We start from the raw sequence: 72,089 nt of genomic DNA on the forward strand, positions 1-72,089 counted from the left end.
CCATGAAGGATCCATTTATAGATATTATAATGATATTAAAACCAAACATAATGTGTTTTAGAATGACAACCTTTGGAGCCTTTGAACCCACTTGGATTTGGGGTGTTGATGAAGATATAAAGATCAAAGAGAATGATATTCTCTATAAGTATCCACCATCAAGAATAAGGCACCAAGAAATGCTAGTTTCATATTGTAATAATTTGTTCTTTAAGCCTTTAAGTGCTTATCAAAATAAGCACTAAAGGAAGACACAAAGTGAAGCACTTAACACCAACAACTAGCTTCAAAAGGAGATGTAGATGAAGAGAAAGGGAATATATGGTTTTAGAAGTACTCTAAGCCAAAGAAAAAGTGTTTTTTTTGAAGCAAGACACTTCTTTAAATACCCCCATGCAAAGTAAACCCTACCCATTATTTAAACATAAAGTATAAGCTATTAAATTAAGCATGGGGAACAAGAGGGGAGGGAGTTTGGCAAGCAACCTCCCATGCCTATATACTTTCGGCCATGAGGTAATAATAAGAAGAAAAATGTCTCCAAGTTTCTTTAACCATAAAAAACAAACAACTTGTAAGTTCATGGTTTACCAAAGTATCCAAAACATCTGTACATGACTTATTAATCATACCATATGATATAATGATTAGTTTGTGTTTTCTTTTATTATTATTTTCATAAATCAATAATTATCCTCTAATTAAATACAAGAGTTGCTATTATTTATTAATAATCAAATTCTTAATAAATATTCAATAAGTGTCAGCTTGATTAAGGTGTGGCCCTATAGGGTCATATGTTATTAGCAGTATCACTCAATAATGATTCTTGAACATATAGATCCAACACATATTTCTTTAAATCAATAATAAATTCACAAAACAATAATCTTATAGTACTTCTTTGTAGTGAGTGATGAGAGAATGTTAATTATACTTCGATGTTAATAGCGAATGACTTGTGTTAAAAATAATCACAATTGAATACGCATTTGGGTATAACCTATTATTGAGAGCATTATGTGTATTAGATAATCACAACAGGTTTTCCTATAAACATCCAACAGTAGAGATTGTTATCTATACAAATGGAGATGACAAGTTAAACGCATATTCGTTTGATTTTATGTATCCATATAAAACATGTTGTATGTTGTTGATCATCATACATATTGTTCAAATGGCAAAGTATCTCATAGAAATCAAGCTGGTGGAAAGAGATCAACAAATAGAAGAAATCAAGTTTCGATTATGATGATTTCATATATAAGCCCCTTCAAATTATGTTAACAAACATTAAGATAAACATATCCTTAATAAAAAAAACCTATATATTAATGCATCTTGGACTTCATATAACAACCTCTCTCTCTCTCTCTCTCTCTCTATATATATATATATATATATATATATATATATATATATATATATATATATATATATATATATATATATATATATATATATATATATTATCCAACATATAATATATACAAGGTTAATGTGAAAAGCCATTATTTATATCAATTTTCATAGGTTTAATTTATTGATAAATACAAAATGGAAGTTTATTCTCTTCTTCTGTTTTTACTAATTGATAGAAAGCATTTGATTTGGCTTTCTTTTTCAAAAATTTAAATTCTTTATAATCAAACAACCTTAACGTAACGTATGTGACTCGATTTTTTTAGATGATTTGTAATATTAGGCTAAAGGAAGTGGTAATACTTCTAACACATTGTCAGTCATATTTTGGAGTACCATCTCATTTTTGACCATTTAGCACCTAATCTTAGCATTTGGTAGGGAGTGGTAACACTCCTAGCATTCTATTTTTTTCTTTTTCTAATTTAATAAAACTTTTTATTCTAATTTAATTAAATTACTTTATTTTATCTTGAATTTCTTGTATATCCATTTTATCGAAGTCATGAACTGCTTCAATTATACAGAACCTACATCAATAAATTAAATTATATGATTCAAAGCAATATTACTTAAGTGTACACAATTACACCTGAAAGGTAATGACTAATGAGTTTTAGAGAACAAGGCAACAACATAGCATAAGTTGCAATCAACTACTAAATCCACAAATAGAATTCCGTCATTTTAGCGGAAACACACAATTAATATGCAAGGAAGGGATAAATGATTACCGCACGGCGTTTTTCTCCGTTGAATCAGATTGAATTGAGGCAACAGATGAAAACATAGAAGCGTCTAGATCAAAGGAAGCTTTCAATCACCATCTAACGGTAGATTTTAGGTTTTGACATAAGTATCTCGAGTCATGATACACAGCCAGAGTATATAAAGCATAAGAGGAAACCGACGACATTAGGGGATATGAAGCATCCAGTAGTTGAGCCAAACATACCATCTCCTCTAATTATCAGTCGCCCTCCTTTGATTCCATTTCTCTATCCTAATTCCTATATGAATTATTAGTCTCTCTCACACACAGTAGTGTGTGTAGTTGGGTTTCAGGTAGCGACAATAGATCATCGTGAGGGAGGAACAATCCGGTCAATTCCTCATTCATCCAATCACAAGCCAAACAAACATTTTCTCTCATCTTGTTACATATATAGCAAGACAAATATGGCGAGCCCCCTAGCGAGCGCTAGGGGCGGTGTTTCAAATGTATAGCAACGATGACGAGCAACTTTATCAACTCAACTCCGCTTAGTTTATTGATTTTTAAAGTTGTCCCATCAAGAAGTGACAATAGACAAACTTTATTTACTTAAATATTTAAATATTATATATCCAACCCTAATACATAAAACTTATTTTTCAAGTTTTTTCATTTTTATATTTAATGTATTACTTTTAGCAAAATATATTTGAATAAGTTTGACTAATTTTGAGTTTAAACGCAAAAAAACAAAAAAAAATGATTGAAAATAAAATGGTTATAAATATAATTAAATATACTCTAATAATAATGTTTATAAATAAAAAAGTGAAAAACAGAAATAAAAAATTAAATTAATAAGTATAATAAGTAATAAGGTGAATGCAATAAAAAAATAACTATAAATAAAAAAAAAATTAGATAGACACTGATTTGATTTATATTTTAAGTTATAACGCGTAAGTTTCTTATGTTGCATACATGTGGCACATTAATTCACCGATGAACACTACCTGGTGGATTAATGGTTTGGTTGTGGAGTGGTTATCAAGAAATCATCGTTCTCTCTTTTTTTTTTCTTCATATTTTCTCTCGTTCTATCTCCTCTTTTTTATCCATTCACTATCAACTCATTGGTTAACACTATTTCTACAACCTAGTGGATAGTTGTAGAATGGTAAAATAACTACATGACGCTGAGTTGGTTGGTAGTTTGGCTGTGACCACTTCCCATAACCTTAAAATGTACAACTGAGACATGGATATGAATAGCAAAGACGTTGTTTATTTTTGAAAATATAAAACGTTTATAGTTTGTGGACTAGATTTCCAGTGAACAAATAGACTAAATTCTTGTTGTCTGAAGCTAAATATTTTATTTTTCAAAATATGCATGCTATACAAAAAATGAAAAAACTGATTTTTTTTCATTGTATTGTAAAAAACACAAGACGTTTTGAAGTTTACAGTATTTTAAAAAGCAAACAATTTTCAGTTAAGAGGTTTTAAAATTTATAGTATTCTAAAGAAACAAACATAATTTATTGGCTCTTAATGTACAACTTTTTCGTGTTTTAGCGAGTAACTTGCGAATTGTTTAACAACTAAATCTTATAATAGATGGTGACCTACAAACAATATTCTGGATACAAATTCTGATCAAGATAAGAATAATTGAAACTTTATTACTAAATAAAAGGGAAGAAATTGCATATTCTATCGTTTAAAATGCTTTAATGGAGAAAATAAATAAAAAATTAATAAATATTTACGTTATAAAATAAGTCAAATGGAGTTTAACGGCGCCGTTAAATGAAAAAGCGAAAGTGGAGGGAAAAGAAGCTGCAGGACCATAGGAAACCGTCGCCGTTGTCTGCGGCACGACAAGACAAAAGAGAGCGAACTACAAAAGTCGCAGGACCGCCGTGACGCCTACTTTTGCCCTCGTGATGTGGCGGGACCTGTTTCCTACAATTTTGACACGTATTGATTTTTTGGTCCCCATGACTAGATATGTTATCTTGTCAGCTACTCCTACAATTAGTTTACTAGAAAAGGGCCTAATCATAACATCAATTGCTATTAACTCCCTATAGTATGATGCTTTTTTTTTTACCAAGAATTGTCTAATCTGTGATTTCTAATTAGACTTCTTGGTGTGGTACGCGGTTTGGAACCGCAGTCATGCCACGTGGGATATGAACACCGCCCCCAGGGTGTGGTTTGGGGCGGTCGAGACCGCACTACGGCTCTTGAAGACCGCGTTCTGTGATTGGCTGCTCCTCCCTTGACCGTTCAAAGATTCGTTCTATTTAATTGTTTTTTTTTTTATTTTTTTTTTTTATTATTTTTTTTTTTTTTAACCTTTTACTCCATCTATATATACATATGTTATCATTTTTACATTCACACAACCTTTAAACACATAAAAATACAATCATTTTATCCAATTTTCTTTGAAAAAATGTCTTCTTCCAAAAGACCTAGCAAAAAAAAAACACCAGTCAGAAACACCAACACCCCAATACCTTCATTTGATCAACCGATTTTCTCACCTCCGTATTACCACTATGGCGGTATGTTTCCTTCTTTTCCACAACAACCAGGGCAACTACATCCACAAACACCACCACTACCACAACCCGACCCGGATTTTAATCCATTTGATTTTTTGTCCCAACCCGAGTTTGTGCAACAAACACAAACACAACCAGAAACGGTCGTTTCTGATTCTGAACCAGAATTCGTTACAAAAACTCAGCCCACTCGAGCAACGAATAAAAGAAAAGAGAAGACGGAGGCTAGATGTTGGGAACCTTTGGAAGCGTTGGTGTTGGCACAATCTTGGATCGATATTTCAGAAGACGCGACGGTTGGAAAAGACCAAAAGCATGACCGCTTTTGGATTCGCGTTTTACACAGGTTCCATAAAGGAATGAGCCGTGGAGAATACCGTTCAAAACATCAAGTGTACTCCAAATGGGGGAAGATGAACAAGGAAGTCATGTTGTTTAATGACTTGTGGAACAACATGAAACGTCAATGGAAAAGTGGAGAAAGTGATGAAGTCATTTTGCAGAAAGCCTTGAAAGTGTATCAAAAAGAAAATCTGAAGGCTTTCAAGTTTCTTGAAGTTTGGAATTTTTTGAAAGATAACAGGAAATGGCTGAGTAGCAAAACATCTGACCAACATATCGACAGTGGGTCAAAACGCAGCAGAACATCTGAGTCCGACCACACTACATCAGATGCTCGTGTTCAGTTTGATCTGAACGAAGATGAACCTGTTCCAGTTTTACCACCTTCTCGACCATTGGGAAGAGACAAATCAAAAAGCAAAGGCAAAGGCAAAGCGTCGGATTCAGATGATTTGAAAGAAATGGGAACCGACATGAAGGATATAAAAGAGAGAATGGATAAGATTTTGAAAATTGCTTCTGAAAGAGAGCTTCGGAAACAAAGGGAGAGCGACATGTGAATACTAGCAATGGACACGTTGAATATGACCGGGGCCGAGCTTGAAGTGGTTTTGACGATGAAGGAGGAAGTGAAAAACCGTTACATGAATTGTGGCTAATTTCTAGTTTTTTTTTCAAGTTTTTAATGGTTTCTTGTGTGTATTTTTTTTAAAGTTGTTGGTTTTTTGTTTCTACTTTGTTTTTCTAAATTTTTAGGTTTTTTTTTTAAAATTAGGCAATGTATGGTATTTGTATTTTTAATTAATGAACTATTATGTTTTTAAAATTATGTTTTTTTTTATTAAAAAATAAGTTTTATTAAATTAAAATAGTTAACAAAAAAAATAAAATAAAATAAAACTAAAACTGTGGCACCACACCCTTGGTATGGCAAGAAACCACACTTAAGTGGTAAAATGTGACGTGGCACTTACGTGGCGAGGGAGGGAGTGCGGTTTCGGTGGCACCATTCCCTCCAGCCTTAGGCGATACCCAAATATAATTAAAATATTATTAAACATATGTTATTAATTTCTTTTCAAAAAATACTTATAATTTACAAATATTAAATAATATAGATATTAAACAAATAAAAAAAGTGTCAAAATTATTGTTGAAAGCTATAATATATATATATATATATATATATATATATATATATATATATATATATATATATATATAGAGAGAGAGAGAGAGAGAGAGAGGGGGGGGGGGGTAAGTTCAATTGAAAAAATAAAAAAAAGTTGAGAATAAGATAATCATTCTCAGTCAATCATTTATTTTTGCCGCAAAAGCCACCAACGTACTGACGCAAATGGGAAAGAAATGCACATGTGTTTTCCAACAAAACATGTTACCTTAAAATATGCTAATCATTACCTTAATATATACAAAAACATAGTTTTTTTTATTTTAAGGAATTATTTTTATCAAAAAATAATTTTAAATATATCAAAATTCATAATTTTTTATTCTCTATAAATATATATCTATATTGATATAGTTTTAAGATAAAATAAATTTTTTTTATAGTTACAGCTTTCGTTATTCATAAGTGAATAAAAACGAATTAGTTTTTACTACAGTACATCGTTATTTACTTATGAATAAAAAGTATGATTAATTTTCTTTTACAGTTTAGTATCATTCATATGTGAATATAACATATAATAAACATAGTATATTCATATTTAAATATTAGACGATGCATTCACTTCTGAATATTACATAGTATATTCACTTCTGAATGTTAGATGATATATTTACTTATGAATATTAGATGATATTTTCATATGTGAATATTATATAGTATTACATGGTATATCACATGACAATACTACATAGTATATTCATTTGTGAATATTAGATCGTATATTCACTTATGAATAATAGTTGGTATATTCATATGTGAATATTGCACAGTATATTCATATATGAATACTACAATGTGTTTTCAGAAATATATATAATTTTTATATGTTATTAACATATGAATAACATACAGACTTGCATATTTATTTTGTGTTTTAATAATCATATATTGATTCAGTTGAGAAAACATATTCATATGTGAATATAATGTGGTAATTTAGTTTATGCATTTCATCAAACAGTTGGAGTGCATACAAGTTAACTTTTTTTAAAAATGCGATAAAAATGATACTTTGATTATTTAAATCTTACAAAATAGTAGATTGCTAGAGAAATATATGAAAATTTTCAAACAAAAAATGATTTGATCTTTTTCTAATCTTAATTTCGATGTTTTATTTGATGATCGATGTTGAATGATTGATACGAATTGAATTTTTTGTTGATTATCGATGATGTTGTTCTAATGATGTTGGGAGTATAATTAATCGTAGATGTTGAAGATATGTTCGTATTCAAGCAGAATTGAATTTTGGATTGAAAGAGCAAAAAACGAATTTTTGTTGTCAACTGTTGAATGGTGTTGATAAACGTGTTATTGACGAAGATCGATGATTGATTAACACAGGATGACGTTAATCGATGATTTAATTGAAGAAATCTGGATGATTGTTGAAGGTTGTCGGAGATATTTGGATGATAAACGATTGATTATAATGAATTTCAACTGTTATCTAATTCTCTACATTTAAGTATTTGTGATTGAATGCTATTATATCATATTTACAAGTTTGTCACTGTGTCATTTATGTTTAGAGACTAATTAAATGGTTGACTGAGAATGATTCCCTCATTCTCTACACTTTAGTGTTTTTATGTTATAAAAAATCATAGTGTTTATTTTTTTCATACTTTTTGATGACTTTTCTAATTTTTGTATGTGTAGTACTTACAATAAATAGTTTTAACTTATCGTTATTAATTAGTAATGATTAATAACTTTTTATTTTCCTCTTATTTATAACTTTGTAACTTATATTAGTAGTATATAATGTGTTTAAAGATATTGGTGATTCATATACTAAGAATTTTATTAAAAAAATAGTTCTCTTGAATCTTTAAATAATTTTTTGGATGATTTGTAATTGTTAAATAATTTTTTCTAATATAAATGTTATAATGGATGTTTTATGTATTTAAAAGTTGTAGTGTTCATTTATTTTTCATACTTTTTGTTATTTGTTATACTACGCGCATTGCGCAATAATGTATTTAAATGGTTAAAATAATTATGGGGAAAATAGAAATATGTTGAAATTTACGTTTTTAGTCATATTTTGGGTATTAACCGAATTATCAAATAACATAAAAATCCATCAATTTATATTTTCATATTATCTAATATAATTCATAACTTATAAACTTTACTTGTACTTTTATAATATTCAATATATATTATAAGTTTTTGTATGACATTGATATAATCTACTTTTCTTATGTCCGATAATAGTTTTTGGATAAAATAAGAAATAAGTTGTTTTGAATGGGCTATTAATAAACAATATTGAACTAATAAACTTTGTATCACATTATTTATATTACACCAAAACACCCAAGGTTTCATATATGAACTTTCAAATATTAAACATTAAAATTAAGAACGGAGTCATACAAAATATATCATTATACATAAATGTCATCAAGAGTTTTAAAATAAGTCGATTAGTAAATATGATATTTAACTTTAATTACATATTTTGCAAAGCGTGCATTTAACTTTATGTTTGTACGCCGAGAATCCTCTTCCTTAAATTTGTACCTAAAAAATTAAGGTGAATAAGAATATAAAATAGATATTAGTAAGCATTAATATAAATAATTAAAAAGGATATGTAGATCTCCTATCACCGGTTAAAGACAACATACCTCTCTAGCGGTATCAATTCTTATGTGAAATTGAAGTAGTCATTATATATACACCTTGTTTTCTAATTACATAAACAAATATGAGTAACCAAACATAAAAATGTTATCTTTATGTAGGAAAAATATTTTAGTTAACTAACAAATTAAATAATATAAGTTTAAGAGTTGGGAGTTTCAAAACATTAATATTTTTATTAATCAATCAATTAAGTAATACATGTTGAAAGTTTTACAATCATTATTAAAAAGCATTTGAAATATTAGATTTTAAATGAATTTCGATTGAAGTGTTTTGACCTATATATATATATATATATATATATATATATATATATATATATATATATATATATATATATATATATATATATATATATATATATATATATATATATATATATAGAGAGAGAGAGAGAGAGAGATGGTAAGTATAACATATTTTATGAGTTTTAATTAATTATTTTTTTGAAACGATACAATTACAAAACAAAAAAACATATTTAAACTATTTAATGAAATATTTTTGACATCACCCTATATAACATATGATCAGTATATTAACGACTAAACCACAATGTACAATGATTGTATTACAATAATCCAAAAACGAATAAAATATAAAAACGAATTAGTATATAACAAACTTACAAACTAAAAGCTTTAATATAATAACATATCTCCAAAAGTGGTCATAAGACCTCAACCCAATACAAAAACCTTTAAGATTGTTTTCTTTCTGAAATTTGTATATGGTTTGTATGCATGTCTTCTTAAAAGATTGACCTTTTTATAATAAACTTTTCACTAAATGCTAATTAAACATAATATAAGTTATAAAACTTTTGAATGTTAAATCATAATTAAGAAAACTTTTGAGTTGCATTAGTTAAAAATGGGGTTTCAAATGAATGTGGTTTGAGGAAGTTAAAAAATAAGGTTTTAAATGCATCAGATTCAAGAAAAATGTTAGTTTTATAAGTATGTATGATATAGATCATTTACTAGTTCAAATGTAATAATACATATTTTAATGTTTGTATGTTATTGAATGTTGTAGTGTTTATTTTTCTTACTTTTTGTTATTTGTTATATATAGATCAAAATATGTTTGATATATAATTTACATAGATTTAAGTTGTTCATAAAATTGTCAACTAATGGTACACATCACAACGATTTAAAACTATAATAGTTAATGAAACTAATATGATTGATTTTTTCAAGTAGAAATATTAAATAATAATTTCGTAATTATTATTTTAACTATATAATTGTATTGTTACGTAACGCGGGAGGATTCACCTAGTATGATTAAAATCGGTAGTTGTGTATCTTAATTTAAATTGCATGTTAAATTCAAATTATCATTTAAATAGCATGGTAAATCCAAACTATAAATCCAAATATTACATAAACTTATTATTATTCAAAGACTTTTTAAAAAAAAATAGTTTAAACAATTAAATATTTTAAATATAACACTTAAATTGCCATGTTAGATTAATTAAAATATTTTTTTAAGGGATAATGACTTGAAAGGGTAACGAACTTTCGACTTTTTTCACATTTAGTCACTAAACTTTTTTTCGTTATCTATTTGTCATTCAACTATTGAAACTGTTCACATTTTACCCTTATGACCGGCTGTTACTGGTCATAAGGGTAAAATGTGAACAGTTTCAATAGTTTAGTGGCAAATAGATAACGAAAAAAAGTTTAGTGACTAAATGTGAACAAAATCGAAAGTTTGCTTCCCTCTAAAAATTTCAATGGCTAAATGTGAACAAAATTCCTATTGTATTATGTTTTAGCAAATTTATTTATTTTTGTTTAATTTTAGCAATATTTGTTAGTGAAGAAATCTATGAAATAAAAAAAACAAAATGTAACATCCGAATTTCCAGGTACCATAATTTAAGTATTTTTCTTTTGAGTTAAGAAGAGAGACTCGACGAGTTGACACCTCAACTCGTCGAGTAAGGTCGTGACTGATGACTCCGATTAATGAATGGACTCAACGAGTCGGTGAGGCGACTCGACGAGTCCGCGCTGTTGGCAGAAACCCTAAATCTTTGGGCCCAAGCCATATTTAAAGGCACTTATGGCCTTCAACTGTGACTACCTTTCCCATAAGTGAGAACCCTAGCGAGCTTCAGTGTGTAGAGTAAGAGGAAGAGCTATCTTGAGCTTTTTGGTGTGATTTTGCAAGAACGGAGAAGAGTTCCAGCAAGAGGGACCAAGGAAGGTTATTGTTCTGAGTTATTCAAGCAAGGAGCTTCATTCTGAGGTACAAAAATGAACCCCTTTCCTTCCCTACTGTGTAGATTCCATTTTGGGGTTAGGGCATGAATGACTTCATCTTTGAGGTTTTGAATGCCTCAAACCCCTCTTGCAAGTTTGTGTTATAGATCTGGACCCTTCTAGGTCTAGAGAGCCGAGAATATGAAGCTTTAGTAGAGTAAACCTTGGGGTTTAAAGTTAGGCATCTGGACCCTTCTAGGTCTAGAGAGCCGAGAATATGAAGATTTAGTAGAGTAAACCTTGGGGTTTGAAGTTAGGAAACATTTATGGGATTTTTATGGTATTTTAATTAAAAATAATAATAATTAAAAATAACATAAACTTATAAATTACATTAAGTTATCTTACAAAAAAATCTGAAATAAGTAATTTATAAATTAGTTAATCTTAGCATTAAAACTAAAACTAAATCGAGAATCATATTTAGTTTTATATAGACACCAACCACTAATGGTCACCATTAAATGATATGAGATCTGGAGGCCAGAAGGGTCGCACCTGTGGGAAGTGCGGCAAGAGTCATGTGGGGGTATGTCGAGCGGGTATTTGCTACAAGTGTGGCAATGAGGGGCATATCGCGAGGGATTGCCCCAAGAGGTTTGCAGTCTGCTTTCACTGTAACCAGACCGCCCATCGGAAGGTCGAGTGCCAACAACTACTTCATGGATCAGCGCAGGGATCTGCCCCTGCTGCTATACGAGCTACAGAGAGTCGACCAGCAAAGGCCGAGGTTCTGAGGGTTCGTGGAAGGGCCTTTCAGTTGATAGTAGTGGAGGTCCGCACAACACCTGATGTCGTGGCCGGTATGTGTTCCTTTACATATTCTATTTTGAGTTATTTGTGCTTATATTGTGTTATGATTAGGTACTTTTCTTATGACTTATGTACCTGCCTTGGTGTTTTTTGACTCGGGTGTGAGTCGATCCTTCGTATCATTAGCATTTAGTCACCACATCAGTATCCGATGTGAGGCATTGAGTCGACCTCTGAGAGTTTCTATAGTCGATGAGCATGCGGTGTTCGCTAATGATGTGATCCGATGACGTGTGCTTGATATTTTTGGTGTTGACTTTCCAATAGATCTGGTACCTATCGTGATGGGTGATGTCTGTATCATTGTGGGCATGGACTGGTTGAGTCGAGTCGAAGTTGTGATCGACTGTGAGCGTCAGTTGGTGACCATACGAGACCCTAGTGGGGGAGTGCTTACAATGTATGGTGAGGGTACCCGATCTGGATCAGTATTCTGCTCGGCTACTAGAGCGAGGCAGAGTCTACAATAGGGTTATAAGGGATTTGTAGCGTATGTGATGGATACGCCGATTGCTTTCGAGAGACTGAGTTCTATTGTTGAGGTTCTGATAGTGAGTAAGTTTCCGGATGTTTTCCCGAGGAATTATTGGATGTGCCTCCCGAGAGGCAGGTGGAGTTCCGGATTGATTTGGTTCTGGGAGCGGCACCTATTACCAAGGCACCCTATCGCCTTGCACCACCAGATATGTAGGAGTTATCCTCATAGCTCCAGGAGCTGTTAGGGAAAGGATTTATCAGACCAAGTAGCTCATTGTGGGGAGTGCCGATCCTTTTTTTTTCAGGAAAAAGGATGGTTCACACCGGATGTGCATTGATTACCGGGAGTTGAACAAGCTGACGGTCAGGAACTGTTATCCACTTTCGAGGATCGAAGATCTGTTCGATCAGTTGCAGGGTGCGTCTTGGTTTTCCAAGATCGACTTGAGGTCTGGATATCATCATATGAGAGTCCGTGAGGAGGATATCCAGAAGACGGCCTTTAGGACTCATTATGGGTACTACGAGTTCGTGGTGATGCCTTTTGGATTCATCAATGCACCGACAACGCTCATCTCATGAACTGGGAGTGTAGGCATATGTTAAATCGATCGGTGATCATATTCATCAACGATATCTTGGCGTATTCGAGATCTAGGGAGCAGCATGAGGAGCACCTGAGAGAGATTCTTGGAGTATTTAGATCGGAGAGGCTTTATGTCAAATTTTCCAAGTGTGATTTCTGGTTACGAGAGGTCCAGTTCCTGGGACACCTCGTTAATCAGAATGTGATTTTGGTCGATCCAGATAAGATTGAGACAATTATGATATGGGAGGTGCCGAGATCCCTCACCGAGATTAGGAGTTTTCTAGGATTGTCCGACTACAATTGGAGATTTATCAGAGATTTCTCCAAGATTGTCGTCCCCCTCACTAGGTTGACCCGAAAAGGCGTTGCTTTTACTTGGGGTCCTGAGCAACAGACCTCATTTGAGACTCTTCGACAGAGATTGTGCGAAGCCCCGGTGTTAGCCCTTCCCGAGGGAGTGGAGGACTTTGTGGTTTTCTGTGATGCATCTATATCCGGGTTGGGTGCGGTGCTGATGCAGAGAGGACACATAATCGCATACGCATCGAGGCAGTTAAAGTCTCATGAGACGAGATATCCTACCCATAATCTAGAGCTGGGGGTGGTGGCGTTCGTCCTCAAGATCTGGCGTCAATATTTTTACGGGGTTCAGTGTACCATATACATGAACCACTGGACCACAAGGGCCAGAAGTATCTCATGGGTCAGCCCAACCTAAATATGAGACAAATGAGATGGTTAGATGTGGTGAAAGACTATAATTGTGGGATACTGTATCATTCGGGCAAGGCTAACATGGTAGCCGATGCCTTGAGCCGCAGAGCAGAGAGTGCTCCGATCCAAGATATGTGTATGAGGATGACGATGATGACTCCAGTCTTAGATACTATCCGAGAGGCCCAGGTGGAGGCTGTAAGACCGGAGAACCGCAAGAGGGAGTGGGTGATTGGGCAAGTGCCCGAGTTTGTGACGGATAACCGAGGGTTTATGACTTTCTGAGGGCGGATTTGGGTGCCCTATACGGGCGGAGCTCGGCTTATACTAATGGAGGAGGCGCATAGATCAAAATTCTCAATCCATCCCAGGGCTACTAAGATGTTTTTGGACCTGAAGAGAGACTACTGGTGGCCCTGTATGAAGAAGGGTGTTTCTTGGGTAGTTGAGAGGTGCTTGACATGCCGCCAGGTCAAGGCAGAGCACCAGCATCCACATGGTCCATTGCAGCCTTTGGAGACTCCCCAATGAAAGTGGGAACATATCTCTATGGAATTTATCACCAAGTTACCAAGGACTGCACGTGGGGTTGACGCAATTTGGGTGATTGTGGACCGACTGACGAAGAGTGATCACTTACTTGCTATTAGTGAGAGCTCTTCTATAGAGAGATTGGCTGAGATCTATGTGAGAGAGGTGGTAGCTCGGCATGTAGTGCCGATCTCAATAGTATCAGATCGAGATGTGTGTTTCACTTCCAGGTTTTGGAAGAAATTTTATGAGTTGGGCACGTGCTTTCATTTTAGTACTTTATACCACCCGCAGGCGGACAGGCAGAGCAAGCGGATGATTCAGACGCTCGAGGACATGTTGTGTTCATGTGTCATGGACTTCGGAGGAAGTTGGGACACCTACATACCACTGGCTGAGTTTTCTTACAACAACAGTCAACATTCGAGTATTGGTATGCCTCCCTTTGAGCTTCTATATGGGAGGAGGTGTCGAACTCCCATTTGTTGGGGAGAAGTGGTGCAGAGAGTGATGGGCGGCACGGAGATAGTGCTGAAGATAACTGAGCAGATTCAGCAGGTCAGACAGAGGTTACTAATGGCTCAGTCGCCAGAAGATTTATGCGGATAGGTGACGATCCGAACTTGAGTTTCTGGTCAGAGATTTTGTACTCCTGAAGGTATCCCCATGGAAAGGGGTGATCCGATTCAGGAAACGAGGCAACCTCGGACCCCAATACATCGGTCATTTCAAGGTAACCGCTAGAGTGGGTAGAGTAGCATACCAGTTAGAGCTACCTGTGGAGTTGATCCAGATCTGTAACACCTTCCATGTGTCCCAATTGAGGAAGTGTGTAGCCGATGAGACGGCAATAGTGCCACTAGAGGACATTTAAGTGGATGCAAGCCTGAATTATACTGAGAGGCCGATTGTGATTTTGGATCGAAAGGTGAAGGTTCTGAGGAATAAGGAAGTGCCCCTGGTTCAGGTCTAGTGGCAACATCAGAGGGGGTCCGATTTGACTTGGGAGCTGGAGTCCGAAATGCAAGAGCAGCATCCAGAGTTATTTGCGGAGCATGACTTCGAGGTCGAAGTCTGATTCTAGAGGGGGAGAATTGTAACATTCGAATTTCTAGGTATTATTATTTACCTACTGATTTAGAGGATTATTGAGCAACTCGATGAGTTGGTGCTACAACTCGTCGAGTAGGGTCAGGTGCGGCCACGTGGGATTAATGACCTACTCGACGAGTCCAAGAGTCGACTCGCCAAGTAGGCGCTGTGAGATGAAACCCTAAATCCCCAGGTTTGGGGCCTATATAAGGACGCTTATAGCCTCTTTTGCAGTTCCCCATCTACTTACCTTAAATGAGAGAAACCCTAATCTCCCCCTTGAGCTTTACAGAAAGTGTTGAGCTAATATTGAGAATTTTAGTGTATTTCTGGAAGAGAGGAGGAGGAATTCAAGCAAGGAACGAGAAGAGGTTGATAGATCTATTGCTAATCATCCAGAAGCTTATGTTTAAGGTATAAATTTTGTTCCTTTCTCTTTAGTTTGGTTAGATCTCATGTCATTAGAGTTTAGGGCTTCTTTTCCATCTTATTTTGGGACCTTAAAGGTATTCAGCACCTTTATAGATTTCGACATCAGATATGGACCTTGTAAGGTCCGTAGAGCCTAAAGTTCCCTGCTTTATTCAGTCATAATAGATCCTTAAATGAGAAACCCCAAATAAAGCATGTTCGTGGCATTTCAAGCCCTAAGTGTCATGCATGAACGTAAAGCTCGTGGCTTTACGTGATAAGCAAGCTTTGAGAGCTTGGATCTAGAGTGTGAGAGGGTTTTCTGCCTTGAAATCGTCTGAATGAAAGATGAGTTTGAATGGGCTCACCGAGTTGATGATCCGACTTGACGAGTCGGTTTGGGTTTTTCCCGATGAGCTAGACCACACGATAGCTCGACGAGTTAGGGGTTAACTCGGCGAGCTGGACCTTCACAAGACTGTTGAGAAACGAGTGGACTCGATGAGTCGCATGAGTGCACTCGATGAGTCAGGTCAACTTGGACTGTTAACTCAAGTTTGACTTCTGTTGACTCTAGGGTTTGGTCAAATGAGTAATAGAGATCATGGAGGGGTAAAATGGTCTTTTACCCATTTTTAGGGTTGGAGTGAAAGAGAGAATAACTTTTGGTGTATTGGGGTATGAGTAGAGTATTAATTAGAGATAATTATCCTATGTGTTAGGCGGAGACTAGATCGAGGTTTCCGACTACGAGACTTTTACTTGCTAGCTTACGAGGTGCGTCTTCTCACTATACTTACCTAGAGTGGTATCTATGTGTGACCAGAGGGTCTTATGTGTTTATTTGAGTACCATGATATTACTGCATTATGCCTGTGTGATTTATGCTATGTGTTATTCAAGATCTAAAACTCAGAGAAAGAGTTGTAGAAAAATGGGTTACTGAGATTTCACTAATCTTACAGACAAACCCAGATGAATTTGAAAAAGTAAAAAATGTTCTACTACTTTTAGAACACAAAACTGATGGAATTGTGCAAAAATTCCTAAGAAACAATAATTGGAATGAAGAATTTCATGGTTCAGATCTTTTTGATAATATCATAAATGTCATATACACTACTTTCTTAGGTCTTGATTATATTTATAATAAAGACTTCACCATTAATAAAAAAGTTGACATAGCAAGAGTTTCAATGACAAAACTCCAATTACATGATATTAGTCTTCTCGACAAATACACATGTATGTATGAATCATATCTGTATGATATTCCATAAAGAAGTGAATATGCGCAATGGATATCTGCTTATCTCATGAAAATTCCAATTATTAGAGAGACCTGTACCGACAGATGGAAAAAAGAAGTTACTGGAGAAATCCAGCAAACCAGTCTTTCTTATGCAACAAAAATTGCAAAAGAAGAAATTGATAGAATCTGTCAAGACAGATATAAACAACAAAAGCTTAAAACAATAAGCAAAGATTGTTGTAGCATTCTCTCTGATTTCAAAAACTTTGATATTGGAAAGAAAAATTATACTAAGAAAAAGTATAAAAACAAAAAGAAATTCAAATATTTTTGGAAAAAGAAAAGAAGAAAATTTTCACCAGGAAAATACTTCAAAAGAAACACCTAAGAAGACTACTTCCTGTCCGCAAGGAAAGAAAAAATGCAGGTGTTGGATCTGCAATGAAGAAGGACACTACGCCAATGAATGTCCAAATAGAAAAAAATACCCTGACAAAGTCAAGGTTTTACAAACCGCTAACAATGGAGGCTATGAAGCTCTTGAAGAAGAGTATGATGGTATACAACATGTTTTTATATATCATGTTGAGACAGAATCTTCATCAGACACTGATGAATACGAATCAACAACGGATGACTCAGACTAGTCCCATACAGACCCCACTTTTCATGGAGGAGGAGATTAACCATTTTTGCGCAAACCTCCAGAATATTGATGATTCCCTTATCATGAATCTTACTAATCCAAACTCTATTTATGTTTCTGCCTTCCTTAACTTTAAAGGATATAAAAATTTTAGAGTACATTGTTTTGTAGATACAGGTGCATCTTTATGTCTTGCAAGCAAATTCATCATTCCGGATGAACTCTGGGAAAACGCTCCCAAAGAAATTAGTGCCACTATTGCAAATGGTGAAACCATAAAAATTAATAAAGTTTGTAGAAATATTAATCTCGAACTTTCAGGAGAACATTTCAACGTTCCCACTATTTACCAACAAAATTCAGGAATTGATATCATAATTGGTAACAACTTCTGTCAAGTTTATGGACCATTTATACAATGGATAGATAGAATTGCCTTTCATCTTAATAATTAGGGCTGTAAACGAACTGAACGTTCGGCGAACCGTTCGTGAACTGTTCGGCGGGAAGTTCGTTTATGTTCGTTTATTTAATAAATGAACGAACATGAAAAAAAATTATCGTTCGTTTAGTTAAATGAACGAGCATGAACAATGATCTCGTTCGTTTATTTATGTTCGTGAACGTTCGTTTATGATGTTCATTTACGTTCGTTTATGTTCGTTCGTTTAAGTTTATTTATATTCATCTATATTCAATTATTTTTTTATTATATTGCTATATTATATGTTCGTTTATGTTCATATATGTTCAATTGTGTTTTTTATCTTTGTTCGTTTATGTTCGTTTAGCATGTTCACGAACATAAATGAACGAACATGAACAAAGTAATTTGTTAAACGAACGAACATGAACAAGAAAATCTTGTTCGTTTATCCGTTCGTGTTCGTTTGTTGTTCGGCTAACTTAAACGAACGAACATGAACAAGACCTTGTTCGTGTTCGTTTGGTTCGTTTACAGCCCTATTAATAATGATATGATAATTATAAAAAAGGTTACACAAAGTGAGGACCGGAGGGTCCACATAGTTAAGACCAGAGGGTCCATCAGAGTTGTGGGATTGGAGGGTCCCACTGAGACACATTGACCAAAGGTTCTTATAGAGTTATAGCCTCGAGTGGCTAATGTGCTGTATGTGGTATTTTGAAGAACTCGCTAAATTTCGTGTTTACCGTGTTATGTGTTTCAGGTACTTCTCAGGATCACGGGAAGGCGCCGGCATGATTGTACACACACATCAGAGTTTGAGTTATGATTTAGAGGATCCCTGAGTTTATATATATATATATACAGTGGCGGACCGTCTTAGGGGCTGGGGGAGGCCATGGCCTCCCCGATTTTAGGCCTTCTAATGTCTTATATACATAATCAGATATTATAGTTGAAAAAAAAGTATACTGGAATGACATCTTTGCCCCCCCCCCCCCCCCCCCCCCCCCGTTTTCTAGATCAAATGAATACACATGAAGGAATAAACGGTATCAAAATTATCGGAAGATCACAAACAAATCAAAGCTAACCTTATTTATTTAGGATTCTATAAAATGAGAAAACATAGTATCTATAAAAACCCAACGATCTAATCCAAATTATAACAATTTAACCCAAGTTTGGGTTTAAGAAAACTGAAAAGTTTAAACCTACGATCCAAAGTTTATTCCGGCCGCCATAATACGATTTCTCGAACTCACCGGAAGAACATCGCCGCCCGTTAGAACCACTGATGTCTTGTACTCTTTTCCGGTCGCCGGATTGTTCAGTCCGTTCGTATTGTATGCTCTCTCTCCTCTTTGCTAGTCGTCGTCTCGCTGAAGCCTGGCCTGAACTCCGACTCCATCGTCGTCGGAGCCTGCACCTTATTCACTCTCCGTTGTCTTCGTTCTCACTTTACCAGGTACATGAGTTTCCTTCTTTTTCTTTATACATCTATTAATCATCGATTATATATATGAATATATCACAGTCTACATACTAGGGCCTAAGGGCTAAGGCAAATAGACAATACTTTATTAAAAAAGTAAAAGTTGTGCATTTTGAATTGACTACACTCTGACATACATATATTGAATCACTATATTAGATATACAAATTGAGTTAATATATACGTACTATGTATATATTATTTTATATTATTTATTATTCATGTTGTCTTATTATATGTATTAGTTTATTATTCATTAAATAAATGTTGATTTATTTGCATATAAATTTCTAAGAATTGTAAATCGTTGGACTAATATATATATATATATATATATATATATATATATATATATATATTTGTTGTTTTGATATGAAACTAATTTATATCATAAACATTTTATATTATCTTTTTAAAATAAAAAAAAACAAGGTTAAGGAATAAAATGGAAGACGAGTTTTTAAATGACTCATTGGTTTTGCATTTCGAAAGAGAACTTGCTGAAAAGATTAGTTTAGAGACAATTATAGAAGACTTTAAAAATGCAAAAGATCGTCGCGTTCCACTTTGATTAACAATGTAACAATATTTATATTAGTTTTATTGTTTAGACTTTTGATATGTCATTATTTTGAACCAAATAAAACTTGTTAATATAATTTAATTATGAAGTTTTGATATGTTATAATATAGTTCAATTATGAAGTTTTGATTCCGGCCCCCCAAGCTGTAGTGCTTGTGTTCCGCCCCTGTATATATATATATATATATATATATATATATATAGTTTTTGATTATGGGTTTTGATATTTTGACATTTTGGGATTTTGTTATTGTGAAAATTGTGTTTTTAAATTGAAAATTTGGTTTAAAAATTTACGTTGTTACAAAAAGTCCTTATGGAGAGAAGATGGCTCCAACATATATAATCAATTATAAGTCTGTGTTACATTAATATACGATACACTAACACTCCCCTTCGAAGTCGGATGCTCTATGAGGATACGTCATAAGCGGGCATATGTTGAGTCACAGGGGTGCATGATGTCGGCTCTGATACCATGTAAATATATGTGGAGCCCAATATTGTCTTTTTAAAAGAGACATTTTTAAAAAAATAACTTTTATGTGTTTCATGTATTTCTCAGGATCACGGGAAGGCACCGGCATGATTGTACACACACATCACGGAGTTTATATATATATATATATATATATATATATATATATATATATATATATATATATATATATATATATATATATATATATATAGTTTTTGATTATGGGTTTTGACATTTTGGGATTTTGTTATCGTGAAAATTGTGTTTTTAAATTGAAAATTTGGTTTGAAAATTTACATTGTTACAAAAAGTCCTTATGGAGAAAAGATGGCTCCAATATATATAATCAATTATAAGTCTGTGTTACACTAATGTACTATACACTAACACTCCCCTTTGTAGTCGGATGCTCTATGAGGATAAGTCATAAGCGGGCATATGTTGAGTCACAGGGGTGCATGATGTCGGCTCTGATACCATGTAAATATATGTGGAGCCCAATATTTTCTTTTTAAAAGAGACATTTAAAAAAAAAATAACTTCAACATATATAACTATTTATTATATATATATATATATATATATATATATATATATATATATATATATATATATATATATATATATATATATATAACTATTTATAAGATCATATTTGCACCAATATAGGATACAGTAATGGTATATATTCAAGATTAAGTATAGTCTATAGATAATGGCACTGAATAAATTCCCCCTATAGTCAGCGAGGTTCAGAATCTCGTTCACACTGGAAAATTGCCTAGGCGGAATGTTGCACCATCTAAAAACCCTGTCCCTAGCGATCCTGCATTGATATTTTGGTGAGTGGTGACTCTCCCTTCGATTGTGTTATCCATAATCTTGGAAAAAGAGCATGTAGTAAGGAATAATTTAAAAGGAAGAGTGTGGGTTATAGTTTAGTGGTGGCGATTTATTAGGTGGACCAATTCACCTACCTAACTTTATTTTCTCTTTTTATTTTTCCTCTATGAATTATGTTTTGAATTATATATGAAAAATATTCTGTTACAAGTACTTGCAAATGAAATAAAATGAGCTTAGACTCAACAAATGTTCCAATAGGATTAAAAGTGTATATAACTAAAAGAAAACCGAACATTAGGTTGAATTAACCAAAGTTCAAGTCTCGTCGTTGATATAGGTGAATTTAAGAAGTAGTTTAAAAGTAGGTTGGATTTACCGTTTCAAAAAAAATTAGGTTGAATTAACTAAAGCCGATATAAGTTCAACTATCTTAAAATGAAAAGTTGATTTGTTGTAAGATCCATCAGAATCAATTATAGCCAAATATTTGTATTTAAGGATTTAAATATTTAAAATAATTATGTAATCGGTAAATTTAACATAGAATATATTAGTAATATTAGTTACGAGACTTGTATATTATACGCGTTAATTAAAATAAAAAATTATATATATAAAGTTTTAGACATTAAACATTTTTAAAATAAAAATTGGAAATAAATGCAATAGAAACAATAAATAAGTAAATATTCTAATTAAATAATATGAGAAAATTGTTGTTATATAACATACAATTATAAGTAAATAATATACTCGTATAACTCAATAGCATCTACTCATGATTTGTGTTTTAATAAAATTAAACATGATTTACAATTTAATATTATACTTTAACTTTGTAACTGTTTATTTAGAAATTACTTAGATTTTTTTAAACTTTAATCATGATGGTTAATGGATAAATAAAGCGTTATTTGTAAGTTAATAGTTAATCAAAAACCACTGGAAAAAATTAAATTATAATAAAAATAGTTTTTTGATATTATTTATTTAAATTGTCGTTTTACATTTACAATATTTATACATTTTTAACTATTTCGAAAAATAATATTTGAAAATATTATTTGAATATATTTTTTATGTAATAATATGATTTGTTTTTTAGATTTAATATAATATTTACGATAACAAATAAGTATATTTTTATAATCATGTCATACTTTTTATCACCACATGTATAATTATCATTACACCATATATATGGTTATAATTTCATTAATTAATTTTTTCTATATAATTAATTTTGCAATCTTTATTTTGAAGTTAAAATATTACCTTTTACATTCTATTTTGTACCACCGCATTGGAAGTATGATTATCAAAAGTTTAAAAAAACATATGGTTGTATTTTTTTTTATAGATAAGTCAGCTTAATATTTTTTACCACCAATTTTGATCAGAAACATGTTATTGAGTTTTTTATTTGCAATTAAAGTAGCTACTTGTAACTTAAAATCGAGTCATAAATATTTCAATTAAATAATATGAGAAAATTGTTGTCATATAACATACAATTATAGGTAGATAATATACTCGGAGAACTCAATCAGTGTTCTAAAAGGTGCGCCATGGCACGCTAAGGCGTACCATTGCGTGAGGAGTGACTTCTTCGTTACAAAAAATCACATAACGTTGTTGTTAGGCGTGACGTGTGGCAATGCGTGATATGGCGTGCCATGAAGCGTTATGGCTTGTTATGGCGCGTGTTTTTTCGTTTGAGAAGTACTTCAACTAGAATCCGAATCCCCCAAGTTTTTATGTTTGATTTATTAGAAGTGCAATGGATTAATGAATTGATTACCAAATTATAACATGACTAGTTATCTTGATAGGATTTCCTAGTACTTATAATTAATGAACAACTAACACAATGATCATGCAATTAGTGAACACATAATTAATTATATATATTCGAACTATAAACGATATGATCAATTGATTTCTTGTCAATGATCATGACAATCAATCTAAGCATAGTATAGATATCTAATGCTCTCTAACACAATCAAAATCATCGATTGATATTATCTAACCCTAGGCTTATGATCAAATTCCTAGTCATACAAACCTAATGATCATAGATTCATATGATTCAAGTACATCAAGATAGAATGATCATCTAATCCTAATAAAACTCAACAATAAACAATGAAAATCATAACTTTAACATGAAAACTAAAGCAATCAATCGAACATAAGTAAAACCTAAATTCAATTAGTCCTACTAACTAAATCAAATCATATCAACAAAGGTTCATCAACATCTAGTGAAAGTTAAAGTTTTTACACCATATGCAGTAAATTAAAGAAGAAAAACATCACCAAAAGATTGTAAGGCACGATCATCAAACAAACTGGAAGTGAAATATCGATACGATAGCGCTTAAACCTTCAAATACTTGCTCCAATTGAGTCTCTAGCTTTGAATCCAAACCTAAAGGGTTTTTCTTCATCAATAATCGCAGCCTTAAAGCCTCCATCTTTTGGAATCAACCTAATGTTCGATATATATATATATATATATATATATATATATATATATATATATGCTTGCCAAATTCTACCCACCATGTCGCGGTTGGACACCACCATGCTGTGGTCCTTGTTTTTTTCCTGTATTTTCGAAGTCAGCATCAATAATCGCTAAGATTCCATTCACCATGTCGTGGTAAGTGGGAATCACCATTTTCTCGAAACACGAAAGTCATCCATAATTTGTCTAGTCTTCAGATCATTTTGAATTTTGTCAATCAGAGTTACAGTCATCAGATATTGTCAAAATACTGACATGGGGTCAAGCTGCCAACAACATCTTTTTTGTGTTTTATTTAGCTCCGTTCTCGTGAATCATTGTAAGAATCATAAACATGAAGAACATAAGAGTAAATAAATCGTTTAAGCTCTCATTAGTTTTTAAAAAGAGTACAAGTGGGTTTACAATAATTCTCTCTCTAAAACAAATCACTCTAAAGTTCTTCCTTAGATAAAAATGAGTGTCACTAATTTCCTTATAAAGGAAAGAAAACTCATTACACACATACAAAAGAGTAAGCACACATGACATCCAAGAGTAACTTTACACCCTAACATTCTCCCCCTCAAAGTTAGGATTGGATGTCCGAGCTTCAATATCCAACGAGCTCAATTGTAGTGGTGTTAATAATGATGACATATGCGGAATTGATAAGATCTACTAAATCATTGTAAGAATCATGAACATGAAGAACATAAGAGTAAATAAATCGTTTAAGCTCTTGTTAGTTTTTAGAAAGAGTACAAGTGGGTTTGCAATAATTCTCTCTCTAAACTAATCACTCTAAAGTTCTTCCTTTAGACAAAATGAGTGTCACTCACTTCCTTATAAAGGAAAGACAAATCAATACACACATATAAAGGTGTAAGCACACATGACATCCAAGAGTGACTTTGCACCCTTACATTCTCCCCCTCAAATTTAGGATTGGATGTCCCAGCTTCCATATCCAACGAGCTCGCGTGATCAAGACCAACTCCCCTCGAAGTAATACCGGTCTTCATATCTGCAAATGAATACCCGAGAAGCTTCGAATACCCACTTTACATTCTCCCCCTTTTATAATCAAAAAGTGATTATAAAACCCACTAAGGTTAAGAAATACCCGAGGAATAATCTTCACAAATCTCCCCCTTGATGCGTGCCAAAAATGAAACCGCGAAAAACTTGCATGCAAAAACAATCACGAAAAACTTATGAAAATTTTACAATTTTTGTGAAAATTTTCAACTTTTGGGTGAGAGTTGCAAGAATTTCAAAAATCCATTTAAAAACTGTCGATATCAGAATTCTGCAGGGACCCGCTGCACAAAAAATAGTCTCAGATGCTGCACTTTACCGTAATTGCAAAATTGGGCATTAAGTGACAATTCGCATTAACTGTAAGGGCCTGAAATGTAAATTTCACCATTTCTCATAATTTTTATCCCAATTTCGAAGTTATGTAGATTCTGCCAACATTTTGAAACTTCAAGGACTTAATGTGAAACTTCTTCATCCTTCATAAATATTGTCAACATTTCGAAGTTGGACTAAAACTACCATTTCGTTAAAAGTTCAGGGACTCATAATGAAAATATTTGTTTTCTTCCGCACTTCGTTATATCAGTCATGAAAGGAGATGTTTGACCATAGAAAAGTCAAAATTGAAACTCCATGTCTTCGCTTTTAGTTAATAACCATCAATATCTATACCTAAATCAAACCTTCGAAAGTAGATGACAACCATCGACCTTTGACCTCATTTTGAAAGTCGATATTCATTCGCTTCTTGACATCGATCTCATGTAGAGACCCTCAATAACGAACCATTGACTGTACGACCATCGAAATTTCAACCATCAATCTTCAAAATCAATATTTCCATTTCAAAATCAGCCACTCAAACTCGATTCTCATATGCCCATTCGACATTTCGACATAGATCTCAGGTAGAGACTTCACTTCCTTGGAACTGTTTTGTTATCAATCTCCAGTGGAAAGTTCTGTAATTTCATTGTCTAAGTCTCTGTGACTTTAGTGCATTGACATTACAAAAGGATCATTGCATAAAGGTTTGAACATGACACGTTTTCATAGTGGCAAGAACTTGACATTCTTACACTTGTGATAAAGATTTGGAATTGTGAAGTGCGTTTCATTGAAAAATATGTTCAATTGATCTATTTCACAAATTAAGGACCATAGGTTAACATAGTGTGCATGCTTGGAGCATGGGATAACTATTTTTTTAATTCAAGTATTAAGTTGATTAATCGAAACATTATACAATGAGTAATGTGTAATCAATATGGTGATTATATAAAATGTGTTTTATTCATATTCATAAGTTCTGAGACCATATTGGATTTGATTATTCTGGTGTTTCACTTTGCATGTTTTGACTTCCAGAATAATAAGATTATATAAAGTATCCACAGTCGATCATACTTTGGAAGTAGGTATTGAGGCAAGACTGTCATGAATTTGACTGTAGATTGTCTAGATGTTTTAGACGTAGCACAAGTTTGTTGCAGTATTCATGAGTACTCTTGTAATAAGATTTAAGTATTGGACTAAACCCACACTCATTTGAATCACTTCATGGATTTTTATCACGAGTGATAATGAGGTGATAATATCTTATATTCTTGAAACGGAGAGATATGACTTGCAGTTTACAAGTCGGTTGCACATTGATGATATGTAAACACACCAGTAACTCAGTGTTATAAAACGTTTCATTGTGTATGATTTGAGGAGTAAATATAGCAAACATATTAATCGAATTTTATATGTTCCTTTTACCCTTAGAGGGATAAAAGCAATACATGTGGGCCCCTCGATGATTTAGTGTTGACAACCCTAAGTGCTTGGCCAATCCTAGACTGATTTGATTTGTTCAATTAGTCGGTCGTCTTAAATAAGAAATCGGGAAACAACAGATGGATAGAGATAATGATTATAATCGATGTCTCATTCCATACGATATCTAGAATGGAGGAATTATTATCCCTTATCTAATGGACACGTCATTGACTAGGTCAGAGTTCGACAGCGGGTTTTAAGAGTTACGATTGCTATTTGGGATTTTGGAGTCGTACTTGCAGTAATAGTTATTAGACTTATCCAAGTGGAAGACTGTTGGATTAGGTGTCTAATTCCATAACTATAATTGGTATGTACTTGACCCGAGAGTAGCATGGTCCATTTCAGGTTGCATATCACTAGTACAATTTGATAGGATGGATATTTGAGTAAGAGGTTATTTATGATTTAATAATATATTATAAGTATAATATATTAATTGAGAAATCATAATATTTAATTAGTATTGATCAAGAATTAATTTGAAATTAATTTAGCGATCAAAAGAGACTAATTAAATTAAGGGGGACTAATTATGTAAATTAGCGATACATATGGTTTGTGATTTTGATCCATGGTGGACTAAGTTTATGTAAGAATTCATAAAGAGTTAATCCACATGCGTTATGGATCATAAGCCTATGTGTATGGATTAGGGTATACATATGACCCTTGGAATCCTACACTTTTGTATATGTTACCCTTTAGCCAAAATCGGTTGACCTAAGTCTTCTAGGAAGAACTATATCCGATTTGTGCTCCATACTCTATCAAATTCCTCCATTTATTCATTGTGTTTTGTGAACCGTTTGAGGCTTCACACTTGGGGTGCTAAGTTCTTAAAGGCCAGAATACAAGAAGCTACAAAATGAGGTAATTTTCTAACTAGTATTTTATGATTCAAATATCAAATTGTATGCTAGCTATAGGCTTCATGCTTTGGATAATTTTTTTTGCATGTATAACTAGAGAAAATTTAGATCTAAATCATTAGGGTTGTATGTGCACCATAGGATGGTTGTAATACACAAAACCCAACAGTAATATCAGAGACATGGGTAGTTTTCTGTTATATAGTTGCATTTGGGAATTGTTCAAAGCTTGAAAAATGAAATTTTGCACTCTGCCAGGGGTGAACTCGACGAGTTCAGCAGTCTGTTAGCAGATTTTCAGGTTTTTTTTGGATAGAATTAGATTTGGATTATTACCTTAAACTGTTTTGTATCATAAAATATGTTTTTTCTGATATCGTGATGATCCACATCCAATTCAAAGATAAATTGTCAAATCTTGAAATTTTTACTAGTCTATATGATAAGCTAATTGTTTGTATGATTTGGGCATATTTAGTCATATAATTTATATATTATCTTAATACTTTATGTTGATTTTATCTCATTTAATGAACAAAAGATGCTTAATTAGTTTAGGATTTCATTTTTCGGCAACAATGACATGCTCGGATGGAAAAGGAAGCGAATTTAGCAATTGGAAGCTTAGATCTTGGATTTTGAAGAAAGAAGGATGTTGTTGGACAACTTGACCCCTCGTTAGTGTTTTGGCGATATCTCATGAACTGTAACTCGATTGACAAGATTCAAAATGTTCTGAAAACTAGACATAATTTTGGACAACTTTCATGTTTTGAGAAAATGTTGATTCCAAATGGACTCCATGAGTTGGTCAGAAGTTTCATGATTCTTGACGCTGACTTGCCATCCATTGATTTTAAGTGATAGACTCGTCGAGTCGGTCACTGGACTCGACGAGCCGTCTCTATTTTTAGAATATATATATATATATATATATATATATATATATATATATATATATATATATATATAACGCTTCTCATTCAAACCCTAGCCAATGGGGGAAGCCTTGGACGATTTTTGGAGGCCAGAAGGGTTCTTGGAGCTCCAGTTTTCGAGAATTCAACCTAAGAAACAATTTAGAAGAGATCAAAGACAAATAATTATCCCTAGTTTGAGTCCAGACACACTCTCAAGTATGTCTGAATCCCTCAAACCAAGGCTCTGATACCAACTTGTAACGACCCAAAAATCACGACTAAAAATTTCTTTAAAAACATTACTAAAACCATATTTATAAAAACGTATCATAAGTCATAACATACTTTTCGAGTATTAATTCAAAACATAATCTCATTATCAGAGTAAACATTCCCAGGCTAACTGACTATGGTGTGTGCACTGCAACCTCTCCGAGCTCCTCTTTTGAAAACTGAGTACCTGAAACCAAAACTGAAAACCGTAAGCACGAAGCTTAGTGAGCTCCCCCAAACTACCACATACCATATAATAACGTATAAAGCACATATTGGGCCTTGCCCACTGCATCAGACCGAGGTCCGGACTAACTGGGGCCTTGCCCCCTGCATCAGAACGAAGTCCGGAAACTGACTTGGACCTTGTCCCCTGCATCGGACCGAAGTCCGGACTATCTGGGGCCTTGCCCCTGCATTGGAACGAAGTCCGGACTATTTGGGGCCTTGCCCCCTGCATTGGAACGAAGTCCGAAAATTGAATGGGACTTTGTCCCCTGCAGCGGACCGAAGTCCGGACTAACTGGGGCCTTACCCTTTGCATCAGACTGAAGTCTGGAAACTGACTGAACAAAGCATAACATAAACATATCAACTAGCATGAACACACATATATTGCATACTGCATCGGGTCGTAGCCCGGAACACATAACACATAAATACTATCTGAGCCACGAAGGCATCAAACATACTAACTACTACATCGGACCGAAGTCCGGAAACTACTGCTAGCTAAACGGGCCGACATTGTGGCCTTAGACCCGTTCCTACTGAAAGGATACTCACCTGGTACTGCTGAACTTGTTGATAACCCTCTGGCTGCTAACCGACAACCTTCTGAGCCGCTGCTCCTCTAGCTCTCTGAGTTACCAATATCAAAATGATACTTAGTCTGACAGTCCTTCAAAAGTCAACTATGTCAACTCTGTTCAAAGCCAAAGTCCTGGTCACAGTCAACCTTCTAGGTTGACCCTACTTGCCGATTCAGCCTACTAACTAGTCGAGTTCATAAGCTCTGAAATCCCTTTTATTCGCGAATCGACTCGCCGAGTCTACTGATTTTCGAGTCCTGACCTGTCCACTCACTGGGTCCCCACTCAACTCACTGATGCGAGTCTTAACTCGAAGGGTTTGGGGTTTCGCGACTTGACTCGCCGAGTCCAAGGCAATCTTCAACAGACTCGCCGAGTCGTTCTTCCAACTGGTCGACTTGCTGCCTAACTTCATCCAACTCGCCAAGTACACCCATGTGACTCGCCGAGTCTCTTCAGTTCTTAATCCATACAGTGGCTTTTCGAGCCATGCAGGGGCTCAAATCCATAGATCCATTTCTCTAGAGCCTAACCCCCACGTAAAGTGGAAAAATTTACGTGTAATCAAGGAGTTATAGGCTTAGAACACTCTAGGGCTAGGGTTTGTAACAAAGGGGCTTCACCAACAACTTATTGGCCTAAACTTTATGACTTTCTGGGTTATTACCAACCTAGATCCGAGGTAGCAACCTCAGATCTATTCCAAACTCGAAATAGATCTCATCCATACTCAAAATGCCCAAAACTCAAACATAAGATAGATCTAAATGCACATAAGCCCAAACAATAGACTATTACCTCAAATAAAAGCTCCAACTAAAGTAAATCCCGGATCTACACCACTCCTTTGCAGCAAATCCCTTGATCTTCAAGCCCTTCTCCAAGATTCTTTCCTCCAAGGCTCTATTCTCTCAAATAATGAAGGCTCACTCAAGTCTAGGGTTTCTCGAACTAAAAAGTGGAGCAAAGAGGCTGAGGGTGGGTTATAATGTGCTTTATATATGGCACAACCTCTCGGATTAGGGTTTTTCTCGCCTAGACCAGACTCGCCGAGTCCACTTGCTGACTCGCCGAGTCGGTCACTTACTCAATGACTCGGATCCCGCTCCGACTCGTCGAGTTCTTCCCTGGACTCGACGAGTTGACTCTTGATTTAAAGCTTAACCTTTCTTTTCTTGGTCTTCCTGATTATGGCTGTTACAACATTGGGTCCAAGTAAAATATGATGAACAATATTGAATTTGAAGTTTGGGCTCACATCAGATTAATTGAGTGAACATTGAAATTCTAAATTAAAAAAAATAAGTTTGATTTTGGTTTTGATCTAAACAAAAATAATTTGATCAACAATGAGGTTGAACTGAAATAGATCCAATGATACAAAGCGATCAAAAATGAAAAAGGCAAAGCACGAATCGAATTCATGAACAATTTGGAATCCATTTCAGAATTTGAGATACCTTTTTGATTATCCGAGTTCCATTTGCAACAAACGAATCAAATTTTGAAGATATTGGTTCTTTTGTTGGACCAAGAAAATTTCCAATATGAACATTATACTACCCATGATGCGTGTTGTACAACTCGTTCTTCGTTTTCTTCAACGATCTAACACCATCTTCATAAGATCCATCAACATTTTTGGGTTTTGACTTCAAATTCATTGCAACTCTTGATGATTGTTGCTTTGGAACCCAAATTTGCTTTATGGATTTTGGCTTCACAACATCATTTGATGATTTTTGTGAATAAACTCACTTGTTCTTACGTTTGATCTTCTTCTTCTTTTTCTTTCTCATCTTTCTGATCTTTGGGGTTTGATGAATTGAATTCAAGAACAAACCCACTTTCCACAACTTCAACTTGACAAGTTTGGATCATGTCTTTTGGAGTTTGATATTTATGAATTTCTTTGATTGATGGTTTTCGATCAGGAATCATTCCTTCAAACAGATCACAATAATACCAAATATCATCGGTTTGAACTCCAATCGAGTAAAAATCTTTTTCATCTTCACGAAAATCAACTTGAATCTTCTTATCTTGAACTTCAAGAACATCATGAACTTGATGAACTTCTTTAAGAATATCCGGGTAAAATGCAAGAACATTATCACCATGTATGCATTCATCAAGACGAATTCCTACAATTACTTCATCATCTTTTTTCTTCTTTTTTCTAAGTTGTTACCAAACGATTAAGCAACATCTTATGATGATCACGATCAAGAGGATAACCATTGAACTTTCCACATTCACATTTCTTACTAGAAATGAGAGAATTTTGTTTGAAATACCCGGTTACAAAACAATTAAGAACTCCTTCAAAACTGAATCACCGTGGATAATCATCCACAAAACCAATCTTCACGAATTGTTTCTTCCATCTTTGATAAATCGATATGAACTTGGGTTTTCTAGAGAGAGAAAACAAAAATGACTTGAATTCTAGTGAAGAAAATCGAATTATGAAAATAATCAATGAACAATTCGAATTCTAGAATCCAAAAACTTTCTAAAACACGAAGATCAAAACACAATGAAGAATCACTAAAGCAAGAATGTCATCATAGATCAATTCTTGATCAAATCAAGAACACCTACTCTGATACCAGTTGTAATGGTGCTAATTATGATGACATATGAGAAATTTTAGAAAGAGTACAAGTGGGTTTACAATATTTCTCTCTCTAAAACTAATCACTCTAAAGTTCTTCCTTAGATAAAAATGAGTGTCACTCACTTCCTTATAAAGGAAAGACAACTCATTACATACATACAAAGGAGTAAGCACACATGACATCCAAAAGTGACTTTGCACCATAAGAGTTTAAAGCTATTTTTGTGATTCTAATATGAACAGTTGAAAAATGAGTTTTGTCACATCAAAAATTATTACAACACGATTTTTCTTAGGATAAAAGTGTTTCTATATATCAAATATATGTTGATTTCAATATTCTTTGTGTACGATTTATAAGTGTTTAATAAGTTTTTTATACAAATGTTATAGTATATCTTGTAGCGTTTTTCTATTATTAATTATATATATATTTTTTTTACTATTTATTATTCATTATATATAGAAAATGACATATGTTTGATATTTAATTTACAAAACTTAACACGATCTATAAAATAATTGAAAGTTTTAATATTTTTTTTCTTACTTTTTGTTTTTCATTAATAAATATTAAACAACAATTTGTTAAAAGTTACTATCAAAATACGGTTCATATACAATTTACAAAACTTAAAATAGTATATATAAAATCATCCGATAGACATAACTAATAATTTAAAACTATGATTCTTAACTAAACTAACAAGTTAGCTATAAGTTTGATTTTCTACTATTTAATCTTGTTTTTTCATGTATAAATATTAAATCATAATTTTGTAAAAATTACTATTTTAACTAAATAATTATATTTTTACGCAAAGCATATAGATTTACCTTGTTTTTATATATTCATTAATTGTTTCCAAGAAAAAACTACATAATATTTCAAATAATTAACAAAAAATGTGCCAATGATCCTAAGTATGAAAACTGGTTAGATCGTATTTAAAGTAGGATCCCATGTAAGACCGCAGAATCGTAGGTAGCATCGTAGGATTGGAATCTGATTCGATCCTATCTTCCATTGATCTTGTTTATTTTTTTGCAATTGATTTTCTTTTCCTATTTTATGTCTTTTACCCTTTACAAGTTTACAATTTATCATTTTGTGTTGTGAATTGTGACTAATGTTTTGAAGTTTTTATAGATTGTGAATGAAAATTATGTTTTTAAGATATTTTTTCATTTTTTAAAATTACAAGTTAAAATTATGTTTTTTTTTGTTTGTAGGATCTTAGGATCTTGCAAAGCGAGAGATAACAATCAACTCTATATTTTTTTTCTAATAATCATTAGATATTTCAACTAAATCAATTAGTGTTTAAACCATTGCAAATATTCGATCTATGTCATTTTTATGTCTTCTCATAATATTGTTTAACCTAGAAAATAATGTTTTGATTATGAAAAGTTTTATCTATCCGCAATGAAAATTTGTGTCCATAAGAAATTTAAGGAATTTTTTTTTTCTAATAATCATTAGATATTTCAACTAAAACAATTAGCGTTTAAACCATTGCAAATATTCGATCCATGTCATTTTTATGTCTTCTCATAATATTGTTTAATCTAGAAAATAAAGTTTTGATTATGAAAAGTTGTATCTATCCGCAATGAAATTTTGTGTCTATAAGAAATTTAAGGATTTTTTTTTCTTTTCTGATCGACTATGAATCTAAACATCAAAATTAATTGTGAGATTTAAAATTGATTATGAGATTTAGAGAAAGATTTATGGTTTAATGGACGATCATATTACCCACTTCACACACACAACTTTGTGGTTAGTTATAAAAAAAAGAAAAACCATCATAAATGGTCCCTGTGGTTATTCAAAATTTGAAGTTTAGTTCTTATGGTTTAAAAACCTCTAGATGGTTCCTGTGTTTTCAAAACTTTTGATGTTTGGTCCTTTTTGCTAACTCCGTTAGCTTTCTACCGTTAAATGAAGAGTATTTCCATCATTTAATTATTCAGGGACCTTTTATGAGGTTTTCTTTTATTTTTTTATTTTTTTAAAATTAATTAAATTTAATCTCTCTCTCTCTCTCTCTCTCTCTCTCTCTCTCTCTCTCTCTCTCTCTCTCTCTCTCTCTCTCTCGTTAACAATATCCTTGTAAACAACCCACATTCAAATGAAACTGAAACTAATCGAAACAATCAAAGCAAATCGATGAACCCAGCTGACCAAAAACACACAACCAGCTAGCAATTAACACACAGTAACACAACCACATTGGAACGAGAGAATACCAAAAACAATAAAGCGAAAGTGTAAAATTGATCTGAACAAAAATCAGATTCTAAGCGGGCTTATTGTGAATGAGTAACTGATGGAGGTCAAAGGTACAGAGGGGCAGAAGATCGTCTACCGCCTGCAGTTGTCCGCCGGAGTAAAAAGTCAACGAGATGGTGCGACTGTGAGTAGTGACAGACAAAGTAGGGAGCAGATGAGACTGTAAGAGATCAGCATCGAAGGTATGGCTACAACTTCGTACTTGACTGAGAGGGATAGAGAATGACTGGAGATGATGGAGGAAACATGTGTGTATTTTAGGCTCGATTAAAATTTTGAAATGTTGAATGAGAATCGTGTCTGATACCCTTTCAATGTGAATGAGATTTCGATTCCGATGACCACTTTCAGAAATCCTTGAAGAACAACAGTCAAATGGGTGCTAGTACCTCCGATAAACCAAAACGGTTTATTCCTCCACCAGTTTTCTAACTCAATCCGTAAACCTAGAAATGATATGAAAATACACATGTGAAATCGATTTTTCAGAAATCGATTGTTCTTGAAAACCAATTACCCATAAGCTTTTTAGATTCAGAAATTGATTTCAATTCTAGAAACAAACCCAGAAATTCGATTGTTCTTGGAGGTGGTTGGCGATGGATGGTGGTGGCGGTGAATCATCTTTTCAAGCTGGAGATGTTCTTGAGATTGTGTGTATGTGTTCTTGATAATGTTAAGTGTGTGTTTTGAAAGGAGTTTGAAAGAAGATGATCTAAGTGGTAGGAGAGAGAGAGAGAGAGAGAGAGAGAGTTTTTTTCTTTTTCCAGTGATCTAAGGTGGGGTGTTTGGGGTTGAGCTCCAACGAAGCTAAGGAGGTAAAGTGGTGGGGATGAATTCTTTTTCCGGTGAGCCTTCCTCGGTCCTTTTGCCTCATCTCCGACAACAATTCTCAACAGAAAAGTAGCAACAGCAGGGGCGTTTGGATGGAGCTTCTCAGACACGAGTCATGAGTGTGTTGCAGTCAATTGAAGAAGAAAATGGGAGAGAGAGAGAGAGAGAGAGAGAGAGATAACTTTTATATATTTAATTATGTTTAATTTTTTCTTTTTTTAAAAGTACGAGAAAACATCATCAATGGTCTCTGTGGTGGTGAAATGATGAAAATACCCTTCAGTTAACGGACAAACTTAACGGAGTTAGCAAAAAGGACCAAACATTAAAAGTTTTGAAAACACAGGTGTTAGAAAAAGGGATGAATAGATTGCTTGGATTCTCTGAAAGTCGTGATTCACTATCAAATTGAAGTATTTCGATGGTACAGATCGAACACTCAATTGGATGAAATTCAGAGAATAAAATCTGAGAATGTATATGAAAAATGTTCTTCAACATGTACCAGAATATTGACCAAAAAACGGATATATCAATCATGTCTGAAAACTGTCAACAGACAGTTAGAAACTGTCATAAAACTAACAAACTGTCATTAAACGGATGTCATGGAATAAAGGGTCAACTTTCTAAAATTGGAATAAAGGGTCAGCTCGATCCCAGCCAGGGGCTCTGCCCCTTGGACCCCGCCAGGGGCTGCCGCCCCTGGGACCCCGCTCCCAGGGGCGCTGTCCCTGGACCCCCGTTCGTTTAGGGGCTTCGCCCCTAAATAGCAATGTACTTTAAATCTTGAAAAACTTGAACAAGTGTGCACTCCTACACCATCCTAACTTGTTCAATATTCAACAAGATCACTTTTGGTCAACAAATTTAATCCTATTACACTTAAATAATATTTGATGATATAAAATCACCAACAACAGGGACCATCTATAAGGTTTTTAAATCACAAGGACTAAACTTCAGATTTTGAATAACCACAAGGACCATTTATGATGTTTTTTCTAAAAAAAAATTATTATTGAGATTGTTAAATTCAATCTTAAAATTTTATAGGAATTCACAATCTATAATTATCTAAACAAAATGTTTTTTTTTTAAATCCAAATATTAATGTTTAGATCAAAAATATATTTTTCAATAAGCAAATCAAAAAATTAAATGCTTATGGTTTTTACAGAACTTAGTTGGCCTATATATATAATAAAATTATTTTACAAAACAAATAAATGAAGAACAGAGTTTTGGGTTTCCCTAAAAAGAGACGTAAAGTGACACAAGAGGGGAAAGAAAGTGGCGTGTAAGGTGGGGATTTGGATAGAGAGTGTGGATGGTAGACCCCTTCTCGAAACAATACCGCAGACGTTGGTGTTTTAAATTGTAATGTTGTCTGTCGTAATCCGGCACGTCACCTTCCTCCGCAGCCGCTCACTATTTACTCCCACCTCCATTTCCTTTTTATAAATTTATTTCTCTTTTAAGTAACACTCTTTATCCTCTATTTAATATTTGATCGTTTAGTCGACTAGGTCAGTAGGTAGTATGCCCAAAAGGGTGACTAGATGTTAAAATTAAATAATAAACGTTTTTTTGCTGTATTTATTTTATGAACATTAACAAAAAAATAACAATACTCGTATATTTATTGTTAAAGGAAATAACCAAAAACTATGTTTTCAGAAAATGTTCAATATTTGCGGAATGCGGACCTGGAAGCGGTGTGATACCGACACGGGTTTAGTGGTCCTCCTAGTTATACCGTGTTTCCATAATGTTGTTTCCACTATATATCGGAATAGTATTTCCGATGTTATGACTGTTAATGGAAAAAAATTAGGTGTTTAGTCTACCTTATATGTTTTGTTAGCATTTTATCAATTTAGATAATGTAAGATCATAAGCTGTAATGTAAAAAGATTGTCTATCGTGAACACGTAGAACTTATCTGTAAGTTGTGAAGTTATGGTCAAAACATATTTTCGTTGAGTAATCGTCAATGGATACTCTTAGTTGGCGTTAATAATGAGGATATGTGGCATTTTTTGGTAAAGATGTACGTACGAGGTTGTAAAGACAATGACTTGCAACACTAACTTGGGTTGGGACATAACACTACAACCTACCTCAGCATAAGTGGCACTTTTCAGGAAGTTATATTTTGGGAGATAGGTTGATGTCTCCACAGGCATGGAAGGGCACCTGTTGCTCATCTGTTAGTTGTTTTGTAAGGAGGTTATTACATATCATGGTCTGATGTGAATAAATTATTATTTACGGTATGTAACTACGAGCTCTGTTTTGACAATAAAGTATTCTTCTTGATAACAACTTTGTGCTCCGATGACTATTTTTCCGCTCATGTGACCACTACATGGTTCCAAAATTGAGTGTTTCCATTTGTCCAAATGGTTGACACGGTGACAATTAGTGACATAGATGACGACTTCAATATTCACTTGATAAATTATTCGAAGAAGATGTGGTGACCACGGTCAATTACGACAAGGGATGCAAGTAGTTTTTCTTCGCTCAAATCTATAAAACTATAGATAAGAAATCTGATCATAAAAGTTCAAAACGAATACAAATAATGTTTGCAAAATAATTTTACTTCGCAACTGATATAAAAAAAAATAGTACTAAAATTGATGGTTGTTGTAAGTATTAATGTGGTTTACCATCCTTGAATTCTTCATTGCTAAATTGAAACAATATATAGAGAGTCTTTGGAAACTTCCTTCAAAGGAACCCCAATAAATCTAAAGAATGTAATTTTGCATGATATGCTTGCCAATGAAAAAATATGAACACTAAAGTAGTCACTCGGTCAATATATCCTTTAAGAAGTGCCCAATGTAGGGGTGTGAATACTTGATCAGAATGTTCAAAGAGGGAATGCCTTCCTAATGAAAGAATAGTTGCCGATAGAGTGCCCTCGTGATAAGAGAATAGCCAGAGAGAAGGGGAGAATGCCCTATTGATGAGAGAATGATAGGAGAGAGAATGCCCCCTTGGTGGTAGGATGGTCCTTTTGAAAAATAATTCTAAGCCCTTAAAGTGATCGAGTACTTAGAAAATACATTATAGCCTGAGCAAAAGGCGTTCCAGCTTATACCAAATGTGCTCCTGCTTAGGGGATGCACTATTATGTAGAATGCGCTTCATGGAGGTGCTGTTATGGAGAATGCGCTCCATGGATGCGCTAATCCTTCTAAATATGCTCTAGGGGTTCAAGAATGTGCTCTCGATGATGGTGAATGTGCTTTTTTACTTCTGAATATGGTGGTATGGTCCTTTGGAAGTTGTTTAATGTGCCCATGTGCATGGTTGGTGGTCATGCAAGTTCCTAAAGGTTGATGATTCTAGAAGCAATTATATGACATCTTATTGATTGGTTGATGATTTAAGGCCTATTTATGGATGTGTCTGGCCCATCATATATAGGGTACACATGCTTGCCTATAAATAAGGACTCCTATCTCCATTAACATTTGCTATTGCAAGATATGTGTGTTTATGAGTTCATAAATTCCAAATAACAATCATTACGATGCTGAGAGCATATCATTTGGAGCAGTTTATCAACAAAAAAGATTCCATTTTTGTAAGAGCTCGAGTGAGGCGCAACCTTGTACGAGTGATTTTAATTGTTCCTAAAAGATTAATAAAACCATTCTCTCGTTCTCCCTTAAACATACATCGACCGAACCATGTTAAATATTGTATTTATTTTTACAGTTTTTTTATTATTGTCTTTCAGAAGTTTATTCCACATGTTTTATAAAAAACGTTTGTAGTTTGTTTGATGTTTCTTAACTTGTTTTTGTTGAATAACAACACCCAACACTTTGTTGTTGGGGATAGGGATATAATCGTGTTTGTGTAAGTGTGCTCATCCACAAACTTACAAACTTAGATATATTTATGCAATATTATCTTATATAGCTCTCATCCGTTATTTATATTTTTTTAGCATAACAAACTGCTTCAAACTTGTCTTTTTTACATTTGTTCGTTTTAATTTGAAATGCCCCTTCAAAACTTTTCATTTTCATTGTTAGCTTAAGATCTTATTTGGTTTTGTACAACTATAACAATTTAATATATAACGAGGGGTTATGTGCTGTTAAAAACTTTTGTTTGTATGTTAATGGATCAAACATTCTCTAGTGAGTAGTCTTAGTTTCTTTAGAATCTAATAATACAATAGAAAATTATCATTTTGGGTTGTGAGAGTTCAACTTTATCATCATCATAGATTCAATATCATCACAAGTTGATAAACACTTCAACTAGTTAATTGGTTTGTTGTGTGATAGTATGTTTGAATCATCAATAAACATCATCATTTTCCATGATTGTTTATCGATTTATAAACATCATATGTACGGCCATAATGAGCAACTCCCTTGTGAGATTGTGGGATCGAAAAAGCTTCGGGATCGGATGGATTCACTCTTGAGTTCGTTAATTGTTTTGGAACTCAGTTCAAGATGATTTTGTGATTGTTTGGATGCAATCCATCGTTATTGCTCGTATTACAAATCAACCCCTAAGATTCCCATTTTTACACATTTGACCAATATGATGGATTAATTGACTAACAACTCTCATCATTTTTACCATTGGCCCTTCCCTGTTAGTTTACTAACATTTTGAATCCTATATTACTAGTTTAATTAACTTAAGGTTAACCTTCACTTTTGTCTAATTATTCTAATTTAACCCAAATTCAAATCCATCCTTTTATGAAATTTTCTTATAAGATTTTTTTAATCATTTTCACAAATCATAATATTATTTATTCTTATTATTTAATCCTTATTTTTATTATTAAATTCTATTTTATTTTTAATTTAATTATATTTTTTTCATCTTCGTGACCTACTGCTACTGCAAGTGTTTGACTCAATTTGGTGTTGCTCTTTTAGGACTAGAACCCAAGTAGTTGTGATTGACTCAATTTGAGAATTCAAGCAATGTAATGAGTTAGCTATTGTTGTTGCAAGACACTGATTCAAATTCATACATAAAAGGTGATGTCCTAGATATTGCTAACTTAATTTCAGGATCCAAGTAATGAGACTGGTATTCAAGATAACATACTATAATATCCAATTCAAGATACCTTGTCAAAATCCAACCAATATTGATGGAAAACTGAACAAAATACATGGCACAAACAATTCATACTTCACAAATACATGACCAAAAAAATCAAAGTTAACAACAATAAACAAATTGTATTTTGGTATAAACCCAAACGTCATTGTCACATTCTTGATAGAGCCTAAAGAAATCCAAAGGGAACAAGCTTTCTTCATTTGGATGCTGACGTAGACCAAGTACATTGGTCCAACTTTCTACGTAATTTTTCCCACCCCACCACCCATCCCTATCATTCGCATCGATGATATTTTTGGTAGAAACTTCACTAACAAGAGAATATATAGAGGAATTATCCTTATTTGGTTGATAGAAACAAATTCTCGATGTGGTCCAAAACCTTTATGTGGTCAAAGTTTGGTATTATACAATATAACTATCTAAGGGAAGGGAAAGGGAGATGATGTTTGCTTCATAATAAGATTCTTTGAATCCTACTTCCTTGCTTCATATCTCAACTCTATTGCCTCTCTCGCACGACATTTTTTTACGAAGACACCTGATATATTAGTGTTTGAAGATGAATATAAATTGATCGATTAAGGTTCAAGCAAGGTAGATGAAGTGACCAATTAGGGTGCAGATGTAACACCATGATTTTTCACTTAAAATTTTCTTTTTTTAACCAATTTGTATCAGAAAACGTTAGCGGAAGTCTTATTAAGAAAACACCACCAGTGTTACTTGAAAATCTTTCAAAAAACCCATCATAATTGAAAGTTGTAAATTTCAAACCAAAACAAGTATCAAAACCAAAGGTAAATGAAACATCACGTCGAGTCTCAAACTCCTCTCATCACTAGAAAACCAAAGACTATAACTACCCAAAAGATCCCAATCTCACCATGACATCAATTTCAAGCTACATTTACCAATGCAAAAGCCACAACAATAGGCAAAAAACAAGTGTCAACATCAGCACAGGGAGTCAATCCCAAGCACAAAAGCATGGAAACAAAACATACACATGCACTATGTCAAGTTGTGTAATCACATTAATCCATGAAACATACACCGATAATTATTAATATATAAATATATACATTAATCCGGGCATTCTTTCATCATATTAAAATGTAATTCATAAAGACCTTGTTTGCTACTAGTGACCTGGTGACCCAGTGCACCAAATGGGGTGCGACTTCCACCCGTAACACTACATATGGTTCTTTACCTTTATTACTCCGACTTTGCATGTATGAGCACGATGCATTTGTTATTTGAGTGTGGTATTCGTCACCTTCATGAGTATTTCTAGACCCAAATGTGATGATTGATCTAGCGTCTCCGAGTAACCAACATCACTCTAGTTCCCGTACACCGAGTGCACCAGAACCATGCCTCGAAATGATCAACTAGAAAACCATTCGACATCGACTTGGCTTAAGCTCTTTATCCTCCAACGATATCTTTCCATCGCAATATCTCGTAAGGGTACACACCTAGGTTAGGTTACCACCATTATATCCATGTTATATGTATTCCACTATATTTAACTAATTGGTATAATTAATTATTCTCTCGTATGGGAAAACACACACCTCACCAATAACATTATGTAGTCATGCTAGTGAATTATTATCATAGTTAATTCATGCGATACCACATCTCATATCACACATAAAAGGCATATTTACATAAACACTACATAACTCTAATTGGTAGCATGTAAAGTGATATATATTTTATCAAAACAACTTCTAGCTTGCATATCCTATTTTCATTGACGAATAACAAAACAAAATTATAACATGCATATCGTCACAATTTAAGCATACAAGTGATCCTTACTTCTAGCATGGTCCTAACTCTTTCAATTTGCACCAAATAATTAATTTAAGAATTCTAGTATACAAAGGAGTACTAATTTCAATTGCATCATGAATAAGTTTACATGTCTAGGTTATGATTAACTATTGACATTCAGTTTATAACATCACACAAAACTAAATAGACAAGACCACAAGTATAGGTGCATGCTATCCTTCCAAACAAGTGTTTAAACCACGCGAAAAATGACTAACCTTTAGTCCAAGTTATGTGTAGTTATGAACAAAGGAAAATCGCCTTCACACAGGTACTCTAACACCCTTGAAAGAATGCACAAAGAACTGATCAAAAAAATATCATAAAAAATGATTTCATCCTGTCAGAATTCACGTCGTGACTAAGAGGGTGTCACATCGTCAGCCCGGTGTTCATCACGATTCTTGCATGATCAGTTCCCGTCCTCACGTCATGGAACTAGGATATCCATGTTGTGATATAGATAATCGTTAATAATTGACCAGGCAATTCCACGTCATCATGACATGGCAAATGAATTCTCACATTGTGGCCAAGAATTAGACGCGGCCCTAAACGTTCAAAGTCATGGCGTCATGACGTGGAAAATGGGTGCTCCCGTTGTGAGAATTGGGCAGTTATAGATTTTTTTTCATCGATTGATAACCTTAATCTGCTCAATTTGGGTCCAATCAAAACCTCTATTGGTATGATCTTAACCCCTCAATGCCATTTCTAAGTGACAAGAATGGGACTAACTAACACACAAAAAAAATAGAATTTTGCATCGTCCAAGGTTTCTTCTTATGTATGGTTGTAGGACAGCATAATGAATCAAAGATAGATGTCCTTACCTTCTAGAAATCCATAAATAAATCACCAACATGATGCTTGGGAAGAACCTCAAGAATTCCACCAAGAGTCCACCAAATACACCAATGACTTCACCCTTCTTCTTCACTTCAACTCACCATCAAAGGCAAGAACCACAGAACACTCTCTCAACATGGTGGAGGCTTATAGTAGGGTTTTTTGGTTGTACGTGGCTGATTAATCTTTGATTAGGATTAAGTGGTGTATAAATACAAGCTAATTGTTAAGGTTATACCCTTAAAGTGTGTAAAAATGACTATATGACCCATCTGCACGATCAAGTAACTATTTTGTAACATCCATAAAGTTCATGAAGAATTTAAACTTTTCAAATAATTCCACAAACCATCATTATTTACAAAATAGTTTTCAAAACATGTTTATTATCAAAGTTTTCCCAAAATCATGAAACAAAACACGAGGAGGTGCATGATCACGTCGTTGCCTTCCCGCGATCATCAGAGGTACCTGAAACATAACTCAAAACTGTAAACCCAAAGCTTAGTGAATTCCCCCAAAATTCCAACACAACAAAGAACCAGAATAATAATAGTAGACAACATGCATACAGAGCCTTCAGTCTGACTAGAACGCCCCACCGGCCTGCAGTCTACTTCGTACGCCCACATCGGGCCTTCAGCCTATCTGGAACGTTCTCCGGCCTTCGGCCTGGGTGGTACGCTCCACTAGCCTTCAGTCAATCCAGGATGCCCTGGGTCTGTTGGCCTTCAACACAAAGCATGACCGCCTCAAACCAACCACATATACACCGTGCCAACACACACATATATAACAGATAATCATACAATTAACCAACCAATAACAAGCAGATAGATCTTACAGACCATTAAGCATATCATCATACTATCTACTAGAATACATATCTAACTGATCGCTACAATACTCAATCATACGGTAATCGGGATAACAATCCAAATGGCCAACCTTGGTGCCGTCGACCCATAAGTACAGTGAGGAAAAATCACCTCACACTGCTGAATCACACTGAAAGTCTCTGGCTTCTGGTTCACTAAAATCCATGCGCTATCAAAACAAAATAATCATCCAATTAATAATTGGATTAAGCTAATAATCCATCATTAGGGTAAAAGGCCACTTTACCCTTTCCCTAGTCGGGCTAAGACCCAGGCCCAAATCTTGATCCAGAAGGCCCAAAACTAAGTAATCACTCAAGGCCCATAATTGGCCTAAATTTTCTAAATTGGGCCCAACCCCCTACTTGGACCTTACCATAAAGTCCATCCCTTCACTTAGCCCAAAACACCAATACTCAGATGGTCCAATAAGGGCCCAAGCATCTAATCCCAAAAGGTGGCCCAAAATTGCTAAACCCAAAAGACTAAGTACGCGGGGCGCACCCAGTTGTACACTCAGCGTACTTCACCTTGACCAAGAAACGTGCTATTGACCACCTACGCCCAGCATATGACTTGGTACGCCCTGCATACATGATGGCCATGTAAATCTTTGAATAAGGCTTAATCCATTCTGTCCAAACATCCAATAACTAGATCCAATTCCAAGAAGGTCCTCTTAACCATAAAGTTTCCAACTTTATGGTTATGCATGCATCATTAAGACCCAAAACCAACTTCTTAGTTTGTCTTAACCACTAAAGACCTCTATACTTTGCATGTAAGCACTAAGTGAGTCAAGAAAGCATTTTTATGACTTAGCACCACTCAAATCTTTTGAAAAGGCAGCTCCTTTGGTCTTAGAGTAGCATTTACTCATTAAGTCCAAGAAAAATGAAAAAACTCATAAAACTTCATATGGATAGATCTCTAAGAAATACAAGAAAAGTTCACGGCTTTATACCTTATGGAGCTTCCCAAAGAGATGAAGATCTCATATCTACAAGCTTAAATCCCACACCAAAGTGTGAGTTTTCCTCACTATACCTATGGGTCGAAGGCAGCAATGTCGGCCCACTAGATTATCTATCCTAGTTAGGATAGTATTATGCTAGTTTCTAGCTGATTAATAGATCTGTATGATTATCTATAATTGTTAGTTGTGTGTTATTTTTATTTGTTACATATGTCGACATATTTGGTTGGGTTGAGGTTGTACTGCTTTGTATTGTAGCCAACAAACCCGTAAACATTCTAAATATGAGTTGAAGGCTCGAATGGCATGCCAGACTCATACTGAGGGCTCGAACGCATTCCAGATATGAGATGAGGCCTCGAATGGCATGTCAGACTCATACTGAGGGCTTGGGGGTAATCCAGACTTATAATGAGGACATTGTAGGGGTATTCCATATGTAGGCTGTGGACCCACTATATGTCGTTATATGTTGTGTGTGTTGGTGCTTTGGAGGAACTCACTAAGCTTTGGCTTACAATTTTAGTTTTGTGTTCTAGGTACTTTTGAGGATCGTGGGAAAGCAAACCCATGATCGTGCACATCTTCCTATTTTATGTCACTGGGTCTTGGGAAAAACTCTGGTTCTGAAATAATGTTTTTGAAACAATGACTCCTTTTGTAAACAATGTTGGGTAATGGTTGATTTTGAAAATTTTACACTTCTTTAATTTTTTGAGTGTTACAAAAAATTAATAAGAATCAATGGTATGTATGGTTCAATAGGTTGTTAGTCGGGATGAAAAAGATTTATCGAAAATCTATCTTTCTCATTTTTCACATTCGAGGTCTTTCTTTCTCAACCTTAATCTTAGAAAATCTAACCCTATGAAAGCCCACTTTTAGAGTCAAAGTAACAAAGCTTAAAACTATTAGTGACAGTGGCATTTGTTGTGGAAGATGATGAAGACATGAAACTTTTCTTGCGAAGATGGAACTAGTCTTGAAATTAACACACGAGGATGAACAATGAGATATTACTTAGTGCATTCGGAAAGTGAGGATGAGATAATGATAAGTGATTTTTGTGGGGGAATTACCAACGGTTGAGAGCTAGGGTGGTAAGGGGATAAGACGATTAAGTTTTGGGGGAGGTGGTTTTAAGGTTAGATAATATATGTCAATAACAAATATTAATGTAAATTTAAAATAATTAATAAAAATAAACAATAAATAAATGAAAGGTAAAATACTAATATCAGATCAAATTTATAATTAAATGAAACGATAAGGCTGCACGTGTAAAAATTTAAAACAACATAGACTATCCATATAATAAAAAAATGACAAAACTGCAAAAATGGTCCCTATGGTATGCATTTTTCTAGGTTTAGTTCAAACCTCGACTTTTTTTAGATTGGTGGTCCTTTTGAGTTGGTTTGCTTGTAGTTTTGTTCCCTTGGAAAACTAAAAAGACCAAAATAACCTTGAGGTATTTCTTTTTCATTTTTTATCTATTTTTATAATTAAAAAAACAAAAAAACACATCTCTCTCTCTCTCTCTCTCTCACTCTCTTAAAGTGAAAAAGTCAAAATGTTTCTTTTCCCTTCAATCTACGTCAACATTCGATTCATAATTTGAACCTAATAACTACTTATTTGTGTCGTCATCACCACTACCTATGATCCAACATCACCGTTAAGGTCCAACTTTAAAAAAGCCCTATTCGACAAACATTCCAGGTCTAATGGGTACAAAATGGCTCCAAGGGGTAAAAGAGTTTCTCATCGTTACAAATGGGGATGGAAAAAATATGGATTAGACTCTTCGTCGGAGGTCCAATAACGTCAATGGTTTCCAACGAGAGGCAAGATGAAGGAGAGGGTGGGGGAGAAAGTAAGGCAAATCAAGTAGTTGGGTTAGATTTTGTATTTAGATCGGACAAATCAACATCAAAATACTTCAGATCCTCCTTAGTGGTTTCCTAATTGATGTTTGACGGAACTCATCGCCAATATACCAAGCTTCAACGATGGTAAACACACACACACACACCCCACCTGTTCGACGACCAAATGCCTCATTGACTCTTCTCCAGTTTCATTTTAACTGGCTATGGATGTAAGCTTGTCGAGGTAGCTATTGTGATGAGCCTCTCAACTTAACAAGTGACATAAGGCGTGGGTAGGGGTGGACTTGGTATAGTCTCCAATTTAAAGAATTCTAGTGATGGTATCCAGCTGAGTTCCTGGTACGTCTCAATTCAATTAACAACGAGATGAAAGAAAAAATATGCAGGAAAGAAATCTATATATTCAAGTAAAAGAAAACAAATCTAAATGTTTGTTTTTTGTTATGAAGTTTTGAAAAGTTAATCAAACTCTTTCCTTTTTCCTCAATTTGTTAGATTGTAATCAGCAACCATCGGAAAGCTCTCAATTTGAGCAGTTCATTTGCAAACAGGAGGAGTTGTGGGTATGGTTTGCGTTTTTGATTTACAATATTGCTCAAATGGAGTTCCAATGTTTTCTGGATTTGATTTGTGTTTTTCATTTGTCTTCAATAAAAACTTGAACAGTAGTGCCTTATTCGCCGTGTATTCCCAACAATGATAAGAAATATGAACCCCTTATGCATTTCTTGATTTCAAATTAGTTAGTTTTATTTTGTGGGTGAGTGCTTTTAGTAATCATATGGACGATGTGTGTGTTGGTTTTAGTGTGTAGTTTTCATTACAGGTTATGGAGATGAAGGTGGGTCGATCGATCGATCGATAGAGATAGAGAGATAGATAGATAGATATAGAGAGAGAAAGAGAGAGAGAGAGAGAGAGAGAGAGAGAGAGAGAGAGATGAGTGTTTTCTTATTTTTTTAATTATAAAATAGATGAAAATGAAAGAAAAATGGAAAGAAATACCTCAAGAGTATTTTAGTCTTCAGTTTTTTGAGGAACCAAAACCACAATCAAATTAGCTCAAAAGGACCACCGATCCAAAAAAAAAATCGAGGGTTGGACTAAAAACTCAGAAAAAATGCATACTACAAGGATTATTTTACATTTTTGTCTCAAAAAAAGTTAGAGACAGAAACTTATAAATTTCAAAAACTTGGGGACCACTTATCCAAATTTGTAAATATTTTATATAGACTTAGGGCATCCACATTGCATTGAACTCCATAGAGTTTAATGGATTGCCATATCATCATTCTAAAATTCATACAACTCTATTATTGTTTTCTCTACAATGCATTGAACTCTACAAAGTTCAATAGAATGTTACAAAATATAATTTATAGTAAATATTTAAGGATTAAAACTTTCCTTTTTCCCATTGAAGAGTTCAATGGTCATTGAACTTAAAATCCATTAAATACCAAGGTGACATCTCACAATGGTTGAGTTTCATCCACTGAATGATACATGGACTTGCTACCTCATTCAATGCTCTCATTGAACTCACCATTGTGGATGCTCTTAGGTTGAACAGTGTGATACATTTTTTTACCGGTGGTATGCCTATGTGGAACCTTTTACTGGTGGTGAACACCACCCCCTTTCTTTTTCTTTTTTATCGGCGGTAATGTGCTAGTGATGGACGTTTACCAATGGCAAAAATCAAAATTTGTGAGTTTTTTATGGGTTTTGCCGACAGTAAACAAAAAATCCCACACTGGTTCCAATTTTAAAAGTTGCAAAATGGGTAAAAAAAGTCCAGTTGGCCATCGGTGAAACAATATGATACCATTTAATAGGGATGAACATGAGTCAGTTTGAGATGTTTTTTTTTGCTAAAACCAAACCAAACCATAGAAAGCTGATTTTCGGTTTTTAAACCATATAGGTTCGGTTTTCCGGGTTGGGTTTATGGGTTTTCAGTTTTAAATCGTGGGTTTATGAGTTTTTTTTTTCTTTCTTTTTCTTTTTGTTTTTTCGGTTCAAACCTTATGAAAGTACGTTGCGATAAATAGTATTGTATCTACTTTAAATATATTAAAATAAAAAAATATGAATTTTAGTATTTTAAAAGCATAAAAGTGTTCAAAAGATCAAAGTTTAACACCATTAACAGTTTGTTGAAAATAAATATAAAGTACTTAAATGATAAAGTCTAAAGTTTAAAACATAATAAATAATATATATGTGGGTCGGGTTGGTTTTTATGGGTGATTATATACATCAAAACCGAATAAAACCATTATTTTTCAGTTTTTATAAAATTCAAACCTAAAGCATTAGTTATTGCTATGGTTTCGGTTTCTGTTCATCCCTACTTTTTATTGTTGTATGTAGCTTTAATATAAATTTTATAGACCAGCGCGTGGCATCAGATGCTCCGATCACGCGTTACCTTTCCTTTTCATTTCAGCCGCTTAAGAAAGCAAAATTACATTAAATAAATAAAAATAAAGAATATATAAAATTAATGGAAAATATGATGCCGCCATGCCACGTAACCCCCCCGCCTTTATGGGCGGCTGCCCCCCGTCTACGCTCCTATCGTTGACCGGTTCTCCTCAATCTCTCCCTATATAATCGACCCCTCATTCTCTTCTTTCTCTAAACTGCCGTCAAACCTTTCCTTTTTCTACCGTTAAATCCTATTCAATGTCGCCTAGAGAGAGAACACAGGCTGTCGTCAAAACAAACGCCGCCGATAGCGGTGTTGGTCCGCTAGTAAAGGAGGCGCATTTTAGAGGGGTAAGGAAGAGACCATGGGGGAGATACGCCGCCGAGATTCGTGATCCCGGAAAGAAAAGCCGCGTGTGGTTAGGTACATTCGATACGGCTGAGGAGGCGGCTAGGGCGTACGATGCGGCGGCGCGTGAGTTTCGTGGTGCTAAAGCCAAGACCAATTTTCCAGTGTATGAAGATAATTGTATGTTGAAAGTGGAAAACGATGAGTTGTTTAAAAAAGCGAGTTTAGTGAGTCAGCAGAGTACGAGTCAAGGAAGTACCGTCGAGTCGGCAGGTCGAGAGGCGGAATCGGTAGTGCCGTCGTTGGATCTCAACCTCTCCTACGGCGTCCCCGCTCCGTCGGTGGTGCAGTTCCCTTTCCACCAGAAGAATCTGTATCGTTTTCCCCCTCCCGCAGGTACGGTGACCGGATTTTTCTCTCCGCAGTCGAATCAAATGTTTTATTTCGACGGGATCTTCCTCTCCGCACAAGTTCAGGTTCACCATAGCGACGGCTACGATCGCCCTCCCGTACTTTTCCGGCCATCTCCTAGCGTTGCACGGAGCGATGACTCGAACTCATCCTCTGTTATCGACTTGAAGCCGTTACCAACTCCGGCACCACAACCACAACGCATCGCCATCGATCTTAACCTTCCTCCACCAGCTGAATCAACCTGATTTTGATCTTCATTATCTAATCACTAGAGCCTTTTTTTCATCGGTATGATCTTTTTCGTCGGTCAACATCGTCGACTGTAAATTCTAAATCAGATCTCAATTTCTTTGCAACATTTAGAGAAATATGTAGCGTAATTTCTCCTCTTGTTGTTCCTCAACATTTGCCTGAATGTGTAATCGCATTTTGTAGAATTATTCAACGTTTTTTTTAAATGTGACTTTTCTACAAGTTTTCCGGTATCAATTATTGTAGATCGGTGCGTTACAGATCCATTCATGTTATCTAATTTGCAATTTTCCGTCGTAATCGCCGGCGAAATCGTGTTTACGGATGCAACATGAGTTTCAGGATTGAGTTATTTCATCCGTACCAGTGACGCGTTTGTTCAAACAGGAAAACACTCTTATTTTGACTTGTCAAAATGATTTTTTTTTTTTTTTGCTAACTTAGATCAATTATATTTATGTTAATAACTGAAAATGATAACATTACTTAAAATGCCCTTAAATATGGTTTATACGAAGAACGTATTTTTATACTTAAATTATGCATTAAAATCCTTAATTGTCGATATCGTTGTAAATGGGAAAAAATAAGAAAGTTTGCAAGGGGACAGAGCATTGAATTTGGAGTGTATTAGTTTAAAAAATAAAAATAAAAAAAAGAAAGCCACGTGATGCACGTGGATAGTAGCGCGTGAGACAGAGGTGTGGGTCCGATTGGAGCTGTAGAAGTTGTGGGCGGATGAACACGTGTGAGGAAATAAGTGGAAGACGGACACGGAGACCTTATCCGACAGCTTCCCATTAGGGCAACTAAAATGGAGCACCACAAAAGATATTGGCCTCCATTTTCATTTCTGTGAAAAATGAGTGAAATTACATTTTTAGTCCCTTTGGTTTATATAAATCTGTATTTTTAGTTTAATTTTAATTTTTTTAGAATGGTTAGATGTTAAGATGCTCGGTTAGTCGGTTGGGTACATTGCAAATGATGAAATCGGTTGAGTACATTGCAAATGATGAAAGTGTGTCTCGTTTTGTATTTTGTACCTTTTATTATATTTATTTTAGTTAACATACATATAACTAGGGGTGTTAAAAAAACCGAACCCGATTAACCCGATCCGACCCGAACCCGAATAAGGTAATTAGGGTCGGGTTTAATAGGGTCAGAACTCTTAATCGGATTATTCGGGTTAACCCGACTAACCCGAATTATTATTAGGGTCGGGTTTAGGGTTGATTTTTTCTAAACAATTCGGGTTTCGGGTCAACCCGAATAACCCGATTAAGAATTTATTACCAAAAAGTTTTTTTACTGCCTTGAATGATATGAATTCAAAATCCCATGAGATTTTACAACTAATACATATTTATTATTTAAACAAACCAAATTGTAAAATTACTATGTATAGAGATGTATAAAATGATATAACTTTCCTCTCTTCTTAGTGCAGTAAGATTGTGTTGCAACAGTTTTACAAATTTTATTCACTGTTTACATTACTAATATGGTAAAAGAAACTTCAAAAATTCATAGTATACCAACTTTACATTTTAAGTCCCTATACATGTGGATTATATATTAAAATGGCACAACATAAATTCATCATACATTTCAACTTCAACCCGATTAACCCGACCCTACAAACCCAAAACCCGGTTAACCCGAACCCGACTAACCCGTACCTTATTAGGGTCGGGTTTCGAGTGAATATTTTTTCTAGAAAAACCCGACTAACCCGACCCGTTTAACCCGAAACTTGATCGGGTTAACCCGATTAACAGCCCTACATATAACCCTAGTTATCCCAACCCCCACATAACTAATCACTTCCACCAAAAACTACTATATCATTCACTCACTAATAGTCTAATACCAACACCATTATAATACCCAACCATGACTACCCACTTCCGCCAGAAACCAACCGTAATCGGCACCATTACCCATGCTACAACCAAATCCACTAAACATTACACTACTATCATTACCCCAACCATTGAAACCCTAACTCACCACCATCACTAAAATCGTCCAACCTTTCGATCATCAATACAATCACCACCACAAATTGAAACCTTAAATCTAAAATCAAAACAAGAGACAGTCGTCACCTATAAGGTAGAGAGATTGGTTAAGATGATGATATTGGACAACCACATGCACGCTGGGTAGAAAGATTTGGTAGTAGGGGATGTGGTCATTTCCAAGGGTAGCATGAGGCGGGAGAGACATAGCAGATCTAGTGGGTTCCAAAGTTAAAGGTAAAGGTAGTAGATAACGCTGGAGAGAGGGTGGCTAACGATGGTTGCCTTTCCGAAGATGGATATGGCATTATCGGTGGTTAGAGGTTAAGGAAGGAAAGAGGTAAGACGTAAATGGTGGGCAATGATGGTTTCTAGATGTATGTGACAAATGGAGGGAGAGTGGTGGGTGTTGGTGATGTCTGAGGGAATGGTGGCGGTAGATTCTAGTTGGATGAAGAAAAAAAAACAACCATGATATATGTGAAAGTGATCATCGATGAATGTTTACTTTTAGAGTTTTTAATTTTTAATTTTTTTTTAAAAACGGCATATTATGGTATAAGAAATTACAATTTTAAACCCTTTAGATTAGAGTTTATTATTATTATTATTGATCATTTTACACCCATTTAATTGAGACCTATTCATAGAAATAGCCTATGGGCCATGGTTGAAACTTTTGGAAACAACATAGATAAGTTTATATCATAAATTCAAAAATTATACTTAAAAATTTTGATATAAAACTTTGGATTAAAAATAGAAATTGATATAAATCATAGGGATCAAAACTGTAATTTATTATGTGATTATTAAGTTTATTTGCAATTTAGATTATTTACTTTGGATTAAAAATAGAAATTGATATAAATCATAGGAACCAAAACTGTAATTTATTATGCGATTATTAAGTTTATTTGCAATTTAGATTATTTAATGTTAAATTTTGTAATGCATCATTAATTTTTTTACTTGTATAAAAAGAAGTATTAACATAAAGCTAATAATTAGTGAAACAAATAAGATTATAAACAAGTTAGAATTAATAGACGTATTTTGTACAGGGTGTTTGAGAGCTTGTAGTTTTTAACGGTTGAAAAAAAAAAACCATTTTTTGAACTACAAATTTTTAACGTTTATTTAAAAAAAAACACTCAAAATCTATAACTAATTCACGTAGTATCTAACAAAACGTTACCAACCATCCGTTATCCACTATTCACTGCTCCTTATCCACTATTCATTACCAATTAGTTTTGTTGAACACCATCATTGTAAAAACCTTAGGCATTAGTGAATGGACATGATTAGATTATTCATTACCAATTAGTTTTGTTGAACACCATCATTGTAAAAACCTTAGGAATGGACATGATTAGATGATTAAAACACAAAAAATATCTACACAAATGTATAATTGAAGTGTTTTTTTTTTTGTTCAAACAGTTATGCTTATAGTTAATTTTATATATTGGCTCGCAAAATAGAATATCCTTGTGAATTCAGTACTATGTGTAAATGTTATATTTTATTAGTTCCAAACTTGTTTGTATTTTATATAGTGATCTGATGACAAATAAAAAATAAAAAAGATGCCGAAATGAAAATGTAGATGAAAACGAGGAATCCAAAGAGTTTAATTAATTCTTAATGCTGCAAAAGAAGATGATTAGATGAGGAATGCAATTTATAAAGATTAATATCTCTTAGTCAAATAACAATTTATTTATGAATTACAAGATGCCTGCAACAACAATTACTTAAGATCTTTAATGCGATGACATAATCTATCGAATTAGCACCATAACATTACGACAGAAAACCATTTTTATGAAGTTATGATTGATAATCGGTATATTTCCCATAAAAAGGATTCCTTCTTATGAATCAACAATATATAGTATATAATACAAGTATAGGGCCAGAATACATAAACCAATATGGGCCTAATAATACGTGGTGTGTTATAGCTAACCTCCCCTAATCTCTCTCAAATAACAATTTAGAGTTCCTACAATTCTTGCAATTTAACTCTTGGCAAATTGATTTTGGCGCTTGGTCTTGGGTTTTGGAGGCCTCGAAAGCTTTCTCCGTTGCTTCCTATTGCAGATATTTAGACTACTCGGTCCTTCCTTCTTCACCTTAATGCTGGTCATGGAATCTTCTCACTCCAAGGAAAATTAATATACCGATTTGGTGGGTAATTCATGGAAAACTCCCCATACTTGTCAGCTTACAAAAGCTTGGTTTTTGCCTCAATTCTTCCTGCCATCTCTGCAAAATAAAATATGAAATCTGAAAACCATTTGTTTGTTGAATGTCCTGTTGCCAAAGAAGTATGGCTCCAAACCTCAACCTAGTAGAAGCTTTTCCCTGCCTCATTCTATTCGGTGTTTGATCTAATTCGGTGTACGAACCTTCTTTGTAATCACTCTCGTTTGGGTTTAGTGCATGAAGATACTATGATGGTTTTCGTTTGGGTGATTTGGAACTTTCGGAACCTTAAAATGCATTCTTCCACTACCAAGACACACTCCAATTTGGCAAATGAGGTTCAAATTCTCACACCTTTGGATAAACTCTCGCATGAAGAAAGGCAATACTCTGAGATGGATGGAATGGTCGACGACCCTATATCAAAATGTCTTTAACGCTTCTTAGCTCAACTTAGTTTATTTGCTTTCTTGTTTTGTTTTGTTTTGTTTTGTTTGCCTTTTGTTTCCATCTATACTCTTTGCTTTGCTCCTAACTGCTTGCTAGGTTGCTTTTCAATCAATTTTCCGTTAAAAAAATATGGGCCTAATAATACAAAGTAATATAAACATCATAATACACAATAACACCCCCCCTCCACAAACAGTTTGAATGGGAGGAAGATGACGGACATTCAAACTGGATTTGAAATTCAAAAAAAAGATACGAAGGAAGCCCTTTGGTGAAGATGTCCGCTTACTGACAGGAAGGCAAAATGTGTAGAACTCGAATCTGACCCAATACCACTTTTGTCACAAACAAAGTGAATATCAATCTCAATGTGTTTTGTTCGTTGGTGTTGAACATGATTGTTAGACAAGTAGATTGCACTAACATTGTGTGGTCGCACTTCCCGAGGGTTTGGATGATTTCATGGTCTATTGTGACGCCTCTATTTCGGATTTGGGAACTGTCCTTATGCAAGGGGGTCATGTGATTGCTTACGTTTCGAGGTAGCTGAAGCATCATGATGCGAATTACCCTACGCACGATTTGGAGTTGGGGGCGGTGGTTTTTTCCCTCAAGATTTGGAGGCACTATATGTATGGGGTTAGGTGTACTATTTACACTGACCATAAGAGTTTGAGGTAATTGATGGATCAACGGAATTTGAATATGCTACATCGAAGATGGTTGGATGTGGTAAAAGATTATGATTGTGAGATCATGTACCACCCCGGGAAGGCCAATGTGGTGGCTGATGCGTTGAGCCGTAAGACTGTGAGTTCTCCTATCATGGATATTTGTTTGAGGATGGTTGTTGCTTTGCCTTTGTTGGATTTGATCAAAAAGGCTTAGGTTCCGGGATTGAAAAAGGAGAATTGGAGGGTTGAGCAGATCAGAGGGAAGATTCCCTTATTTATCAGAGACATTCGGGGGTTGTTGACTTAGTGTGGTAGAGTCTAAATTCTGACAACTGGTGGGGCGAGGTAGAAAGTTCTGGTGGTTTGACATGGAGTCAAAGTTTCTGATCCATCCGGGGGCCACAAAGATGTATAGGGATCTGACGTTGAGTTATTAGTGGTCCTATATGAAAAGGGAAATAACTTGATTTGTTGAGCGGTGTCTGGCTTGTAGGAAAGTCAAGGCCAAACATTAGAGACCCTACAACAAGATCCAGCCCTTACCCATTCCCATGTGGAAGTGGGAAGAGATTACCATGGATTTGATCACAAATCTGTGAAGGATGGCACATGGAGTTGATTCTATATGGGTCTTTGTATATAGATTGACCAAGAGTGCACACTTCATACCGATTGCCGAGAGTATATATGCTAAGAAGTTAGTTGATATCTACATTCGGGGGAGGTGGTTGTTCGACAAAGACTTCCAGTTTCGATGGTGTTGTATCGGGATGTTTGCTTCACCTCTACGTTTTGGAGGAAGTTTCATGAGGATTTGGATACTCAATTGCATTTTAGTACAACATACCGCCCCTAAACAGATGGCCATAGCGAGCGGATGATTCAGACGCTTGAAGATATGCTTCGATCTTGTGTATTAGATTTCGGAGGGAGTTGGGATACTCACCTACCACTGGCCGAGTTCTCCTATAACAACAGTTATCATGCCAATATTGATCGACCACCTTTTTGAGTTGTTATATTGGAGGAGGTGCAGGACCCCAGTTTGCTGGGGGGAGGTCGGGCATCGGTCATGGAGAGTACATATGTGGTACTCAAGACCACATAGTTGATTTAACAGGTATGTGATAGGTTTCAAGTCGCATAAAGACAACATAAGAGTTATGCATATCGATAACGTTCATACCTCGAGTTTCAGGTGGGAGATTTGGTGCTTCTGAAGGTGTCACCTTGGAAATGTGTCATCTGATTTCGGAAGCGGGGTGAGTTGGGCCCCATATTTATTGGTCCCTTTAGGATTTCTACCCTAGTGGACAAGGTTGAGTATTGGCTTGATTTTCCTGATGAGCTCAACCAGATCCATAACACTTTCCATGTTTCTCAGCTTCGGAAGTGTGTGGCCGATGAGTCTGCAGTTGTTTCTTTTGATAACATTCAGGTTGATGACCGCTTGAATTATATGGAGAGACCAACGACGATCATGGATAGGAAAACAAAGGCCCTGCGCACAAAGAAGTGTCTTTTGTAAAGGTCTAATGGCAACATCGAAATGGTTCCGAATGGACATGTTAGACGTGCATTGGGCGTACGCTGAGTATGCTGGGCCTATGTAGCAAGGGTGTAAACCCTAATTTTTAGGTTTTGGACCCTATTTAAACATCTTTATGGCCTCATACACTCTCTTAACTCCTACCTGCTTCCTCTTTTTGAAACCCTAGAGTGTGTGAGTGTATTTTGAAGCTTGGAGTGTCTTTTTAGTTCCACATCTACACTCCTTTGTGCACCTTTTAGAGGTATAAAGCTCCAACCTTAATGAGTATTTCAATTAGATCTAGTTTTAGCTTAAAATTTGCACCTTTTTGTCCCAATCTTGATCCTTGAGAGTATAGAGTGCTCCAATACGTTTGAGTTGTCCTTTCAGATGTTATAAGGTGTGTTAAGCCATAAAAATATGATCTTAGGCATTTGTTTCACTTCATGCATGACCTACTATGTCTTAGTGAGTTAAGAAGTTAGGTTTTTTGGTGTTGGGCACTTAATAGCCATGAAAAATCATAAAGTTGGAAACTTTATGATTAATGATGTATTTTTAGGGCCATATCTGAATTTTGGACAAAAGAACTTAAGGATTAAGCTCTTAATCAAATGGATGAGTGGTAGCCGCGTACGTTGGGCGTACCAAAGGGTACGTTGTGCGTATATGGTCAGATCCTTGACTTTGGTTAAGCATGTAGTATGCCTCGCGTACGTGTTGATTATGCCCATCGTATTAACTGAGTTAACCCGGTCGACTTAGTTGACATTGACTTGGATTTTGACAAAGTTTGACTAGGGGTATTTTAGGTATTTTAATCTGTATTCTGAGATTGTGTCACTAAATTTATAAAGGTGACTGGTATTGTTGATTTCGGAGCGGCATGTTATTCAGTTTTCTCAACTGTTTGTAATGTGAGTTTTCTCACTGTATCCGTGGGTCGAAGGCACCAATGTCGACCCATTATGGTGTATTTAGGAGGATAGCTACTATGTGATTGATGTGTGTTTGTATGTTGGGTTTGCGATGAGATTGCATGTGTGTGTGGTTTCTGTCGAGTAGGATCCGTGAAGAACCACCATGGCTGTCGGCCATGGTGGCTGTCACCGCAATCCACCGGTGTGCCGCCTTTGCCGTCGTTTGTGTTGTCGCTGCCATCTCCGTGAGCCACCAGGTGGGTGGCAGGGACTGTTTCTCAAGCCTTAGTATGGGTGTATGTTCAGTTTGGTCGGAAAGCTAAGAAAAGGCCACCACCACCACCACCGTGAGGTGGTGGCTGCCACCATATACCACCGTCGGCCACTATAAGGTGGCTGTGTGTGTATTGTATTAGTGTGTGTTCTTTGGGGTTTAGCATTGTACAATGTAACAAAAAATGAAATAATGAAAAGAAAAACTCAAACCACCACCGTAGGGTGGTGGCTGCCGCCATCGGCCGCTGTGTCGGGTGGCGGTGTGCTTTACCTTGTTGTGTTTGATTCGTTTGGGATGCATGAAACCCTAGTAGGCCCAATGAGGCCATAATGGGCCCAAGGAAACCCTAATTGACCTTATAAAACCCTAATTGGCCCAATGATGCCCAAAGTGACCTAAAAGCCCAACCAATTGACTAACGGGCTAATATTGGGTAGGACACCCTAATTAGGGTTTGGACTCCAAACCCTAATGGCTTAAAACACTAATTTTAGGGATTGATCGAGACACGCACGGGAATTAACCTAAGACAATATTGGACTTAATGGATTAAGTCCCTAACGGGTTAAGTAAGAAACACTTAACCCTAATCATCATTTCATGTGAAAACCCTAATCTCACTCGGGCCTTGAATTGGACCTTTCTTTTGAGCTTTGGTAATTGGGTTATTAATGGGCCATCCAAGAACAAGCAAATGGACTAGAATAATTTAATGGGCTTTAGGGTAAGGCCCATATGAGGGTTTGGGCCCAATTTAGAAATTAGGTCGTAGATGGGCCATCGTTTGGGCCTTGATGATTATATGATATTGGGCCTTTGAAAAAATGTTTGGACTGGACTAAGTAGTTGAGCCTTTAATTATGACTATGTACAGGTTTGGGCCAAATTTGGAAATTTGGGCAATATGTTGGGCTTTGGCCCATACTTGACTTTTGGGCCTTTGGAGTGTGAGTTGGACCTAGGGCTTGGAACCCAATTATTAATTGGGTGTTGTTTGATGTTTCCAGTTCAGGAATCTGTCAACCAGGAGCTGTAATTTCATCCGCGGGACTTCAGCAGTGCCAAGTGAGTTCTCCTCACTATATCAACAAGGTCTAAGACACCAATTCTAGCCCTTATCGAATTTGCATCTGGGTTTGTTGCATGATATGTTATTTGATTTACATCCTGGTTATAGGATGGTTGTTATGTTAGCGATCGGTTAGATCAGTATCCTATATAGGATGGTTGCCATGATCAATGATCTTTTAGATCTGCATGCTTAATTGTTTATATGTATATCCACATGTTTGTTGGTTTGGGGGAAAGGGTTGAGGCAAGTCCTGCTGTCTGCAGTAGGCCAAGACACCCTGGGCGGACCGGGTAGACTGCAGGCCCGGTCCGAGCAAATCTAGTCAGGCCGAAGGCCCAGCGAGCTGTCCGGATAGGCTGAAGGCCCCGAGGAGGGCGGTCCACATGTGTCGAGGGCTCAGAGAGCGGTCCAGATAGACTAAGGACTGGGATTCGGTCCAGTCAGACTGATGGCTCATTATGCATGTTGTATTTGTTTGCTTATATGTTTATATGATATGGTTATATTTGTATGGCGTTGGTATTTTAGGGGTAACTCACTAAGCCTTCGAGCTTACATTTATTGATTATTGTATCAGGTACTTCTGATGACCGCGGGAAGGCGAAGGCGTGATTGTGCACCTCCTTATATTTTTATGATTGATTCTAGGGTTACTCTGATGTCTAAACTATTTTGAAAACATAGTGTAATAACCTAATGGTTTTAAATGTTTTAAAAAGAAGTTTAAATTTGGCATGATTTTTATGGATGTTACACCATACGTGTTGATCGGGTTAAAATACACCTTAGGGCGGGGCCCATATATGTATATCGGGTTGGTTATACCCCATGGTTAAGCCCAGTCGTATGTTTTGGTATGTGGTACTTACAATTTTTTGTGCTTACAGTTTATGTTTATGGTTTCAGGTACATCTGATTCGAAAGGGAAGGGCGCAACGTGATGGCACAACATCCTCCCCTCATGATTTTCATATTCTGAATAATTGTACTCTGATGTTTTGAATATTATCACTTGGTGTTTGATTTTGAGACAATTGATGAATGATTTGATAGACTGCAAATGAAAATTTTTATTATAATTTTTGGGATGTTACAACCCATATATCAGGCCCCACCTGTAACACCCATACATTAGGTATTTTCCTTGTTGACCCAAAAGTATATATTTATTGCAAAATTGGTCTTTACACCATGCATACTTAGGGTGTACGCATGGCGTAGTCCACTAAATAGATCGCGGGTGCATGTGAGTACAATGGGTGTCCTCATGAGGTATGCAGTGCGTACTCAACATATATGAAAACCCTAATTTTTACGGTTTGAACACTATTTAAGCAACCTTAACCCTCAAAACCCTTTCCACCTCCAGCCTCCATTACTCCATTTGACCCCTCCCAAAACCTAGTGTTCATTTGTGAGTTTGGTGTCCATCCTTGAAGTAAGAAGATATTTGGAGTGATTTTGGGAAAGCTTCAAGCCTTGTAGAATTGAGTTTTTCACCTTACAAGCAACCTACATAAAGTATAAAGTTATGAACTTGATGAATGTTTCCTTAGATCTTGCTAGTTCTTAAAATTTTATGCATTTTGGTCCCATAATCTTGGTATATATGAGTATGGATTACTCTAAACCATAAGACCTGTCCTTCCAGATGTTTTTGAGTGCTAGGAACAATAAAAATGTGATCTTGTTCCCTTCCTTCCCTCCATGCAAGAGTTATGATGCTTGGGTTTGTGTATTAAGTTAGGGTTTTGGTTTTTGGACTCCTTCTAGCCATGGAAATCATAAAGTTGGAAACTTTATTACTTAGAATGATATTTGGGACTAGACCTGAACTCTGAAAGTAATGTATTAATAGGATAATCACTTAATGAGAAAACTAGAATCGGGTCGTGTACGTCAGGCATACGTAGTGTTATGCAACACATACTAGGCTGAGGCCCCATAATTTAGCCAAGGATCTTCTATGCTGAGCGTAGTGGCTGAGTACGTAGGGTGTACTCTGTCTGTGTTGATCACTTTGACTTTTTGACTTTGACCGGAAATTTGACCAAGTTTGACATAGGGATATTTTGGGTAATTTGAATGGTAGTTTAAGTTTAGGTCACTATTTATTGTATATGTGACCGGCAGAGACAAAATTTGGAGCAGTGATCTGTTCAGCTATATTTCGGACTGTGAGATGAGTTTTTCTCACTGTACTTGTGGGTCGAAGGCACCAATGTCGGCCCAATGGATTTTGTATCCTAGTATGTTGGATGATGTTATGATAGTTATGTGTTAGACTGGTAGATCTCTATGATTACTTGTCTTCATTGAATATGTGTTAGGCTGATAGATCTGTTGGATTAGGTGTCTAAGCCTATTACCATAATTGGTATATACTTGAATTGATAGTAACACAATCCTATTGGGTCGCCCTCATACTAGCAACTGGACATGATGAATTTTGGAGAAAGAGATTATATTTATTATTTGGATAATAAATTAAGATAACTGATTTATTAATGTATTATGCAAATAATATATTAATTAGAAATCATATTATTTAATTAATATTTAATCAGAAATTAATTTGGAATTAATTTTGGGATTAAAGGAATTAATTAAAAAGTGCAATAGCTATTTGGCAATTTATTGATAGTTGTGGAATTGGACTATAGAACCCTCCTAGATGGGTTGGATGAAATTTTGTAAGGAGTCCCTTGAAATTTCATAGTTCGAATTGTGAGAAATGGAAAATAGTTTGAACATTTGGGACTTATTGTTATAAGTTCTGAAAGGGGCTTAGACACACACACATACGCTATCTAATAAAAGGTGTATGAGCTTGAGAAGTCCAGTCAAAGACTTATCGAAACATCACGTATCAGAAATCTAAACTTTGGTAAGAAAGTCAATAGGTTTTAGAAGTCCAGCTGATTTCTGGGTATATGTCAAAACTAGTGGGAGCATAATTGTTATGCTAGTAAGAATATAATTATTATGCTAGTGGGAGCATAATTATTATGTTAAGTGTTGCAAGTTAGTAGTGCTATTTATAGGAAACAAAGTTTTGAATTTGCAAAGCTGCAGAATTTGGAAATTGTTTTGCTATAAGGGAGAGGATACTAATACTTCATTTCGAATCTAAAAGTTTAGATTGAAATTCTATTGGAACTTATTCATGGATATATATATGAATGTCATGTTAAAATGTTTCAATATTTGAAATTCTATATATGGAAATATTATAGCAAAAGTCTGGTCAAGTATCATGTCTTTATGTGAGACATTATGAGTCGTATCCCATATGCTTCGGATATAGGATCGATTGCGTATGCTATAATATTCGCTTGTTCTGATCTTTCCAAATGCTTGTCGCATTAAGATGGAAAAAGGATTAGAATCGAATATGACTAAAATTATTAAACAACTGTCAAGGATAATCTAAGGTTTACCAAATATTGGTTGCTTGGGGCAGTTATAAGTATATGAATGGATGAACCATATTAATATAATTATGAATAGATAGGATTCTATTTGGAATGGATAGTTATATGTGAATTATGGAAATGTTTCCATAATGGGAGTTGATTATTAAGAATTTATGTGTAACTTAGAAACTTTTATGCAAGAAGGATGTTCAAGGAATGTACCTTGAATGTAAGACTTCATCTCCATGGAATTGGTCTGTAACAAATCTCCAGTGGAATGTTTTGTAAAATCATTGGCAACATCTTTATGACTTTGGTGCTTTGACATTATAAAAGGGAACGTTAAATGTAAGCTTAGATCTAACAAGATTCTAGTAGCTGTAAGAACTTTGCATTCTTAACAATAAGGATTAATGAATTGTGAAATGAGCATCATTGAAAATGTGTCATAAAGGAAGGACCATAGATAAACATAGTGTGCATCCTTGAAGCATGGAATGACTATTGTTTTAATTCAAGTATTGAGTTGATTAATCGAAACATTATACAATGAGTAAGGTCTAAATAATATGATGATTAAATAATAAGTGTTTTATTTATATTCAAAAGTTTTGAGGCCATTTTAGATTAGGTTATTTTTGTGTTTCACTTGGCATGTTTTTCTTCCCGAATAATAATATTATTCAAACATCCACCGTCAATCATACTTTGGAAGTAAGTAATGAGGTAAGACTATCATGAATCCGATTGTGGATTGTCTAAGTGCTTAGACATAGCACAAGTTTGCTGCAGTGTTCATGAGTACTCCTGAAATAAGATTTTAGTATTGGATTAAACCCACGCTCACTTGAATCAATTCATGGATTTTATCACGAATGGTTGTGAGAAGATGATATCTTATATTCTTTAAATAAAGACATATAGTTGTTGTTTACAAGTCGGTCGTGCATTGATAATACAAAAATGCATCAGTAACTTGATGTTATAAGACGTATTGTTGTGTGTTATTTGATGAGTAAATAGCACAAGCATATGAGTCGAAGTTTATCCATTCCTTTTACCATTAATGGGATAAAAGCGATATATGTGGGCCCCTCGATGATTTAGTGATGACAACCTAAGCACTTGGACAAGCCTGGACTAAGTTGATGTGTTCAATTGTAGTCTGTTTTCAGTCGTCATAAATCGGAAAGTCAGTAAACAAACATTGGACATAGAGAATGATTATAATCCATGTCTCATGTCCATACTATATCTTGTAGAACGGAGGAATATCTGATCCACTATCTAAGGACGCGTTACTGATAAGATTAGAGTTCGACAACGACTTTTGAAAGCTAGACTGCAAATCAGATTCTGAAGTCATACTTAAAATAATAATTATTAGACTTATCCAAGTGGGAGACTGTTGGATTAGGTGTCTAAGCCCATAACTATATTTGGTATGTACTTGATTTGATTATGAGCATGGTCCTTTTGGGTTTCCTTCACTCATGCAACTTGACAGGATGACAAGTGGAAAGAGAGTAGGATTTATTATATGAATAATAAATTGGTACTCAGAATGATTCTATTAATATATTATAAGATTAATATATTATTTGGAAATCATATTTTAATTGGTAATTAATCAGAAATTAATATAGTATTAATTTTGGGATTAAAGGAACTGATAAATAATGAAAGGACTGGTTTTGCAAATCATTGATAGTTGCAAAACTGGGATGATGGACTCCATAGAGTGGAGTGGATGGAATCCTATAGGGATGCCCTATAGATTTCATCCAAGGGCTCTAAAGAAGGGTTCCATGGGCTGCTTAAGCCTTAAGTAAGGAATTAGGGTTTCCATTTGAAAACCCTAGCAGCCACAACTATATATAGAACCACTCCATAAGGAATTTCGGCCCTAAGCTTTATGAAACCCTAGAGTAGCCGATTTTCACCTCTCTCCTAATTCATTCTTTGCATTGGGTGTTTGCGACTCCATTAGAGGTGCAACACTTGGGGCACTAAGCTTTCAAGACTCAAGGACTTCAAGGATTGTCTTGTTTTTACAATACAACAAGTGAGGTAATCTCCTAACCCTAATATATATATATATATATATATATATATATATATATGTATATATATATATATATATATATATATATATATATATATATGTCAATTTCAAAATTATATATGCTAGATCTAGGGTTATTGCTTTAGATTTTGTATTTGCATGTTCAATGGAGAAAAACTTAGATCCAAAGCAATTAGGGTTGCATGTGTACATAAGAATGTTGTAATGCTCATAACCCATCAAGAAGACTCACCTTTCTCATGATGTCAGACAAACCACAACTCAATGTTACGAAACAAGTGCTGCAATTCACTTATCGAATCAACCAAAGTCCCATCTTAGTCTATATTCTAGAACTGGCAATTTGACCAAAAGTCAACCCATGTCAACAAGTCAAATGCTCATAACCCATCAAGAAGACTCACCTTTCTCATGATTTCAGACAAACGACAACCCAATGTCACGAAACAAGTGCTGCAATTCACTTATCGAATCAACCAAAGTCCCATCTTAGCCTATATTCTAGAACTGACAATTTGACCAAAAGTCAACCTATGTCAACAAGTCAAATGATAGGGTCAAAGTCAACAACCAACATCACCATCAGTTGACCCTCACATCGTGACCAACCCATGGTCACGTCGTGGGAACATGTACTCGACCCGATCACAAACTTAATTATGATCCAACTCAGACTCATTCAAATATATCGTCACGTCGCATCACATCATGATTACGTCTGCCAAAACAATCAATGAATCCTCATTATCACGTCATGACACCCATGTGGTCACGTTGTAAGAACCGTACTAGGACAAATTAATGTATTAAGTCCCTTATCCATTAAGTCATTCATCCTAACTTCTCAGAGGGCTTTCTTACCCTAAAAACCTTCTAAAGATCGGTGCTTTATAGACATGCATGTTCAATGCATGTCTTGAACTCAAGATAGATTAAAATGGTGAATATTGGACCAAAATCCCTTGCATGGATTCAAAACTACACCAAACTCCAGATCCAAGGCATATCACCTTCAAAGGACCTCAAGGATACATAAAGTTGCCAACTTTATGGAATCATTCCACCCATACTAGCTCATATTTGAAGAAAATGGGACCACCCTAGATCTAGCAACCTAAAACCATAAAGTTTAGATCTTGAACACTTAAAAATGTCTAGAGATGACCAAATGAAGTTTCAAAGCTGGGCAAGATGCTCCTTTCACCATAAAAGCCTTCTTCTTTCTTCAAAAAACCACCAAGAACACCAAGATGAACTCAAAAATGGAGGAGAATGATTAGGGTTTCTTCAAGAGGGTTTAGGAGGTGATGGAGTCTGAGGGTGTAGAAATCTTAGCCCATCACTTTCTTTAAATAAGATCCAAGTCTAAAAATTAGGGGTTGCTCCTGATCAGATGTCATATCGTGACCATCATAGTGTCATGTCATGACACTTAAATGAGGCTCACGTCTCTACCGGTCATGTCACGTCGTGACGATACTTCCCTCATGTCGTGACCCACTCAAACTCATAACTTACTTAAAATTTCATACCTCGAGGATTCGGATGTTGCATAAATCAAATATGTAATTCTATGAACATAGCAAGTGCATATAAAAGAAATAGATTGGTAATGGAAACGGTGGTGTAGCAGTGGCAAAAAAATGAAAGCGAAATGAGCATAAGGAAGGAAACAAAAATGACTAAATGATTGAGACAACATCCGATGTTTAAGCCGCAGTGTGTGTAAGACACCTGCTATATTTATTGGTGCTTTCAAAATTTTATGTAAGATGCTTATATTAAAAAAAAAAAAATTAAAAAAACTCATCAACCAATGTAATATGACTAATTATTTAAAAATGATGGCGTATAATATAATATAAAACAGAATATTGGTTCTTTCAAAATTTCAATGGTCCCACTTTTATATCTTATTTAACAATTTATAAATGCTAAAGAAATCAAGTGCAATCTATTATAACTCTTGAGCTAGTTGGTCGAAAATATAAGTATTTACTTACATTTTGTCGTATGAAAAAAATATATATATTTTAAAGGGAACGACTCACAACTTTCATCCAAACCAAGCACTTAGCACACAAATGTGTGTATTTCATGAACATAATATAACTTGTCCTCGCTTAAAAAGGTTTTTGAAAAGGAAAAGACTTGAACCCGCATTTATCAGTTTTGTAAAAGTCAAGAACGTTTTGGCATTGGAGGAGAAGTTGAACATAATCAAACTTGTCTTGCCAAGTTGAGTGTCCTAAATTTCACATGTTCCATATATAAGTGCCATTATTTTTTGTGTGAAGGTTAAACAATACGATGTAATTGGTTTAAAATGACTGAAGGTTTGGGATGGTATGTCCCTAATTTTGAAATAATTGACTAGGTAAAAAAAATTGGACTCTCTTTACACCTATGGAACTCCCTTTTCTTTGATAAAATTGTCAAGAATCTAGGACGTGTTCTCATTCCATCCATAACCTCATGGAAATCCAATGATCTTTCAACTGAGAGGGTATTTGTTTTGGTGAAAGATGAGAAAATAATTGAGGAGTAACTGACGATCATTTGGAAAAAATCTTAGCCCAAGATAGAGGTGCACAAACACTCGATGACAAGATTTCTAACAATGTATTATCTACATTATTCTTTGTATTATCAAACCCCTTTTGGGCTTCAAATGATACTTAGACACTTTATGCTATCTACGTTTCATTTCATTATAGAATGTTAGAATACAACGCATCATATTTACAAACAAGATATACATCAAGTTTATTGTTTTGATTGTTAATAAATATTCAAAGTTATTAGTAACAGCTATGTTGGTTCATGAGGTTTCTATCATTTTTTTAGCAACAAAATTTATTCAAAAACTAGCAAGATGGTGGAAGATGAGGTTTTTAATCATATATAAAAATTACAAAGAAAAAACAATAACTTTCCATTCCGATTGATCTAATTGCTTATTAGTTCTAAATTATAATTGTATTAATAGTGAGACTGAATATGATAGGTTACAAAACATTATTTGATTCGGTAATCAAAGTTATTTTTATATTAAATCATATGGAAAACTTTTACAAATTAGATACGTTATAATCTTAGCACAAACCCATTAACATTGTTCCAAAAATATACATCCATGACAAAATCATAAAGCCCAAAAGCTTCATACTCTTAAATTGTATATATTTTGTAGAGATTCGAGCGATCACAGGTCGACCTAGAAGTAGTCTGGTCTTTTTAAGACTGGTATCGGAACGACTCGATCTTTTTTCATTCCAGTCTCACGGTCTTTGCGTGTAACTATTTCGATTCGGCTTCGGGGTCATTTCGGGTTGACTTTGTTATCTTGGGTTCGAGTTTTTCCGTTCACAAATATGTGACTAACACCAAAATGATACATTAAGATTCAATAAAAATGATAAAATAAAAGAAGTTAGGTAATGTGCAATTAAAAAAATATGTAATTAACACAAAATTCATATGTATATAAACTTTCGGTTCCGATCACTTTGAGACCAGTTCGATCGGTCTTGTACCAGTCCCGCGTTAGTTTCAGAATAGTCTGGTCTTTTCTATGACCGTCTTGGAACAATCCGGTTTTTTTTTTCGGACCTGACAATGTTGAGCCAATGCCGTCTTTTCACAAGACTTTCGAGATTGGTCATTTTGTTCATGTCTATTGGTATAGATATGGAAATGTGTGTTATTACTTTCCTGTTTATTTTATCTTTGTAAAATGTTAAAAACTATGTATTAATTCATTAAGAACCATTCTGTTAAAATAATTAAGCTTGTGATATACTATTATTAAAATTATATCAGTCGTATAATATTTGCATTCAGCCCACTAAAGGCCCATCCTCGTTCCTCTCCCAAATATAGAGCCCAAAAGCTTTGTACGATTCAATTCAACTATTTTTTAATTTATAAAAGAATCATTCTTTGTACGATTCAATTCAACTATTTTTTAATTTATAAAAGAATCATTCTGTTAAAATAATTAAGCTTGTGATATACTGATTACAGATATACGATTATTAAAATTATATCAATTGTATAAAACTTGCATCCAGCCCACATAATACTTACCCATTTTCTCAATTTTACAATCCAATTTATTAGGCTTTGGGAATGCGTGTTGGGTTGATTATGGTTTTAACCCATAAGGAAGGGCTAATGCGTAAGCCCAAAGACTTTAAGCCTGTTCAACTTATTTTCATTTACAGTGTTTGTGTAAGTTCTTCTCTAATAAATGAAGGTTTTTTTTGCCACTTGTCATACTCTCATTCATTTTGCCACATGTTATTTTGTGGTTATTTTCAATTAATTTTTATTCCATATGTAATTTTGTGGTTTTCCTATTTTATTAAATTTCATATGGTATTTAAATTTAATAATAAATGCATATCAATTTCATTAATAAACTTTCCTTATAACTTCAAAATCTTAAAATAAAAAATCTCATTAATTTGCTTTGATTAATTTATCTAAATGATTTGTTTAAATTTAAAAGAGAAAAAAAACACTTTAATTTTAATAATTCAATATTTTTCTTATTTTTCATATAAATTCAAATTTCTCAAATGTTTATACATATTTAACTGTTTTAAATACACCCATGTAATACATGGGGTTCACACCTAGTTTCCAACAATCAGAAAAAGAGAGAAAATAAGTGTTTCTTTAATTTTTGTATTTTTGGATATCCATGAAGTGATTCATAATTTTTTGAAGATTCAACAATTCGTTTTCTTTGATTTTCAGACAGTGGCTTCATAACATCTATACCAACATATCTTCTAGTGGGTTTCTCCATATATGTCCGGGAGCCTTGGGAATTGTTGCGTCAGTTTGAGTTTGTTGTTGGACTACAACCCCAATTTTGGTGATATTTCTCTTTGTCTTTGCTTATTTGATTCAAAACACTTAGGGTGCGTTTGGTTGTGAAAAACTGTTTTCATTTTCTATGAAAATGTTTTAAGAAAATAGGGTTGAGTTTCCATTTTCAATTTTCAATGAAAACGTGTTTGGTTGAAACGAGTGGAGTTTTCATTTTCCATCTTAAAAATTTGGAAAACTTTGGAAAACTGTAAAAATCACTTTTCTAATTACATAGAATTTGGAAAACTGAAAATTTTCATTTTCTTAGAAAACTTTGGAAAACTAAACGAACCAAACGCGTTTTCAAAATTTCCGTTTTTCTCGGAAAATTTTCCTAGAAAACTGGAAAATTTTCCACAACCAAACGCACCTTTAGTGTTTGATGTTTTATTGTATGTCACTAGTACATCAAAAAAAGACTTTGCATGGCTTAAATATTTGTGAGTGGATCTCAAGTGGTTCTAGTAGCCCCGTGGTTTTATTCTGTCTTTTTCTTGAGAGGTACCATGCTAAATTTTCGATGTCTCATATTAATTGATTACTTATTATTTTTGGGTTGATTATATTGGTCATACAAATCACATTGGTGTTGTTTTGTTGCAATTGAAACTAGTCTGTTTGTTTGTATCCTTAGAGGTTCATTTAAGATGAGAAAAGTTTAGTAAAATGGAGTTTTATTCCGTATTACCAAGTAGAGAGAATGGTGTGTGACGGTAACAACCATCATCTTCTTTCTTTCTCTTCGGCATTCCATTACCAAGTAGACAGAATGGTGTGTGACAACCACAACTTGTGACAGCCCCAACCAACTCCTTCCAACTCAGCCTCTTTCTTGCTTACATAGCTTCCACCTTGGCCTTTTCCTTGCCACCACACCCTTACCAAGCCCTCTTCGACATCAACTCCTTCTGGCCTTGGGAATGTGATATTTTCACTTGTGTTTTTGATCAATCTACTTAAAGAAAAAGTATTTTTAACTTTTATACCATCATCATCATGATTCTTTTTTTTTTCAATTAAAATGAAAAATATAAAAGTCAATACACTTTATTTCTATCTAAATAGATCAAAAACATTGATGGAAATATCATCTCCCATTTGATTATCATTTATGCTATATAAACTTACTAGCAACCACGAATAATAGACATCCGTCCGAACATTCCCCAATTATATATAACTTAGTATAACCAAATGAGATGTTACAACTATCATTATCATAATAATGCAATAAAAGGATTTTACTAGAATAAGTATAATATTATGTGAATCTTTCTCATGATAATATGGATGGTCTATATTCGAAAGTTATCTTTACTATTATAGCTTGCACATCTCCCTCTGAAACAATATTACTATAGTTATTACTAGACTGTATATTTAATATATAAAGAGTATATGTATTGGTCATTATGGTTCAATACAATATTTTACCTAACATAAAGTTAATTGCCATTTTTATTGGTTTGTGAATATGCAAATTATCCCATCACATACAAGATGAATAAAACTTACGGATCGACCAAAACGAAAGTTATCAATATATTGTAGTGAATTTATAGACTAAAAGATGTAATTTTTCTTTATAAAAATTACTCATTCCATTGCAAATATTGACTTGATACTTGGTTTTATGAAGAAAAAAAAACATGTAAAACGTTACCAGTATCATACATTGATTACTTAAAAGTTGGTTCTTGGAAAAACATAACAAAAAAGTTGGTGCTTGTTGACTTGCACATACCATAAATATTTATACTCTAACACAACCAAAAAGATTATTCAAGCATGGACAAGGAAGCCAATGTCTTCCTTAACTCCTCCATGTTTGGTAAATCGTCATCATCGTCAAGAAACCCAAATAAAGTCTTGATACATTCATCATCGTCGTATAAAAACTCCCTATATATGCATCCGTTAAGAGAATCTTTGGGCAGTTTTACACATTCAATATTCT

The 72,089-nt window shown here is 34.6% G+C and overlaps 1 protein-coding gene across 1 annotated transcript; it reads left to right on the top strand.

The window, feature by feature from the left end:
* The first annotated feature begins 49,759 nt into the window (after positions 1–49,759).
* LOC145005121 (ethylene-responsive transcription factor 4-like) lies at positions 49,760–50,790 on the top strand. Its single transcript, XM_078964172.1, has one exon. It carries the CDS (start codon positions 49,828–49,830, stop codon positions 50,575–50,577), a length of 750 nt encoding a protein of 249 aa, XP_078820298.1. The 5' UTR covers positions 49,760–49,827; the 3' UTR covers positions 50,578–50,790.
* The last annotated feature ends 21,299 nt before the right edge of the window (positions 50,791–72,089 follow it).

This window comes from Lactuca saligna, chromosome 7 (assembly GCF_052625555.1).
Source record: "Lactuca saligna cultivar CGN05327 chromosome 7, ASM5262555v1, whole genome shotgun sequence".
Taxonomy (NCBI): domain Eukaryota; kingdom Viridiplantae; phylum Streptophyta; class Magnoliopsida; order Asterales; family Asteraceae; genus Lactuca; species Lactuca saligna.

Bases quoted from the DNA above. Each gene is read 5' to 3' on its own strand.
- LOC145005121 (XM_078964172.1), top strand. From the start codon at position 49,828: ATGTCGCCTAGAGAGAGAACACAGGCTGTCGTCAAAACAAACGCCGCC.